This window comes from Camellia sinensis, chromosome 11 (genome assembly GCF_055761805.1).
Source record: "Camellia sinensis isolate YWXY chromosome 11, ASM5576180v1, whole genome shotgun sequence".
NCBI classification, from domain to species: domain Eukaryota; kingdom Viridiplantae; phylum Streptophyta; class Magnoliopsida; order Ericales; family Theaceae; genus Camellia; species Camellia sinensis.
In genome coordinates this window covers 101564033-101636121 of record NC_138971.1, presented here as the reverse complement: position 1 = coordinate 101636121, position 72089 = coordinate 101564033, and the positions used below count along the sequence as shown (strand labels likewise).

Below are 72089 nucleotides of genomic sequence, written 5' to 3'. Positions count from 1 at the left end.
AAATGAGTTTTATATACAAAAGTTATAGTGGTAGATCACTTGTTATTTTCACCATTTTATATCACCTGATTACATGACAAAATATTATTTATTTTCATTAATACTTTAATAATTATTTTCAAATAAAATAACTAATTATGAATATCTATATAAGTGGTGACATAAGAAGTGATAAAAAGACGATGACATAGCATCTCTCAATTTATTGTATTTTTAGTTAATGAGTGTCTCGAAAACATTATTTAACAATATATTAAATTATTGTATATTCAACATTTATGGAGGAGGCTACTTTTTAACAAAACTCTTATTATATATGAAAAATGTTAGTGACCACCTAATGAATATGTAAGAAACACATAAAAATGTATAAAAATATGTAACAATGTATAAAAAGTCTTCTTCTTTTTTTTTGAGGGGGGGAGATATTAGTGGGTTAGTTAGATTGTAACAAAAGAACCACATTGCTCCATCAACTTTAAACTTGATCCTCTACCCTTCTCATTGTCCCAAATGACAGTTACATTAGGGATGACAATTTAAACCCAGCCGGACGGGTACCCGACCTCCCGACCCCAATTTGAGCGGTTTTTTCCGAAACAATATCCCCAACGGAGAGGGGATGGTATTCAAAAATCAATCCTCAATCAATTTCGGATCGGGGACCGGGATAAGTGTTCCAGCCCTGTCCCCGTCCCCGTCCCCGTCCCTGTTTGTCCCCGAAGTGAAATTACAATTTTACGCCTCTATATATACATAAACCAAACTCGCATATCCCTTCTCTGCCTCAAACCACGTTTCTCATCTCTCTCTCTCTCTCTCTCACACACACACTTAGATTTCTCTCTCATTCTCTCACTCTCTCACTTCACTTCTTATCATCATCATCATCATCTAGAACAGATCTACCGATCCTCTACCACCAACGTTTCCTCCGCCATGGCTTCCTTTTCGACTCCCCAATACCGCGGTCTTACTCTTACATCCGTTGAAATAGTGGCCGCAGCACACTGCCCGTCCTTTACCGCAAATTTCGACATCACTCTTCGCCTTTTCCATCACAACATCGTCTCTGTCCGGCCTCTGCTGCAGCTCCGGTGCGCTAGTTGATTTGTGAGAATAACTCAGTTCTATATATGTGTGATGATGATTGTTAATGATGATGATAGATACATATATATATATATATATATATATACATATGTGTGTGTGTGTGTGTGTGTAATGAACAATTTCATATCATTTTTTTTAAGTTGTTGATAATGATGATAGATACATATAGATATATATATATATATATATGTGTGTGTGTGTGTGTGTGTGTGTGTGTGTGTAATGAACAATTTCAGATTTTATTTATTTATTTATTTATTTTTAAGTTGATGATGATGATGATGATGAAATATACTGAAAATAACAAATTAAAATTTTTTTTTGTTGTTTTTGTGCTAAACCAAAAAAAAAAAAAAAAAAACAAACAAACAAACAAACAAACAGGTCTGGGATTTTCGAGGTCGGGGAACCCGATCCCCGTTAGGGGGCGGGGGTGGGGGGCGATGGCATCCCCGCCGGGAATCGGGGGCGGGGACAAGAATTTTTTTGCTTTCAGGGATCGGGGACGGAGAGTGTGATCCCCGGCCCCGCCCCGCCCTAGCCCGTTGCCATTAATAAGTTACATAGACCAACTAGTTCAACTACCTTATGCGTATGAAAAAGCAATTTGAAATTATAACTATTTTAACATTAATAATACATTTGACAGGGAGATGTAGTTATTTTATTATATTTTTTGTCCTTTTTTTATTTTAATAACAAAAGTGAGATGATCATGTGATTACAGTTGTTCATACAAATTAATTTCATAAAATGATCGATTCAAATCACCGAGATGGATTTTATTATGGATCGACGAGTCCAACAGCGGGGTGAACCCTTATCATTATTTATAAGGGATTTTTGGCCATAACTTCTTTTTAAAGCCCGTTTTCTTGAAAATGATAAACTCTAATTTTTTGACTCATAAATTCCTGCAAAATAAATAAAACTTGTAAGAATGACAAAAATTTTCAGATTTATATTTTGTGTGACAAATTTACCCCTTCACATACATACACACACTCTTTATATTTCTCTTCACCAGTTTGTCTCAATTCTCTCTCTCTCTCTCTCTCCCTACCACCATCACTGTCTACCCCACTACCATTGCCATCTCCATTACCACCATTATCACAACTACCACTATTTCCACCACCTCTACCATCTCCACTACCACCGTCTCAACCACTAGCACCATTCATCACCGCTACCGCTACCACCACTACCGTCTCAGCCACCGGCGCCATTCGTCATTGCTGCCACCACCATCGTCTCAACTACCAACGCAATTCGATGCCACTCTACCATTGACAACCACCATCGTCATTATTCGCCTCCAAGACCTCAGATCTGAGATTTATCATCTCAGATCTATATTCTCTTCCTCTCTTTCTCTTTGTCTCCTCATGATGCTCTGTTTTTCAGACAGTAAAATTTTACTTTGATTTGAACCAGATCTAAGGCAATATATGTGTTCCCTTTGTCTCTCTATTTCTCTATCTTTTTCTCTCTCTCTATATGTATATATTTTTATTTTAGTGCATTTTTTGTCATCATCAGGTTGAATATTGATTTTGAGATCTCAAACAAAAATGTTATTTTAGTACATTCAGTAGCAAAATAGTAAAATTTTACTATTAACATCATTAATTCAATATTCTGACTGATTTCTCATTTAATATCTATATGAATAATAGTAATAATTATAGTAAGTGTGATCATTAGTGATAACAATGGCAAAAATTCACAATTTATATATTTAAAGTAAATTGTAAAATTTTACTATGCAAATTAACTGAGTAAAATTTTACTGTCACTGGAGAATCTTGTCAGAAAATTTTCACTGACCGACAATGGTTGCCGAAAAATTGTCGCCGGTCAAGGTGATCAACAGTGGCCGGTGATAGCAAACAATGATCGATAGTGATTGTGGTAACGTAAGAAAATAATAGAAGTTGAGGATATTATTATCATATTTTTAAATATTTTGAACTTCATCTTTAATGAATTAAATATTTTTAACTTGTCCTTTTAATAATAAAATTTGAAATTAAGGAGTTATTACCAAAAATTCCTATTTATAATCTTAATTTAGATAAAAGTTTTACAGAAAGTGAGGAAACCCATAATGGGTTTCACAAAAAGGCCCACAAAATAAAGAAAAGTGACTCACGATTTTTGAAATGACCAAAACATCCATCCTCCACTAACTAGTTTTGGGAGGGCTATTTGTGCAAATCCATGCACTTAATTTCTACTTTGAATTGAGTTCGATAATGGCATTATATATCCAACCACATGGAAAACAGCTACGTTCCACACGTCCATGTGACGATGATCATGATTATGATCATGAGATAGATGGACGGTGGTTGAAGACCTATATATACCCGATGGAAGATGGGGTGGCTATTGTGCAGTCAATGAGGTTGAGATCGGAATTTATTTTGATAATTTAACTTATTTATTTTTTAAGATATCTTGAGTAAAATATATCTACAAAAAATAAAGTTAATTGGACATAGATAACATTTTTATCTTGCATTTGTATTCAAAAAACAAATGGTAAATGCAGTTTGAAATATAAAAATACATACAAATACAATTCAAATAAAAGGTTACTGAAAACCAATCAACTTGAATTTTTTTTTTTTTTTTTTTTCATAAGTTTGTTCTATTCTATATAACTTAAAAAATAAATAATTTAAACCATCAAAATAGACCCTCAAATGAGTTCCATTGACCGCATAATCTGCACAGTAGCCACCACACCTCCCGTCACTACTATAGCAAAGCCAAAATAACCACTGTTTTTAATCGTGATAGTATATGTTATCAATCTGAGTTTTTCACATCACAAAAAGTGTCATCTATGTGACTCTGATGGTTTATCCTTACTTTCCATCACACTTAACTGTGATAGTAAACCTAAAAAATTGAGGTTGAAATTTGAAAGTATGATTAATATTTTCATGAAGATCTCAATTATTCTATAAAACTATCATTTCTAAAACATACATCTTAGTTTTTCAATAAGTGTGATTGTAATGAAAGAATGCCTCTCATCAGCAAGAATTTAGTGCTAATAAACGGATCAACTACCTCTAAATTTTCTGTGTAGAGGCTTGCGGCAAGGCAACTCCCTCTCCCCATTTTTGTTTATAATTGCTATAGAGGGTTTGAACTGTCCACTCCAAAAGGAAAGGCTCCATTATCTGATCAAGGGAGTAGCTATAAGGGCCAATGGTCTAGTTGTCTTGCACGTTCAATTTGCCGATGATACGCTTCTCTTCACAACGGCTTATTGTAGACACCTCATTTTTAACCGACCTTAAGACTCAGACGTTACCAACTGAGCGCTTGGTGATGTTGCATATTGTGCTCGTTCTGAGGTTTCAGAGTCTTGGCTGCGAGCCTTGCCTCCGGACTTCGGGGCTTTTTTGTGCTTTGCTTCGGTTTGCGAACCAGGTTCTGTTATCTCTGTTTTCTCTTCCCGAAGGGAGGGAGAGGTCTCGTAGATCATCTCTTAGTGGCCGTAGGCTACATTTCGTGGTCGTAGGCCATTTTTCCCGTTTGGAACCCGGTTTCCGATTTTCGGAGCCGTCGGCCGTGTGCCTCAGTTCGGGACCACTTAACTACCTCCATTTCCTCCGGTTTTTGGCACACATCTTATTTTCTCCCTTTAGAGGAACACTGTTGCCCTGGAGACCACCTTCGTGGTTATACGCCACTTCTTGTGCCTAACAGCCTGTTTTCGAGGCCCCGAATCGCGTGTTTTGGCCCCCGAACCTTCGTTTTGCATCCGTTTTGGTCCATTTTTGGTAGGGACCCTATTTTCATTGTTAGGGAGGTGGTAGGATGGTGGCCGGCTACCTCTTCCCTTGAAAAGTCAGTTTTTTCATTTTCTCTCTCTAAAAGTCGATTTTCCTGACAAAAAGCTGATTTTTCTCACTTTTGAGCCACATTTTCTGGCTTTTCATAACACCATTGTATTGTGCTCATCTGGGAGGCCACCAATATGAGTAGGCCGGTCAAAAATTCTTCTTGACCCTTTTGAACCTTGCTTAAAAGCTAGCTTTTCTCTCTCTTGGGTCACTTTTTCTGGTTTTTCTATACACAGCTATATTCTACTCTTCTGGGAGGCCACCTTTCTGGGTAGGCCGACCAGCAATTTTTCTTGAACCTTTTGACTCTTGGTCGGCCGACCAGGGGGAGTGGCCGGCCGGCCACTTGAACTGGCCGGCCGGCTTATTGCTTTTGCCCTTCCTGAGTGTAATCCAGCTGTGCCAGCTGGAGAACATTTGGTGCATCCTCCATACACGTGTATGGAGGATCTTTGAAGCTTCCAAGATAAGCTTTGGCCTCTCTTCTCTATAAGAGAGGCCCTCTTCTTCATATCTAGGGGTTAGACATTTTTGGCTAAGGCACATAACCTCCCACCTCCATTGCTACTATTCCAAGCTCCAAAACCCTAACTTTCTTGGTCCATTTACACTACAACCCTTAGCACCACACCTCCATCATCCATTCCAGCACCTTGAAAGCCATTTGCAGAGGTTGAAAGCTCATCAACTTGGTCCAAAAGCTACTGGAGGTCGGCTCTTCAAGGGTAAGTCCTCATTTCCCTCATTTTTGCATTATTTTGCCCTATACCTTAGCTCCATTTTCAAGCATTTTCGAGCCTTGGTGTAAACTGAAGATAGTCGTATTTTGAGCTCTTCTTCTTGTTTGTTTAAGAACACTTTTCTGTTTGAGGCCTCCTACACCCTTGCATGCTTTACCCCTCTTTGTAGGCCTATTTTGCATCATATCTTGGTCCTACTTGTGAGCACTTTCGAGATTTGTTATAAACTGTAAAGTGACTTATTTTGAGCCCTTCTTCAACTTTGTTTAAGGGAACTTTGCTATTTGAGGTCATCTACTTCCTTGTTTGTTCAATCTCTCTTTTAGGGCTATTTTTGCATCATACTTTAGCCTTACTTGTGAACATTTTCGAGATTTGTTATAAACTGGAAAAAGTCTTATTTTGAGCTTCTCTTCAAGTTTTGTTAAGGTCCTATTTCTGTTTGGGGTCATCTTCCCCCTATGCATGCTTCATCTCTTCATGATTAAGGCTATGCATTAGAGCACTTGCATTGGCCATGGTTTGGCCTCTTAGCCACTGAAATCTAGTGGATTTTTAGTGGCTTTGATGCATTTTTGAGGGCCAAAATTAGAGGGGGGTGACCCCCTCTCTCCTTGTCTTGTTTGGGGATCTTTTGGGCCTTCCAAAGGGGCTCTATTTTGCATGCATTGAAGTCACTTTTTGGGCTCAATTTTGTGGGTTTTAAGGTCTGCCTTAGGTCTGTCTGGGGCCCTTTTGATCATATTTTATGCCTACAATGCATGTATAGAACAATTCCATTCGGGGCCTTTTGAGGGGGCCTTTCATCGTATGCTTCCTTGACTGATTTCAGGGCCAATTTTGTGAGTTTTAGAGCTGTCATAACTCATTTCCAGAGTTGGTTTGGTCATCCTAAGTGTCTATCTTATATGTGCTTAACAACCCCTTGAATGGCCTTCCAAAGAAGCCCCTCATTTTTACATGCATTGGGTGCATTTCAGTAATTATTTGGGCATATTTTGGCATGTTTTATTCACTGTTTTTGGCTGGTTTGGTGAGTTCTCATTTGCTTCATATACATGCCATATAAACCATGTTTGCTAGTCAATGTTGCATGCTATTTTAGTCTATCATTTTAGCATCTTTTGGCCATGCTCCAAACTAGAAATGTGCATGTTTTGGGACTGCCTTGGTTCTTTCTTTAGACTTCATGATCAAATAATGCTTGCTTTGTATACTTGTGGTTCAATGCATGTGCCTAGTATTGAGTTTCGGGGCTTATTCCATGCATCGGGTGCCATATTTTCATATTTCGGGACCATTTAGCATTATGTTTCAGTGCTGAAAATTACATGTTTGAATGCCATGCTTCATCCTTGCCATGTTTTGGTAGAGTGGCATTCAATGCCTTAGGTTCGGTCCTCGGTTTGCGTGCATGTGTGCACGCATTTCGGTCATCTCATTTTCATCTTATGGCTACTAATGTAAGTGTGGCTGAGGTCCACTCATGTTGGTGTAAGTCCATTATGCATTGTGTATGCCTTTTCAATTCATAGCATTGCGTATGCTAGGTTGTATATTAGTCGCATTGTGTATGCCATTTCATTTGCATTGTGTTTAGGATAGGAATTAGCCCGAGCACGGGAAACGAGGGACATTTCGTACTCTGAGTGACAGAACGCGTCTTAATTCCCTGTAACCGACACTCCGGATTACCCATGGTGGAGTTTAGGTCTTGTTGTGTTTTCATGTGCATTCATCTCATATTGAGTCGTGCAATTCGACTCCTCGGCCATTATGCATCGATATGCGTGATTAGTGGCACGAGGATCAAGGACTACACTTCTTGAAGAGTAGTCATGCATACATATGTGAAAATATTTTGCTATGCCCCTTTCTTGCTCTCTGTTGCAGCAAATCAGAAATCAGTAGCTTTCTAAAGCCTTGCACAATATTCCAGCATTAATTGCAAACAGAGGCGAATCGGGGCATCGCAATGGATTTCCGCGCTAGGCAACTCAAGCATGCATCTCCCATCATTCGGAACAGAGCTGAGGCAGTCCATAGGCTTACATGCTAGTTTATCGCTTTTCTAGTTAATTTGTTAATTAATTAGGGTTTTGTAATATTTAATTATTATTCGGACTGTATTATTTATTCGGACTCTCCGAGCCAAGACAATGTTGTAATAAGTGTGCGTGCATGTGATGTATGTCTTCCAACCCCACGTCTTTCTCCCTTTTATTTACCAGCTTATGATGGTTAGATTAGGGCATGTTTCAATTAGCATACAGTATGATAGCATGTTTGCATTCATTCATCTGTCTTGCATGCACCGGGCTCGGCGCATCATACTAACTGCATTGTATTTCAATTCTGAGTTGAATACTTGTTAGTTGTAGCATTTCATATGCTATCTTTAGAATAGCCGAGCCTATTGTAGTTGCATTTTGCATGTGTTGCATTAGGCATTTCTGTATAGTTAGGATTATGCATGGATTTCTAACATAGCTTCTGTTTTGGCTTGGAGTACTCGGTAAGTATTATGCTTTAGCATCCTTGCATGCGTGTGAGTGACTGCCATGATGGCATGCTTACCATGAGGCTATGTGCTTATATGATATACCTGCCTAAATGCCTGTAGGTGAAAGTTGGGTTATTTGGATTGGAACAATTCATCAATTGTGAGTTTTAAGCCCACTAGATAGTGGCAAATCATCTTGTTTTCTAAGCCCACCTGAGGGTGGCAAATCCACATTTTAAGCCTACTTGCGAGTGGCAAACCATTTTCAAAACAAACATGAGATGTGTTGTTCCAATTCAGGCGATCCGGTCTATATTTGTATGTTGTGCGTACCACATAGTAAATCTAGGCTAATAACCGGAATAAGAACGCATAGTATTTTCAAAACCTGATATCATAGTTAGTAGAGGCCGATCTTTGATCGGGCGAGCGGGGGTGCTCATGAAGTGACCTTCCCCAATCGTACCCAAGTTCCCGAGCCGAGGCAACTTTGGTGATGACGGACACGTGGCCTTAGGCAACGAGTCAGGGTTTCCTAAATTTCCCAAAATAAAATATTTAGGTGGTGACTCTGTATCTGGCAAAGCAGTCCATGTTTGGCACTTCTTTCTAAAAAATCTGTTTTCAAAAAGCGATTTGCCGGATTTGGACTCTTTGATGATTTCATCGGTCTTGTATTGCACTCTGTGAGATTAGATACAGGACCGTGACATTGAGTCCTGAACTGTAGTGAGGCCCAAAGGCGCGTCTACACTTATCTGGATGAGTTTCAACAACTGAAAAATATCCTCTTGAATTTTGAGCTCATGTTATGTCTGAAAGTTAACTCCCTCAAAGCTCAATTTGTGGCAAAGAGGTTGATTGTCATTTTTTAAACCAAGTAGCTTACCTTTTTGGTTGTAAAATTGCATCTCTACCACTCTTTTTTTTTTTATTATTATTATTAGCAAAAAAAAAAAAAGAAACTTTATTGATAAAAATACATACATACATATGAGAAATACATCAATAAAGGAGGAAATAGCGCAACAAGTATTAAAGTAGAGTCCCTTAATCCTAACTTGGCTGGCACTAGGAATCCTACACAATCATCTCTACCACTCACTTACTTGGGAATTGCAATTCGGACAAACCCCAAAACTCTCATAACATGGAATCTAGTGATCCAACATTTCAAATCCAGATTTTCATCATGGAAGAGGAAACACCTCTCTGTGGGACATAGGTTAACCTTTCTCAATGCTACTCTTGCAAACCTTTCCATTTCTCTATCTAAACTTCCCTAATCCATCTGTAATGAGTTAGAGAAACTCCAAAGAAAATTCCTTTGGGAATGAAGTGAGGAAAAAAAGGGGTATCTATCTTGCAAATTGGGAATTTGTCACTAAAATGAAAGCTTTTGGCGAGCTAAGTGTTCATTCTCATTATTTTAAGAACTCTGCTCTCTTAGCCAAGTGGTGGTGGCATTATAGTACAGAAAGGCAAGCTCTATGGAGGAAAGTTGTAATAAAAAAAATGAATTGAGATCCATCATCCATGATCTCCAACTCTGATTTTGTTCTAAATGCAACCCTAAAATTCGCTTGATCCGGCTTGTTTCTCTTCACCCCATTTCTACATTTTCTACATCCAAACATCAATACAAATACTAATTCTCTCATAAACAGTTTAAAGGTTTTCACTTTTGAGGAAGAAAGCAATGAAACAGCCATTGGATGGGACAAAGGGAGCAATGGATGTGCTAAAGGTGGATGGAAACCAGTATTATATGGGAAGGGAAGATCTGCACAGAGAAGGGTAAATGGTTCAAAGGTGTTTTCATTATTCGTGGATAACATACTAATGTCTATGGCTCCAAAAGATCTCTACTTTCTCTTCATGAAGTTTGGTGTGGTTAAAGATGTTTTCATTCCGAACAAGATAAGGAAAGCTACAAGGTCAAGATTTGGGTTTGTTTGATATAACTACTTTGTTGCTACTAAGGTTGCCATTCAAAAAGCTAATGGGCTTTGGTGTGACAACAAAGCTCTGAGGGTGAAAATGGTGGAGTATGGTAAAAAAGGTTCAGACAGAGGCCAGAGAACATAAAGATATTGGGGATCCAGCAAATGTAAAACCAATGGTCAGGATGGTAAGGAGGAGATCGTTTGCAGAAGTGGTTAAAAACAACGATGGTATGAATAGTGAAGGCGTATCCATCATGGCATATGAAGAAGGAAATGTGTGGCTTTATAAGAGTATGATAGTGAAGCTCAAAAGCTATTGCTCTTTCTCTGGGTTCAAGCATGTTGTTCAGAACAGAGAGGGAACGAATGTGTTGGTTAGAAAGGGAGGAGGCAGGATGACAATCATCACGTTTCAGTCTACAACTATTATGAAGAAGAAAATGGCAACTCTCCAAGAGTGGCTTAAGAACTGGTGTGATGTTGTGACAGAATGGTTAAAAAGAGCATACAAAGAGTAGGAAAGAGCTATTTGGCTCAGTTGTTATGCTGTTCCATTGAATTTATGGAACTGTAATACGTTCAAGAGAACAACTAGTCTTTGGGGGGAAGTGCTTAAAATCAAAGAAGAGACTTCTCATATTTCTTCCTTCAAGTGTGGTAGGATCAAAGTAGCAACACCATGTATGGATTTGATCAATTCAGTAGTCAAATTAAATTGTAGGGGTAGGTTTTCCCCGGTTAGAGTGTGTGAAAAGCAAATTATCATTACCAACGAGGTTGTGGAATCATGTCAATGTTCACTTCATTTAAGAATGGAAGAAATATGTAGCTCTAATAAACCTGCTATGCAAATGGCTGGGGGTGTCATACCAGGGTATGAGGAAGATAATGAGGAAGGTAAGGATGATGAGACAGTTGAGCTGGTGAGTAGAATGGAAAAGGAAGTTAAGGGCTTTCAGTACATAGTCAAGGATGACAGATAAGCTAGTGAACACAGTGTATCTACTTCTTTGGTGGCAGAAACAATGATGACTAACATTGGGAAGTCAAATAATGGGATGGCATGCAAAGACTTTGTGCTGGATTCATCATTACATTCTGAACCAAATGAAGCTAATAGAGTAAAAGTAGAGGAGAAAATATGCACACATGGTTTCATTAAGAGCCTTAGTGGATCTAGGCTAGTAAGGCCTGGTATTAGTTTAGAAGTGTTATTAGAACAGGCCCAAGAAGCTGAACAAGTTATCCAACTTCAGAGGTTATCTCATCAAGTCTTAAAGTAATTCAAGCTCGAGAAGGAAGAACAATCAACCCATCATCTCTTAGGGTAAAGGAAAGGCCGGTAAGAACGGTTAACTCAAAGAATCAAATGAGAGATACCACGGGGGGAATAGTTGGAACAAGAGTAAAGCAAACCCGAAGAAAAGGAAAGGATCATTACGGTCAGGAATAGGAAGATCATTAGTATTTGGTAGGGGTGCAGTGTTTAGAGCTGCTGCTACTGCATTTCCATTACAGACGATGAGCAATCATAATTTTAGTAGGGAAAAAGTGCTCACAAAGGAGGCACATGCAACTTTGAATATTGGCAAGGCGCTAGGAATTCTTTGTGATGGAAATGATAAGGAAATTGTGGGCAAAATCAAGGGTATGGAGATAGGTGATACAGAGAGAGCTGCCCAAAGAATGAGGAATGCTCAGATTTGAGTAGGTTCCCTTAGGTGTTTTCAGGAGTTTGTATTGGTTTCCTTATGAAGATGTTATCTTGGAATGTTCAGGGGCTCAGAAGAGTTGAGGATCACTAGCGTCTCCCAGGATCCGAAGAGTATTTCCGAACTACTTCTCCACAATTGGCACCGTCTGAAGGAATACTCAAATACATCCATGGCAGGCGTGACTGAAGATCCTCCGGTAGCCATTGACGAGACCGTACAGGGAGATGACCTCACTCCAGCAAATATGTTCGGAAAAGAAACCATCGCTGCAAGACGCACCTTGAACTATGACTCACCAACGACCTCAACGCAAGAGACAATGCAGGCGATCATCGAACAAGCAAAGCAGAATGAACAAAGGCTGGAGAACATGATCGTTGAAAATGAACGTCTCCATCAAGATTTGGCCCTAGAAGTCACAAAATCGAGAGAAGCCATGCGCCAAGATCCCGAACGACCTCCGAGGGCCGGTGGATAACGACCTCGAGCCCGACCAAAGGATACCGATAGCTACTCCAACTCATTAACCCCAGAGCTCAACAAGAAGGGACGATCCGAAACTTCCAGCTCCTCCGAAAAGAGTCTACATACAAGGAACAAGCACAGGAGAAGCAGTTCAGATGAAGAGGACCAGCAAGATCCTTTTGTCCGACGGATTGCAAGGGCGACCCTGCCCAAGAAGTTCAAAGCTCCGTCATTCACTCTCTACGATGGAAAATCAGACCCCACTGATCATATCTATCACTACAAGCAGGCCATGACATTGCATGCAGACAACGAAGCTCTCATGTGCCAAATATTCCCTAGCAGCCTGGGGCCATTAGCTGTCAGGTGGTATTACAAGTTGGAGCCGGCCTCGATCAAAAGCTTCCATCAATTACAGAAATCCTTCAGGGCTAGGTTCATCACCAACAAGGCACAGCCGAAGCAGGCCGACTCTCTCTGGGCTATGCAGATTCAGTCAGGAGAAACGCTCAGAGCGTATTCGGCGCGCTATTGGGAGTGCTTCAACCTCGTCGACGACGCTTGCAACGACTCCATGGCCATCACCGCCTTCAAAATGGGACTACATCCTGACAGTCCTCTTCGCAGTTTCCTGACCAGAAGACCCCCCAAAATAGTATGGGCGTTGATAAAGAAAGTTGAAGAGTATTGCAAAGTGAAAGATGATGCCTTGAGAATAAAAGCCGGCCAAATGTCCAACAAAACAGCCCCTCCTGAAATTGCTCAACCAATAAGTTCCGCGCCACCTCCTAGCCTAGAGCCTCAGCAACGCGCTAAACGAGACAAAAGGCGGGATACTCGTCTATCAAGCGATCAATACTCCCACCGGACGAATGAACAACTGCAAGTCGATAGCAGGCGTTCGAGGCGTGCCAACAAGAAGTACACAGAGTTGTCAGAACCAATCGCTGCAATAATGACCAAAGTCCAACACCTTCTATTTTTCAAATGGCCGTCAAAGATGGTGGGGCCGCCTGACATGCGAAGAAGGGATAGGTGGTGCGAATATCACAAAGATCATGGCCACGAAACGGAGAGTTGTTACGCATTACAAGATCACCTGAAAGAACTGGTGCAAGACGGCCAACTACAACAGTACGTGAGAAAGGAAAAGCCAACCACGGCACTGGCCTTGAGGCAGGACTCACCTTCACTTGGCGTGATCCATATGATCTACAGCCTGCCTGCACCCCCAACCGTGCACACAATTCAATCGGATCCAATCTCCCAAAAGCAACGTATTTCGACTGAATGGCCCAAAGAAGCTCCGACAATTACTTACAATGACTCCGATCTTAGCGGCACAACAGCTTTCCACATCGATCCGTTGGTCATTAAATTACGCATAAATCAGTTCACCATTTAACGCATTGTCATAGACCTAGGGAGTACTTCGGAGGTTATGTATTACCAAAATTTCATCAAACTCGACCTCAACGAGTCAGATCTGTCTCCGGCGCCTCACCCATTGTTCGGCTTTAATATGAATCCTGAATACCCGTTAGGGAAGATCATACTACCTATTCGAGTGGGCTCCAGAACGGTCGAAGTAGAATTCTTGGTCGTAAAGCTCCCTTCGCCGTATAATGTCATCATGGGGTGAACCTGGATACATATTATGAAGGCCGTACCAAGCACTTATCATCAGCTTGTGCGCTTCCCGACAGCCCATGGCATTGAAGAGATCCGTGGCTCCCCCCAATCAGCACAAGCAGAGATTTAATGAAAACCCGATCACTGACCCGACCTGTGGGCTTTGATACTTGTATATATATCACTTCTGCAATGCAAACCATATTTCTTCGTGGCTCCATTCATTTCTCAAAGCCCCCTTAGGCGCACGACACCTTAGGGCCAATTAAAGTCTCCGGATTCGGAGCCCCCTTGGGTGCATGACACCTTAGGGCCGATTAAAGTCTCCGGATTCGAAGCGCCCTTCGTGGATATCGCGATTGGCCAAAAAAAGTCTCCGGATTTGGAGCCCCCTTGGGTGCATGACACCTTAGGGCCGATTAAAGTCTCTGGATTCGGAGCGCCCTTCGTGGATATCGCGATTGGCCAAACAAAGTCTCCGGATTCGGAGCCCCCTTGGGTGCATGACACCTTAGGGCCGACTAAGTCTCCGGATTCGGAGCCCCCTTGGGTGCATGACACCTAGGGCCGATTAAAGTCTCTGGATTCGGAGCCCCCTTGGGTGCATGACACTTTAGGGCCGACTAAGCCTCCGGATTCGTAGCCCCCTAGGGTGCATAACACCTTAAGACCGATTAAAGTCTCCGGATTCGGAGCGCCCTTCGTGGATATCGCGATTAGCCAAACAAAGTCTCAGGATTCGGAGCCCCCTTGGGTGCATGACACCTTAGGGCCGACTAAGTCTCTGAATTTGGAGCCCCCTTGGGTGCATGACACCGTAGGGCCGATTAAAGTCTCCGAATTCGGAGCCCCCTTGGGTGCATGACACCTTAGGGCCAATTAAAGTCTCCAGATTAGGAGCGCCCGTCGTGGATATCGCGATTGGCCAAACAAAGCCTCTGGATTCGGAGCCCCCTTGGGTGCATGACACCTAGGGCCAATTAAAGTCTCCAGATTCGGAGCCCCATTGGGTGCATAACACCTTAGGGCCGACTAAGTCTCCGGATTCGGAGCCCCCTTGGGTGCAGGACACCTTAGGGCCGATTAAAGTCTCCGAATTTGGAGCGCCCTTCATGGATATAGCGATTGGCCAAACAAAGTCTTCGGATTCGGAGCCCCCTTGGGTGCACGATAACTTGGGGCCGATTAAAGTCTCCGGATTTGGAGTGCCCTTCGTGGATATCGCGATTGACCAAACAAAGTCTCCGGATTCGGAGCCCCCTTGGGTGCATAACACCTTAGGGCCGACTAAGTCTCCGGATTCGGAGCCCCCTTGGGTGCATGACACTTTAGGGCCGACTAAGTCTTTGAATTCGGAGCCCCCTTAGGTGCATGACACCTTAGGCCCGATTAAAGTCTCCAGATTCGGAACCCCCTTGGGTACATGACACCTTAGGGCTGATTAAAGTCTCCGGATTCGGAGCGCCCTTCGTAGATATCGCAATTGGCCAAACAAAGTCTCCAGATTCGAAACCCCCTTGGGTGCATGACACCTTAAGGCCGATTATAGTCTCCAGATTCGGAGCGCCCTTCGTGGATATCGCGATTGGACAAATAAAGTCTCCGGATTCGGAGTCCCCTTGGGTGCATGACACCTTAGGGCTGACTAAGTCTCCGGATTCGGAGCCCCCTTGGGTGCATGACACCTAGGGCCGATTAAAGTCTCCGGATTCGAAGCCCCCTTGGGTGCATGACACCTTAGGGCAAACTAAGTCTCCGGATTCGGAGCCCCCTTGGGTGCAGGACACCTTAGGGCCGATTAAAGTCTCCGGATTCGGAGCGCTCTTCGTGGATATCTCGATTGGCCAAACAAAGTCTCAGGATTCGGAGCCCCCTTGGGTGCATGACACCTTAGGGCCGACTAAGTCTCCGGATTCGAAGCCCCCTTGGGTGCATGACACCTTAGGGCCGATTAAAGTCTCCGGATTCGGAGCCCCCTTAGGTGCAGGACATCTTAGGGCCGATTAAAGTCTCCGGATTCGGAGCGCCCTTCGTGGATATCGCGATTGGCCAAGCAAAGTCTCCAGATTCGGAGCCCCCTTAGGTGCATGACACCTTAGGGCCGACTAAGTCTCCGGATTCGGAGCCCCCTTGGGTGCATGACACCTAGGGCCAATTAAAGTCTCCAGATTCGGAGCCCCCTTGGGTGCATGACACCTTAGGGCCGACTAAGTCTCCGGATTCGGAGCCCCCTTGGGTGCAGGACACCTTAGGGCCGATTAAAGTCTCCGGATTCGGAGCGCCCTTCGTAGATATCGCGATTGGCCAAACAAAGTCTCCGGATTCGGAGCCCCCTTGGGTGCACGACACCTTGGGGCCAATTAAAGTCTCTGGATTCAGAGCGCGCTTCGTGGATATCGCGATTGGCCAAACAAATTCTCCGGATTCGGAGCCCCCTTGGGTACATGACACCTTAGGGCCGACTAAGTCTCCGGATTCGGAGCCCCCTTGGGTGCATGACACCTTAGGGCCGACTAAGTCTCCGGATTCAGAACCCCCTTGGGTGCATGACACCTTAGGGCCGATTAAAGTCTCCGGATTCGGCGCCCCCTTGGGTGCATGATACCTTAGGGCCGATTAAAGTCTCCGGATTCGGAGCCCCCTTGGGTGCATGACACCTTAGGGCCGACTAAGTCTTCGGATTCGGAGCCCCCTTGGGTGCATGACACCTTAGGGCCAATTAAAGTCTCCGGATTCGGAGCCCCCTTGGGTGCATGACACCTTAGGGCCGGTTAAAGTCTCCGAATTCTAAGCACCCTTCGTGGATATCGCGATTGGCTAGTCTCCGGATTCGGAGCCCCCTTGGGTGCATGACACCTTAGGGCCGACTAAGTCTCCAAATTCGGAGCCCCCCTTTGGTGCATGACACCTAAGTGCTGTTTTAGCCTCCGGATTCGGAGTACCCTTTGGCACGAATGAAACAAAACCCGCCAACATCTCAAATAAGATGCTTAACTAAACATATAAAAAATTCAGAATAAGATGCAAATGTTCGAAATAAAGCTTTTTATTCGATCAAACAGTTGTTACATAAACGCAACCCGCATTTGAGCATTACAATTTTTATTTAATCGCACAGTTGTTACATAAACGCAACTTGCATTTGAGCATTACAATACCCATTTCCAAACTTAAAAGCTAAAAAAGGGAGAAGACGCATTGGTAAAGTGGCAGCGCCGAATCAACTCCCGTCACCCGGAAGTCCTCCGCGGTTGGCAATGCCTTGAGCCAACCGTGCCTAAGTCCTCCCCTGATACCATTGACAATGTCAAGGCAAAGATCCAGGACAAGGAAGGATAAAAAAAGCCCAACGGTCATTGCCTTTTCTTTCGGGGTGATCTGCATCGATGACTTGAAGATTCATGCCAACTTTTGGACGCCCTACTTCCCATACGGATGGGTCCTCTGCCGCGCTCCATGGCAACACCAAGATCGGCTGAACTCCAGTCTCTCTAACTAACATCCCCACTTATCCCACCACATATGAGTGATTGTTTATCTGCGCGAAGCGCCCACTCCTTTTATTTTCAATACTGGCAGCGATCTCGAGGCCCCAATCCCGAGGCGATTTCACTAACACTAAACTCTATGAGAAAAATGTCGGTTGACATTCGCCATGACGTAGTTATCCAAACGATTTTTTGAAGCACGTGCACTGGCCGAAAATCTAGGCCCCGAGCCGAGTTGAATTTGCCGCAGCCACTCTACCCACTGGTTTTCGGCTTCTTCAAGTTACAATAGTCTCATTCAGGGATAAACGGCTATCACGTATGGGTCGACCCTGCCGATCAACGTTTATACATTCATTCAAACATATACAGTAAAATGAAACGCATACATACCAAATACGAACTGCAACAAAATATTTATCATAGAACGTTTTTTATTTGATAAAATAAGCAATATATTACATAGTTTTGAACGCGATCTGCGTTTCAACCTTACAATAAGTGTACTTATATGGCACCACCCTCATCCTCACTCTTCTCGACTTCAAAAGCAGAAAACGAAAAATGCTTACTGTGGCAGAGTGGCGATGCCGAATCAATGCCCGACGCTCGAAGAGCTTCTGCGACTTGAGATGCCTTGATCCAACCGTGCCTAAATCCACGATTTTCACATCGGCAAACTTCTTCGGTAAGTTTTTCCTTGGTCTTTTCGATTCCAACTTTTCGGCCGTCATGAAAACCTTTCTCATAGGCCCTCCCCTTCGCATTCTCCATTGCGAACATACTCGCCATCTCACGATCGGCAAGCGCGGAACTAATGAGCCGACTGGTAACCTTTCTTCTACGATTGGGTTTCCGTGCCCAGCGAGTTGCGCCTGAGCCGCCTTGGTCTTCCTTAACTCGCACTCAGCTGCCTCTGCGCGAGCCTCCAAACTTCGAATGTGTTCCTCTTTCTTCTCCATCTCTCGACGGGCAGCACGCAACCGCATGCCGATTTCATAGGCAGTGTAAAGCCCCTTCACCGCCCCGTGAATGCCTTCGCGAAATACTTCGTAGTCCTGATGACCTACCATCGATTGCTGAACCTCAGGAGGAAAAATTTGCCGAGCAAACTCGACCGCTACATTTGTGTCCCGAACGATCGAGTCCGCCTCTGTCATGGGTCTATTCCCTACAAATACCGCAAAAGTTTAATGGGCACGGATTCGAGTCAGATCCCTTCTCGACTCGAGGTTGAGAAGATCTGCCCTCCAACTGCTTGTCCCACCTGGGCGACCTGCTTCGACGTCGAGGAGACTGACGCCTCTCTCGATCCGTGGAACTCCTACCCCCTGTGCGCGAAGGGTCACCACCTCGATGCATGTCTCCACCCAGCTCAGCTAGCGTCCTCGCTTCCCCTCTGCTGTTAAAGAAAAGTCTGTTCGACATTCACACGATACCTTCAAAATCTGGAGTCAATTTTTTACTGTGTTCATAAAAGTTGTACCCTTAATCATTTATCCTTTACAGAGGCAGCACCCTCGAGGTAATTTCATTAATTGTGCCGGCGCTCGAATGATCATGCCCCGCCTGGGGCAACGGCGTGATAGATTAATCAATCTATTCGGCTTAGGTGCCCCAGTCAGCTCATGAGTCAACAACAAAACTAAGTTCGCCTCCTCCGGCGCCCGAATGATCATGCACCGCCTGGGGCAAGGGCGTGATAGATTTGTCAATATATTCGGCTTAAGTGCCCCAGTCGGCTCATGAATCAACTTCAGAAGGATCATGCCCCGCCTGGGGCAAGGGCGTGATAGATTTATCAATATATTCGGCTTAAGTGCCCCAATCGGCTCATGAATCGACTTCAGAACGATCATGCCCCGCCTGGGGCAAGGGCTTGATAGATTTATCAGTATATTCGGCTTAAGTGCCCCAGTCGGCTCATGAATCGACTTCAAAATGATCATGCCCCGCCTGGGGCAAGGGCGTAATAGATTAATCAATCTATTCGGCTTAAGTGCCCCAGTCGGCTCATGAATCGACAACAAAACTAAGTTCACCTCCTCCGGCGCCCGAATGATCATGCACCGCCTGGGGCAAGGGCGTGATAGATTTATCAATATATTCAGCTTAAGTGCCCCAGTCGGCTCATGAATTGACTTCAGAACGATCATGCCCCGCCTGGGGCAAGGGCGTAATAGATTAATCAATCTATTCGGCTTAGGTGCCCCAGCCGACTCATGAATTGACTTCAGAATTATCATGCGCCGCCTGGGGCAAAGTAGTGATAGATTTATCAATATATTCGGCTTAAGTGCCCCAGCCGGCCCATGAATTGACAACAAAACCAAGTTCGCCTCCTTCGGCGCCCGAATGATCATGCACCGCCTGGGGCAAAGGCAAATTAATCAATCTATTCGGATTAAATGCCCCAACCAGTCCATAAATCATTTAAGCATAATACCAACGAACTATTCAGCATACGAATGATGAGATTGTCATGACATTCAATCATAGAAAAGTCAACAGAGTAGTCATTCTAACTAAAGTAGTGAAAGGCAAATATTCTACACCAACATAACATCACAAACTGCGCATTAGTAGTAAAATAAGAAGATAATTTTCATTAATAAATTGAGCGTAGACAGTAGCCAATTTATACATGGAAACTACTCGGAACCAATAAAAGTCCTAAAACAAAAACACACATTAAAAGGGAAAGTATTTCATAAAATTCGAATGACTCCCAGATCAATCCTCGGGGTCAGACTCAAGTGGCTCAACATCCACCTGCTCATAAGGAATTGGCAAGGCCAATGTAACCCTAGCTGCATCAAAGGCCTTGAGCCACCTGTGTTTGAACCCCTGATTCTCAAACTTGGGGACTTCATCTATGTATTCTTTGAAGGCGGCGCCTTTTCCCGCTTCGAATGTGGCAGAAGCCTCAGATTCTGCCTTTTCCTTGGCCGCCTTCAACTCTACTAACTCAGTCTCCATCCTGTTAAGCGCCTCTTCAGCTAGCCTAAGCAATTCTTTGCTCGCGTTCGCCCTATCTTCGGTATCAGAACGGTGCTGATCGGCAGCTCGAGCCCTTTCCACTTTGGCTTCGGCTCGCGCAGTGTCCATAGTGGCCCTCATCATCTCAAACTCGGCCCTGCTCTTTTGATCGACCACTTCTGACTGCAAACGGTCAATCCTCTCGAGGGCATCGTGTAGGCAGCGGCCTAAGTCGGCGATCCTGCCAACCGTCTGCAAAACGAGTTGGGATCGTTAGATGCCATAGGCAACCAAAATCAAAACAAGTCAAAGTTCACCTACCAAAAGGGCCGACTGCGCAGATAGGGCTATGGCCACCAAATCCGACACGGCATGAAAGGATGCCTTATCAGCTGGTAGGGAGACTGACGCCGCCAGGCTCAAGGCTACCGCCGGGTCGGTAATGATGGATGCGTCAGAGGGAATCGGCGTGTCTCTGATCTTTGGCTGAACAATAAAAGGAACAATCACGTCCGATTCTTCTAAGCGAGGCCTTTTGTCGGCAAGACTATCTTCTGAACCGGCCTCTCCCTTGGTGTTACGCTTCTTGCCCCGTTCTTCCGGAATCAACCGTTCATCAATGATCGGTTGTTCAACCTCTTTGGCCGTTTCGGTCGCAATGATCTTAGCCGGCTCTTCAATAACGGGTTCAGAAGACTTAACCAAGGCAGGTCCAGAACGGGCGATCTCGACCTTTTTCCGGGTGGCCATACACTCGACATTTTTCTTTCAAGCCATCTGCGTAAGGCTTTCCCCAGCCATACCTTCAAAAAAATCGCCGGGTAAGTCTCCCAAACCTCCAAAAATATCTCCAAAAGAAAACTCTGCCCGACCTGAAGTGGACCGCGAGGTAGGCTGACTACATCTGGCTGCCTCAAATGCCGAGTTTAGGGCCTCGTCAACCTCTTCGGCCTCCTCAGCGAACTCTTTGTCTGGTTCGGCGACTACCTCTACCACCGGCTCGACGTCTTGCCCCGAGTCAGAGGCTTCGAGACGAACTTGTCTGAGACTCTTGAAGCTAGGGAAGATAAGAGCTGCAACCTGTCGATCGCCGGATGGAATTGGAATATTGTCAGCGGCCGAAAAAGTAGTGTAAGTAGGCTCGTATCGAAGAAGTATGTGGGCCGCCCTCCCTTGCTTCTATAAGTTTGGACGGCCGAAGTATCCGAGTGCAGTCGCAACCTACGCAAGGACTGCGTCGTCGGTAGAAACTAGAATCTTCTTCAAATTACTGTCTGCAAAGGCAAAGGGTTAGACATAGGGGGAAAGCCGAGTAAAAGAAAAGTTCAGTAAAACACAAGGAGACACATGACAACCTGGTTCACCCCTCCGTTTGGGAATAGGGTCTAGGCGATCCTCGCCTTCGCCAAATTCCCAGTTCCCTCGGATATTGACCATTACGTCATCCACATGCTTGCCAGAACTGGCGAGCACGGTTACCAAATGATGGTCAGTATCCTTGGCCTTAAGAAAGTACCGCCCAAGCTGACCAGAAGATTTGGCTAAAGCATTGCAGTGCCGAATGGCCGGAATCCCAAGGTCGATACTGAGGCACCGGTTCAACTCTACGATCCCCATTACGATTCGAAAAAAGTTCACGTTGGGCTGAGAAGGAATCAGACCCCAATAGCGGAGGACGACCCTAAGGAATGGATGTAGAGGAAAACGGACCCCGCCCTCTGCAATGGATAGGAGAGGAAAGACGATTGAATTTTGGTCCTCTCTCTCCATATCCAGAGTGTTGTCCGTCATTAGAGATAGATGAACATCGTCGGGGATGGAAAAGTGTCGCCGGAATCCGGAGACACGACCCTCAGAAAGGAGGTCTTTCAAGTGTTTGGCCATTTTCACAGGGAACAAAGGTTTCACCAAAATGAAAATAATAAACAAAAAGTAAGATTGCAAAGAAATGAGAAGAAGGCTTACGAGGAGCAAGGGAGACGAGGGTAGACGAAGAAGAGTTGCAGAGAATGCGAGTCAGAGAAGGGATATCTACTGGCGGTCCAAGAGTCTCGAATACTCGACGAACTGTGCATTCGAAAGGACTGAAATTTCAAATCACAATAAATACAAGACGCACGATTGAGGCGGGAAAGTGTAATGATGAATGAAAAGGTGTGCGCATCCTGACATTTATATTGGGGTACGCGAAGCCACCTGACCTATTTTAACCTTTCCAATTCAAGACCAAACACACCAATTAACTTCCGTCAATGGGGAGTTCGGGGGGGCAATTATGGGGGCTGAATACATAGGAAAAATCAGATGGCGCGTACCATTGGAAGACTGATATTAATCGGCTATATCCTACGAGAGTGGGGAGCCGAATATAATATATGTGCCGAATAAGTGTAAGTCCTTAGTGCCGAATAGATGAAAGGACAATGATTAAAAAGTAGACCCTGGCCCCAAGGATAAAAAAGAATAGATATAAATACAGGAACAACAGTTATAGAAAGGTATGTAAAAATCACTTGACAAAACTTAGTAAAGAAGCTACCCTGAGTATCTGAACTAACTTATCCGTCGGAGTGCTAATTCCGGCACTCCCGACCGGAGTGTTTGTATCTTTTCAGGTGACTAGCTGAGGATCACCAACGTCTCCCAAGATCCGAAGAGTATTTTCGAACTACTTCTCCACAAATGGTATTGTGCATGAAGATCCTTAAAGGCTGAAATTTGAAGTGTTTACTCACTTTAAAAGGTTGTTCTCTGATGAGTGGAAAATTAGGCCTGAGTTGGGTGAACCCTTCAAACATATTGATAGTGAACAATCATCTAGAGTTTTGGAAGTTGAATTTTCTGCAACAGAGGTCTGGGCTGCAATTAAAGGCTGCATTAGCAATAAAGCTCCTGGTCCAGATTGGTTTAATCTAATTTTCTTTCAGAAGTGCTGTCCAGTTTTCAAGAATGACTTTATGCGCTTCTTTAAGGAATTTCATGAGCATGGGATGCTACTTAAAGGGCTGAACAGCTCATTTGTGGCCTTTATCCCAAAGAAAAACAATCCTACCAGTTTGGTTGCCTTTCGACCAATTAGTTTAATTAGTTCAGTATACAAAATCTTAGCTAAAGTGCTTGCTGCAAGGCTAAAGTTGGTGTTACCTAAGATCATAAGAGATGTGCAATCAGCTTTGTTGGGGGTAGGAATATACAAGATGGGGTGCTTATTGCAAACGGAGTGGTAGATGATTGGAAGAAGAGAAAGAAAAAAGGGCTAATTCTGAAGCTTGATTTTGAGAAAGCTTATGACTCTGTGAATTGGGATTTTTTATTCTCTATGTTGGTTAATTTTGGGTTTGGCAATAGATGAATTACCTAGATGAAAGCTTGTGTGACTATGGCAAGAATCTCAATCTTAGTAAATGGTTCCCCAACTTTTGAATTCAACCCTGAAAGAGGTCTCAGACAAGGGCACCCTGTGTCACCTTTCTTATTCATCATTGTGGTTGAGGGTTTAAACGTTTAACTAGCCAGAGCAAAAGAGTTGGGGCTTTTAAAGGGTGTATTAGTAGGGAATTGTGAAGAAACCATATGACACCTGCAATTTGCAGATGATACAATAGTCTTTTGCAAAGCTGAATAGGAGGAGGTTATGAATGTGAAAAGGATCCTTAGATGTTTTGAGATCATGCCAAGCCTCAAGATAAACTATCATAAAAGTGATATTTGTGGAATAGGAGTTCTAGATGAGATGATGACTGACTTTACATCTAAATTGAATTGTATGAAGAATCATTACCATTCACTTACTTAGGTCTTTCTTTGGGTGCAAATCCTAGAAAGAAAAGTACATAGGCACCTATAATTGAGAAGTGTCAAAGGAGGCTTACATCTTGGACAATGAGATTTCTTTTTTTTAGGGGTAGACTTACACTCATCAAATCAGTTTTGTCCAGTTTGCCAGTATATTATATGTCTCTTTCCAAACTACCTGAAGGTGTTGCAAGAGCTATTGACAGAATCCAAGCTTTCTTCCTCTAGGAAAGTTCTGATTTGAAAAAAAAGATCCATTTGGTGAAATGGGAAGAGGTAACCAAGAGTAAAAAGCAAGGGGGTCTGGGGGTTAGGAAGGTCAGAGATTTCAATGACTGTCTTTTAGCAAGATGGTGGTGGAGATTTACAACTGAAACCACAGCTTTATGGAAAAGAACCATCTGTTACAAATATGGAATCTCTGGCGGTGGATGGTTTCCCAGTCAGAAACTTGAGACTAAGTACTCTAGGACTTGGCTGGACATATTGCATGTTGCTGACTGTAATCACAGCCTCAAGGGTTTTTATGCATCTAATTCTAAGGTAATTATAGGTAATGGGAATAGCGTCAAATTTTGGAATGATGTATGGGTGGGGACCAGAGCAATTTCAGAAGTTTATCCTAGATTATACAACTTGTCAATTGATAAACTCATTTCTTTAAAGGACTGTATTGAACGGAAAGGTAATTCTGGTGGATGGAATTTGAGATTCAAAAGACCATTGTTTGCTTGGGGAAAAAAAGAGGGTCAAAGCCTGTATACTTTGTTGAATGCAGTCATCCCTGTGTTGAGTAACCATGATAACTGGTTCAAATGGAAGGCATCATCATCTGGCCAATTTTTGGTGTCTACACTTCACAAGAGAAGTGACTCAACAACTAGTATGGATACTCATCCTCTTGATTTGATTTGGAAGAACATCTCTCCTCCTAAAGTTCAATTCTTGGGCTGGTTAGTGTGGAAAGGTAGGATCAAAACTTCTACTTATCTCCAACGGATTGGTGTGCTTGGAGCCAATATGAGCAACTTATGTATCTTTTGTAACACTGATTTGGAAACATTAGATCGTGTGGTGATGGGTTATCCTTTAATTTGGAAGGTTTAGGCCTAATTGGTGGGTAATTTACTGGGCTATACCAGGGTCTTTGGTAGGATTATTGGAATGGTGGACTAGATTTAAGTATAAAAAGTTGGAAGCAAGATTGTGGAAAGCTTTGTTGCTAGCAGTGGTGTGGTCTATTTGGAAACACAGGAATGAGTGTAAGTTCACTAATACTCAGCCAAATTTTGGTGAGTTGCAGGAACTAATTAAAGTCAGAGTGGCCTTGTGGATTAAAAGCAACGTTGCTGGGATTTGCTACTCAGTACAGGATTTTGTTTCCCATATCCAACAAATTAGAACCTTATTAAAGGATATTTAATGTTGTATGCTGCTGTTTTGGCTTGTTGAATGCTGCTGCTGTATGTTGTTGCTCTGAGGCTGCGATTTGGACTGCTGATGTTTGAAGTTGTTCTGGTCTATGCTACTATATGAAGATGCTCTGTTCTACTGTTTGGCCTGCTGTTTGAAGTTGTTTTGCTGTGTTGTTGTTCTTTTTTCTTCTTTTGGTTGTTCTTGATTGGCTTCTCACTAATCTTGGGTCAAGTGCTGGTACATGAATGTGTTTCCTTGGCGGTGCCAACCTAGTTGGGATTGTGGAGGATAGCTATGATGCTTTGTGCACTTCCCTGATTTGTTGATGTAATTTTGCATGTTCTTGGCTTTTATCATCAATAAATCTTTTTCTTTGCTAATAAAAAAAAATGAAGTGAGGTCTAATAGTTGGTTCTATGATGCCCCAAAAATCAGGAACATCAGAGAATATATTAACAAATAAATATAGGGTTTATCTAAGATTACGAGTTAGAGAATGTCACCAATGAGTCATTTGGTTAATAACCAAGTAAGATCTCAGGAAGGTTGGAGGAGTCAATATAGCCTCCTTTTAAAGTTAAAGCACCTTAGATAGCAAAGATACCCTTTTCACAGATCTTAGCAGGATATTAACACAAGGTCTACATGAGCCGACGAGACAATTAGGAATAAGTAATATAAAAGATATGTACCGATATATAATAATTACAAAATCAAGTCTTAAATACAACATGGGATCTCTCACTTACAATCTCAAAACACGTTTACAAACTAGTTTCTAATCCTCCTAGGGTAGCCGTACATCCTCAAATGCTTCAGCTTTGTCTTTGATCGATATAATAGTCTTCAATACCTGGCATGAAACGCCATGAGCTTTGAATGCCCAGTAAACGCACACACACCCCATCCATTTTTTCCCAATCCAATACGCCATCATATTTATAGTAAGCAAGTAGTGAAGCATGATATTCAAGTCAATAACAGCAATTTCAATAATAAAAGAAAGGAACATGTCATTCAAATAAATAACAAGGTTGTAATGTTAATGGTTAGTATTCTATAAATCCCCCAAGGAGATTTCATCCTCCCAACCACAAGAATTGGACATCGGACGATTTGAAACTCCCCATTTTGCTGCTTTGTTGCAGAACTTGCCTCGGATACCTACCAACGGTTATATACCGCGTAGCGCCAACCGCAAAGCCTCAAAAGGGATTGCGAAAAAAAAAAGGTTTTATCACCCTAAATCCAACCTTATCCTTCCAAAAAAGTTTTATCCTCCTTAATGTCCCATCTGGATCCAACCTTATCTCACCAATCAAACCATCGCAAAGAGTCCAAATACGTACGTTCCATTCTAGGATTTACATGACAACCGCTTGCACAAGACTTAACCTTCAACTAGGGAGCACATCCCATCAATCCATACATAACACACTCTTCATTATCCAAGTGATCAAAAACCCAACACCACCCCAATTAAGGTTTCCGTTGAGTTAGATGTCTTAAATTAAAGTTAGAATAACTTAACAAGATAGTAATATCCATATAACCATGACTATCATCAATTGACAAAGAAAAGGAACATAACCATAACACATTCAATATCATACCAAGACATGATCGTGTACTAATAAGTATATTCATGAACACAAGTGCATAAAACACCCATGCAAAACTAAATTTTCAGATTAGTACCAATTAAAGATAAAATCAAAAGGGCTATTTCAGATTTTTCCCAAACTTGGCTTAGCTCTTAGAGAATTTAATCTAATTTTCAGAACATGTTTCAGAAATGTGGCATCTTTTCTAGATTTTTAGTTATTTAAGAAATGCTCCAGCGCTGTCCAGATTCGTCGACCGTTACAAAAATCGGATTTTCTTTCAAACCACTCACTCTTTTTCAATGAAACCAATTTTACTTGAAAGATAACTCTCTAAAAAATATTTTTACGTAAAAATGAGATCCAAAAGATTTTTCTACATTTTTCTAGAGTTTCAAAAGTTGGCTGTAAAACAGATTTTACTAGCACAGTTCTTGCAATAATAAGTTAGTAAGAAAAGAGGTCAACTATGGGAAATTTTTCACTTTTCTTGTGATGAAAACATGCTAAATAATATGTATTAAAATCATAAATTTAAGGTGAAGGTGTGCCTTTGAGAGATTGGTATGGAAAAAGATAGTTTTGTACCGATTAAGGGAAAATACAAGAAAGGTAGAACAAGGCTCAACTCTTTTCATTTTTAACACAAAAACACCATTAGAACACTTCTAAAATACCATTTTAAACTTTTAATAACATGTTTTTGAAAAAGAAAAATGAAAGAGAGAGTTGTATTGTGGTTTACTTGATTGCCTAGTGAAATGTTTACACAATTTTCTCCTCTTTTGCTCTCTTCCACTACCAAAGTTCACTCTCTTCCTCTTCTTTCTTTCAACTAAATGTGTAGGTGTGTGAGTGTATGAGATGTGTAACATGTGGAGGGTGGTGGTGTTTTTATAATAAAATTAGTGTAAAAGGTCCAAAATACCCATTGGTTGGAATGGAATGGAATTGAGATATATTTAGTTGGAATGTAATGGAATGAGGGATGTAAAGCCCCAAATTTCTAGGCCAAATGATAATACAACAATCATGGCTCTTTCAAGAGAAACCAAATATAAATCTCCAAACTTACATTACATGATACAATAATTCTTTATGCAACAATTTATTAATCCAATAACAAGTAAATAAACAAATAAATACCCCCAAGGGTTTACAAGTTTCCAAGGCTTGAACCTGATTACACAAAATGGTTATTCAAACCCACACAAACACAGCCCTTGGCTTACACACAGAGTCACAGCAAAATGAGAGCATTGTACTCCCAATACACATACTTCTACGCCCCTAGTTAGGTGGAATCACCACATCTTTTCTTGCACAAAAATCCCGTAGGGTAAACATAAAGCCCAGTAGGAAATTCTTAACAAAGTATATACATTTTATACAAGCCTCAAGAGATGAAATGCACATGCCATTCTATGCCCTTTTTGAAGATAAATTACATTTTCATCTTTTGAAAACCATCATGCTCAATGATATCATGCAATTTCAATTGTTCAAAACTTAATAATTTATTTCAAGGGCAGTAAATACGACTTTGGTAATCCCTAGGTCGATGTCTGCAAGTAGACTATACAAGTACTACAAAATTGTCATTTTTTACCGGTATTAACCAGAAAGCTCGACATCTATCTGCACGAGTTTTCGGTCTTTCACCCTAGACTCTTAGGCCAACTTATTCAATATCATCTACACCATCTATCAAGACTTACCAACGTATTTATCCCAAAATCATTCCATGAAAACTTATTTCTCAACATTCTTTTCTCAATGCAAATTTTCAAATCAACTTTCAAAGTTTAACGTAATCAAATGAATTGATATGCCAATTTCACAAGATAAATATAAATATTTTTGTTCCAATTCATCATCCAATGAATAATACAATTCCCTCTTCTCAAGTATCCTCAACAATTAGTTATTTCAAGACTATTTCAACATTTTGAACAATAATTTCCAAAATGAACAACAATTCTCATATTCTCTGAAATTCATCATTTATATAAATATAAATAAAATTTTCCAAACATCCATTTATTTTGACACACAAAATAAATATAACAATATCATTCATAGATTTTCACTCTCCTTTAAAAAAAATCTCCAAATTCTAGGTTTTCTCACCAAAACTATACAACTCAAATCTTTTGAAAGAAAACTTTTCAAAATTATCTTTTCTTCAATCAACGAAGATCAAAACCCATAAGATCATTTTAGAAGAATAAGAGACAAACCCACTTTCAAAATCGCTCAACTTCTAGAATCAACAATCAATTTTCAAAGCTATCGAAAGATGATTTCGAAAATCATATAGATCTTGCAAAAATATATATATAACTCTAAGAAAATCCCTACCTCAAGTTTTGAAGAAGAAATGAGATGAAACCCCCAAAGTCAACAGTGTCGAAACTCGATCTTCACCGCACACAACGAAGCCCTCGAGAAGTTAACCAACTTTGATGACGAACCTGTTGCAGAACTCTAATGGATCTTGAGAAATCAAGGTTTTGATCCAATTTGGCATAGGGAAATCTAGAGAGAATAGAGAGGAAAGGGTTTTTAGAGAGAGAGATATATACAAAAGTGATCTGAAATATCAGATTCACAAACTGATATAACATGGTCCGCTCGAGCGTGGAGCCCTGATCGAGCATCAAATACACTTTCCCAGTACTTTGCAGACAGGTCAAACTTCTGGAACCAAACATTCTCCGCTTGAGTGCATAAACGGCTGCTCGAGAAGACAAGCAACTTCTAATGCATTTTGCATTTTTGCTTCGGGAGCACTGCCCCTCAACTCCGCTAAGGCACTGCCCTAGGACCTGCCAATGGGCGCTGCCCCTAAACCCCCGTGAGCTAACCGAGCAACTCGATCCCCGTCATAGTCAGCGAAGTGGCAAAAGATGAAAGATATGCTACAACCCAATACAAACATGAGATATTACCTGTTCCAAACACACCGCTATAACCCGATAACCAAAATAAGGGGAATACAGAGAACTAAGATAAGTAACACCGTTTAAAACCATACCAACCCGAGCCCAGAACACCACAAAGAGACGGGTCAAAACCAGGATTGCTACAAGGGATCATTAGGGAGCCTAATCATGTATTAAGGCATGATCTAGTTAAGGTTAGGCTTATGTAGAACCAAGATAGTTACAAATACAAGACAATTTTCCTTGAATTATGGTACCAAGGTCAAATTTTTCTTTTGGAATTGATTAGAATATCTATTTTCAAGTGTAGTATTAATTAAAATAACGGTAAACAAAAAATAAGGGTAAACTACCAATAGGTCCTAATAGTTTGACTTAATTCTCATCAAGTCCTATTGAAAATAAGTATTGGTAAAATTGTCGCTAAAAATAATTTTTTTGTGACATTTTTTTATATATGCCACTAAAAATTGACAACTAGTGACTTTTTTTTGTTATGATTTTTATAAATTGTCGCTAAAACTTACAATTAGTAACTTTTTTATGAAATTTTTTTCCCATAGGACCTATTAGACAATAAGTCCACTTATTAGGACCTATACGTAAGTACCCCTTAAAATAATGTTAAAAATAATAATTTGGTTCGAATGATCTTGCTTTGAATTAAAGGACACACAACCGAATGAAAATGATAAAAATCGAAAATTAGGATTTTAATCTAAAATTGGAGAGTTAAATAATTAATATTAGAGTGTTAGAAATGATTTCTAAGTTGACGAGATCGATTAGAGTTTGTACGGGTTCATCCGTGACATGTTTTCAGTTCTAGGGTTAATTTTGTAAATAAACAAGGAACTAAGGACTTTATTATAATAACTCAAAAGGAAGGGTCTTACTAGAATTTACAAAATTTAAGGTTCTCATAGTTCCCTTCGGATCTTTGTGAATTTTGGCCTTCCAAAGTTTGGGAAAGTATCTTAGATGTGGGTAGAAGTGACGACATCTTTAGCGAGTTATTGATCAACAATCTTGTTTTGAAATTAGGCTCAAGTAGGCACATTCTTTTCTGGTCTGATATGTGGGTTAGTGTAAACTCTATGTTGACAATCTTTCCAAGACTCTTCTTCATATCCACTTAGAAAGATAAATCAATTTGTGATTTATCCTTACTCTCTAGTGATTGTCTGGCTTGGAACCTACAATATTCAAGCATCAACTCCGTCCGTGAGAAACTAAAAAGCTACAAGAACTTCTCAATCTTATCTATGGATTTTCATTATGACCTAACCACAATGATACTCTTCAGTGGTTCATCAACAAACAAGGACTTTTCTCAATCAACTCCGTCATTTCTCATTACCACTTACTCTCAAGTGAATATAGTCCCCCTAGTATTCACCTATGGAAGAGCATTGCTCTCCCTAAAGTCAAGGCCTTTTGTTGGTCTTCTCTTAAGGGACGTATTGCATCTAAAGACTTTCTAGTGAACAGATTGATTCTCCATATGGATGCATACTGGTTTTGTGCTTTCTGTGGATTTGAGGCTGAAATGTCAGATCACATCCTATTTCACTGCTAAAGATCTTGGTTATTCTAGTCACATATCCTTAATAGGTGGGGTCTTGAGTGGATCTGTCCTATTTTTATCTCCCTCTTGTCACTAATGATGGTTTAATTCAGGTTACAAAAGCTTCAAAAAGATCATTTGGGAGCTCCCTTTGCATTACATATTGGAATCTGTGGTTATCTTGAAATAATGCCAAATTTTTTTTTTTTTTTTTGATCAGCAAAGAAAAAGGAACTTTATTGATGAATTAGAAGACAATTACATCAATAAAAGAAAAGAGAATGATGGGTGCAAAAAGCATCATAGCAAACCAAATCAATCCCAACTAGGTTGGCACTGATTAGACCACCTAATCATATGCTAGCACACCATCAAGAGCTGGTTAGTAACCAGCCACAAACACCGAAACCAGCCTCACCCAAGCAGAAGATAACCAAAACTAAACCAAAAAATGCAACCCTTAACTGACAAAAAGATAGAAAAACAAGACAATCAATAAAGAAAAATAGTTGCAGCAGGCCAGGGCAAAACAAACAACAATCCATAGCATCAGTAGCCATCACAAAACACAGTAGTAGGTAGATCACAATCCAACAGACCAAGAGCAATGTAACCAACAGCCAACATTAGTAGGCCACACAGCAGTCACCTACTTCCTCTACATCATAGCAGCACACCAACATATCAGCCACAAGACTATATTTGAACATAGTAACAAAGCACCAAGACTATGCAGCCACAAAACTATACAGTCAAGACTATCTATACAAGTCTTGAATTGATTTGAACATAGCAACAAAGCAGTATAGCAGCCAGTTGGGCATAGTAGACCCACAAATATGTTCAACTATCACACCCTTCTACAATCACCAAGACTATGCAACCACAAACTCAACCATCATTCCAGAAGCAGAAACAATCAAAGAGGCAGAGCAGCAAGCACAGAACAGAACAGTAAATTCTGGCTAGAAGTAGCAAACTTTACACTCCATATTTGCAGCAGCTGCTAGGATAACTCCAAACTATACACAATAGCATACCTGCTTGAAACACCCACACAAGTAATCCACACACACCTTTTTTGTGCGATATAAAGCCTTTTTTCCCAATCCATTATGGATTCACACCAATCAAAAATCCATTCTTCAATAGATGGTCTTGCTTCCTTCATATGTTCGACTGATTTAAATGTTAGTAATGCTAACCTTCCCCCACTATCTCTCACTCTTATCTCCTTCTTTTCTCTTTTTCAAACTCCTTCTTAAAATCATTGAATGACAGAAAATTCTTTAGCTTCACAATCAGACTTTCATATAACCACCCATTACTTGACTCATAAGCCTTAACAACAACTTTCATCCTCTCCTGAATGCCTCCATTTTGAACTGCTTCAACATTAGATCTTCCTACTGCCTCCATATTTTGTTGTGCCCAGTTCCTTTGTTGGTACTGCCTCATCATCACTCCTCCTCTGCTTCTTAATATGGTTTGTTTTTGCACTCATTTGTCGTACTCTGCCTTCTGCAGCGAGAAATTCCTCTGTTGGTACTGCCTCATCTTCTGATCTCCTAAGCTCCTCACTATGGCTTGTTTCTGATCCCCTTTTTTGTATTTTGCATTCTTCACCTTCAGAGCTTTATTGTCGCACCATAAATCATCTGCCTTTTGCACCGCCAAGTCTGCTACAACCTTAAAGCTATACCTTACAAATTCGAATCGGGAGCCCGTAACTTATCTTATTTTTGCTGGAATAAAGACGTCCTTAACGATTCCGAACTTACTGAATAGAGTGAACAAACTTTTTGGATCCATAGAGTTAGGTATCTCATCTAAAAAGATGGTTAACAACCCATCTACATCCTTAGATCGGCTATTTTGAATGCCCACTCTTCCTCCTCTTCTTCTTCTAAGCACCAAATTCCACCCTTATTTCTCTATACTATGTGAAATAATGCTATTTTCAACAAACACTTCCACAGCTGGTCTCAAATGACTGAAGTTATAAAAATCCAATTGGCTTTATGGGCAAAGGCTACCACTAGTTTTGCAAGCTTCTCTATTGATAATATCATTCTTTACATTCGAGAAGTGCAGAAGATCAAGCTAAAAAAAAGGAAAACTTGCCTTAACCTCAAATGAATTCGATCTCCCCCAAAATCTCAAATGAATTCAATCTCAGTGTTTGCTTCTCGTATTTTTGTTCTTTGTTCGATCTCAGTTTTGCTTCCCCCTTTTTCTTTATTATTATTATTATTATTATTATTATTATTATTATTATTATTATTATTATTATTATTATTATTATTTATTTTATTTTATTTTTTTTATGGTTGGTGTCTTGCCATCCCTTCACCTAGTGTTCACTTTGGGCTGTTTGTTTTTGAGCTTCATAAGGGTTCCAACTTAATTGGAATTCTCGATAAACTCTGTACAATTTCTTCCCATTGATCTTTTATTGATGTATCTATTTGACCTTTTCGTTCCTATCAACAAAATTTATTTTTCCAATAAAAACAAAAAAACATATATCTCAATTTTTCAAAGAGTGTGATTGTAAATAAAACATACCATATCAGCTTTTTTTAAAATTGAGATAAAAATATGTATATTATCTTTTTTATTTTATTTTTTTACAACTAAGGCAATATATATATTGTTGGTGGGAGTGGGGTGCAAACCACTATTGGTGATTCACAATAAGAGGATTAACACTGAACCAAACTGAAATTCAATTCACTAAAAATAATTCTGAAAACCAAACAAACAGAGCACTCTTCCTTTTCTTTCTCCCACACACTTATCACTCTGATACATTAGCTATTTATAGATAAACTAGCAATGTGAACACATTTAATGTCAATACAACTAGTAGTGTGAAAGCATTGAATTCAACTACAACTGTTGGTGTGAAAGCATTAAATGCTAAGCCTACAAACGTTGAAGTTTCATGTAGCAATCTTTGAACATAGATTGCTAGGGTGGCTGTCAAGAAGGTGGCTATCAAGCTTACTTTCCAACATCCCCCCTTAAGCTTGATTCTTCATGTTGCTTCATCTCGAGCATTATCTTCATTTTGTTAAACAGATCATTTTTCAATGGCTTCTTGAAAATACCTACAAGCTAATCTTGAGATCTGCAAGGAAATAATTTCACCTTTTTATTTTTCACATGCTCTCGGATGAAATGATAGCGGTTATCAATATGCTTACTTCTTTCATGATAAACTGTATTCTTCGCCAATGCAATTGCTGAGCGATTATCAACATAGATCTCAGTGAGTTTTTCTTGTGGAAATCCCAAATGCTTCAGCATGTTCCGTAACTATATTGCATGGCACACAGCTGAGTTGGCTGCAACATACTCAGCTTCGCAAGTCGATAATGTCATAATGGCTTGCTTCTTGGATGACCATGTGAAGGCTGTATCTCCTATAAAGAAAGTAAATCCTATAGTACTTTTTCGTTCATTCAAGTCACGTCCCCAGTCGTTATTTGAGTAGCCAACAAGACTGAAATTATGAATTGGTTTATAGAATAAACCATCATTGACTATACCTTTGATGTAGCGAAGAATCCTCTTTGCTGCATAAAGGTGTGATTGATCTGGTGTTTCCATATATCTGCTGATCAGTCCTACTCCATGGAGTATGCCTGGCCTGGTGCAAGTAAGATAGCAAAGACTTCCAACTAGGCTCTTGAAATAAGTTGGATCCACATTACCTGCCTTTGTACCTTTTTTAAGCTCCACTCCACTATCTACAGAAGTATTCACTGGGTTGCAATTTTCCATTCCATATCTCTTGAGAATTTCCTTGGCATAGCCACTTTGGGAAATGAAAATTCCATCTTTTTTTTTGTGCTACTTCAATGCCGAAGAAATGAGCCATCAATCCAATATTTGTCATTTCAAATTCTTGGACCATGCTTCTTTTAAAGTTTTTGAACATAGCTGGATTGTTTTCGGTGAAAATTAGATCATCAACATAAAGACAAGCAAGCAACATGCTTCCATCAGCTTCCTTCTTCAAATATAGTGCGTCCTCATATGGACATTTTTCAAAACCATTGTCATGAAAATAGTGATCAATTCTAGTATTCCATGCACGCGGAGCTTGCTTCAATCCATAAAGTGTTTTCTTCAATTTGTATACTTTGTCTTCATGCCCATTCTGAACATACCCTGAAGGTTGTTCAATATAGATTTCTTCTTCAAGGAAACCATTAAGAAATGCAGATTTCACATCAAGTTGATAAATCTGCCACTTGTGCTAGGCAGCCAAGGAAATCATTAGCCTGATAGTCTCCAATCGGGCAACTGGAGCAAACACCTCTCCACAATCAATTCCAGCTCTCTGCTTGCAACCTTTTGCTACTAACCTTGTCTTATAGCGTTGTACTTCGCCTTGTGCATTCCTCTTTGTCTTGTATACCCATTTCACTCCAATGGGTTTGTGCCCCTCCGGTAGACTGGCAAGCTTTCATGTGTCATTTTTCTCAATGGCATGAATTTCTTCATCCATTGTTTTCTTCCATTTATCTTTTTGGATGGCTTCTGAGAAAGTAAGTGGATCACTATCTACGGGCAGGTAGAACAAATTCAGATCTGTTTCTTCTGTAGCTTCATATATCTCCTACAAATTTCTCATTGGTCTTGGTTGTTTGAAAAAACTATCATCGGATGATGCTGATGCTGATGATGATGATGATGATGATGCAGCACTTCTATGAGAAACTGGCGATCTAGGTGCCGGTATTCTATGTGGAGGAGCTTGTGGCTCATCTTGAACTTCTTTTGTAATTTCAACCAGAGCTTTTGATGTTTCATCTTCAAGAATGCATCTTTAACAACTTCATCTTGATTCCAGTTCCAAGCTTCTTCTTCTTCAAATATCACATCTCTGCTCATGATCACCTTTCTGGTAATGGGATTATACAACTTGTATCCCATTGTTCTGTCTCCATATCCGACAAGGATATATTTTTCTCCCTTATCATCGAGCTTGGTTCTTCTTGCTTTTGGAATCTTTGTGTACGCAACACACCCAAATTTTCTGAGATGGTTGACACTTGGCTTATGTGAACTCCAAGCTTCTTCTGGAGTCATAAAGTGAAGGCTCCTGGTTGGGTATCTATTTAGTACATACACAGCACATGAAACGGCTTCAGTCCAAAATTACTTGGGCAGTCACTTTCCTTTCAACATGTTCCTTGCCATATCTAAGATTGTGCGATTCATCCTTTCAGCAACACCATTCAGCTATGGCGTATAGGATAGTATTGTTTGATGCTTGATTCCATGTTCTTTGCAATAGTTCTCGAAAGCATCTGATGTATACTCTCCACCTTGATCTGACCGTAATGTCTTGATGTAGTAGCCGCTTTACTTCTCTACAAAAGATTTGAATTCTTTGAAAATACTGAACACCTCCTACTTTCTTTTAAGAAAATACACCCACGTCTTCTGGCTATAATCATCAATGAAGGTGAGAAAATATTTATTCTGTCCATTTGACATTGGCTTCAATGGACCACACACATCAGTGTGCAGTAGCTCCAATGGCTTTGTTGCTCTCCACTTCACTTCTTTGGCAAAGCTAGTTTTGTGATGCTTGCCAAGAATGCAGCTTTCACAGACCTCATTAGTCTGAGCAATATGAGGGAGCCCTTTTACCATATTCTTGCTTGACAACAGCTTCAAGCTTCCAAAGTTGAGATGTCCAAACCTCAAATGTCATAGCCAGTCTTTGTCTTTGATGATGGCACTTGAACACTTTGCAGTATCATGTTGGATGTTCAATGCAAGCATCCAATTCTTGGACATTCTCACCCAAGCGATCAAATTACCATGATTGTCTTTGATGGTAAGATGACAATCTTTCATGCTGATGTCGTATCCTTTCTCTAGGAGTTGTCCCATATTTAAAATGTTGTTCTTCATGGCAGGAACATAATAAACATTGGAGATGTAAACATGATCTTCATTCTTGAGCTTGATCAGAATATTGCCTCTTCCTTTCACTGGAGTCTTTAAAGAATCACCAAATGAGACTTGTGCTTGTATAGTCTCGTCAAGCTCAACGAACAACTCTCTTTTACCACACATGTGATTACTGGCTCCCGAATCTAGATACCAAACATTGTTTTGGTTTTCACTGTCTACATGGTGGACAAATAGGACTGTAGGTCCAACTTTGTTTGTTTCCTGCTCAGCAAAAGTTGCTTGCTCTCCTGCTTCTGTTGTTGCTCTACTTCGGCATTCATTACTGTAATGCCCGAACTTGTGACACTGGTAGCACTGATCATTGCTTTTGTTAACTCCTATTCGGTTGTTATAACCACCTTCTCTACCTCTTGCTCTTCCTCTTGAAGCAAAGTGTGGTTGACTTCTTCCTCCTCTGGCTGGACCTCTTCCGTCTCTTCCTCGAAAAATAGAACTTCGGTTATTGTAACCACAGCCTCTTCCTTGGCTTCTTTGTGATGTCTCCCCTTACTCGTTTCTGTCATCTCTAAAAGACAGCTTCGATTGAAGAGCTTGCTTTAGGGAACTTAAGGGAGGCTTCTTGTTGATCCTTTGTTCATGAACCTCAAGTGTGCCCATCAGTTCATCGGTGGTCATGGCACTGAGATCCTTGGACTCTTCTATTGCTACAACCACGTACTCGAACTTGGGACTGAGTGATCGAAGAATCTTCTCTATCACTTGAAGAGATTCCATTTTCTCTTCATATCTTCTCATCTGATTAACAATGGTCAATGTCTTGTTGAAGTACTCAGAAATTGACTCATTCTCATTCATGTACAACATCTCGAATTCGCCACATAACACCTGGAGTCAAACTTTGATTGTATTCTCAATTCCACGGTGTGAATTGTGAAGAATACTCCATGCCTCTTTAGAGGTTGCTGCTACTGAAATCTTCTCAAAACTTGACTCATCAATGCTTTGATAGAGTAGATACAAGGCATTTTTATCTCTCTTCCTTGAATATTTTAATGTCGTCTTCTGTGCTTCATTTAAAGTTCCTTCATCTTCGAGATTAGCTGGCTCGTCATATTCTCGATCCACTAACTCCCACAAATCTTGTGAGGCTAGTAGGACTTGCATTTGAATACTCCAATTTTCATAGTTCTCTTTGTTGAGTTTTGAAAACTGGGGATGAAAGAAGTTGTTTGTGTTGGCCATTGGTTGTCTTTAAAAAACTACAAATTTTCATCATGGAATTTGTAAATTCTGACCATACAGATGTCTCCGGAATACTTTAAATAGTTGGAAAGCACTATTAGATCATCAGAAACGGACTCCGAATGGCTCAGATCGAGCTAAAATAGTTTTGGCGCTTTAGATCTGCGGCTGCACCTTAGCCACGTCACACTGGATTAATACTCAGTGTGCTGATGTCAGCGGCTCATTCAATGGCGCAGTCAACACGGCTTGGTTAGCGGCACAAATTAGGCTCAACTCAGTCAGCGGCTCCGATCAACGGTGGCTCGGCTTGGCTTAACCGCTCAGATGACGTCAGCGGATGACGTCAGGTTGTCTGGTGCGCGCGTGTGTGGCATATGCTTGTGCATGGGATCATGCGTCTTCTTCCTCTGGAAGCACATGCGGCACGTGAGCGCATGGGCACACGTAAGAACAACGTCACTGGCGCATGCGGAGTCGTCTGAGATCCGTTTTCGACGCGATTTTCACGGTTGTGCTCATCTCGTCGAGAGCTTCAAGCTGATGTGATCAAAAATGGATTTCGACCACTTTGATTTCTGGATAATTTTTAAAAAACACACTCTTTTTTTCCGAAAACACACAAAATCGGCTCTGATACCATTGTTGGTGGGAGTGGGGTGCAAACCATTGTTAGTGATTCATAATGAGAGGATTAACACTGAATCAAACTGAAATTCAATTCACTCAAAATAATTCTGAAAAACAAACAAACAGAGCACTCTTCCTTTTCTTTCTCCCACACACTTATCACTCTGATACATTAGTTATTTATAGATAAACTAGCAATGTGAACACATTTAATGCCAATACAGCTAGTAGTGTGAAAGCATTGAATGCAACCACGGTTGTTGGTGTGAAAGCATTAAATGCTAAGCCTACAAACGTTGAAGTTTCATGCAGCAATCTTTGAACACAGATTTGCTTGGGTGGCTGTCAAGAAGGTGGCTATCAAGCTTACGTTCCAACATATATATCACCTCGTTTATTTTTAAAAAAAATTATTTTTTAAAATTTTTTAATGTGATGTTTAACTATTATTGTAGTAGTGATGATTTCCAAATATCATTCATGTAGGAGACAAACCAATTATCAAATGTTGCTTAATTACTTAATTGTATTTATATTTTGCGTGAGAGATAAGGTTCATGCAGTGAGATAGTAACTTTCAATCAAATAGATGAAGCAAGTGTCTACCATTTGGTTGGCCAGATATGACCTAAGGTTGCCGTTTAATTTTTTTAATTTTTTAAGCTAGGGTCCTTGTAGACGTCCCCGAACGGCCCGGGAGGATGAGTCCCGTTCTGTTCATTTGGGCTCACTACAAGTTCGGACTCTCAAATTGTCACGGTTCTAAATCTGAACCAAAGAGTCCAAATCCGGTAAATCGTTTTGAGAAAATAGATTTTCAAAGGAGTGCCAAACATGGACTGCTTTGCCAGATACAGAGTCGCCACCTAAATGTTTTATTTTGGAAAAATTTAGGAAATCCTGACTCGTTTGCCTAAGGCCACGTGTCCGTCATCACCAAAGTTGCCTTGGCTCAGGAACTTGGGTACGATTGGAGAAGGTCACTTCGTGAGCACCCTCGCTCGCCCGATCAAAGATCGGCCTCTACTAACCATGATATCTATTTTTGAAAACATTATGCGTTCTTATTCCGGTTATTAGCCTAGATTTACTATGTGATGCGCACAGCATACAAGTATAGACTAGGTCGCCTGAATTGGAACAAAACATTTCATGTTTGTTTATTTGAAAATGGTTGGATGGTGCTACCCGCAAGTAGGCTAAGACGTGGATTTGCCACCCTCGGATGGGTTTAGAAAACATGATTTTGCCACTATCTAGTGGGCTTAAAACTCACAGTCAATGCATTTATTCCAATTCAAATAATCCAACCTTCATCCACAGGCATTCAGGCAGTTTATATCACATAAGCACATAGCCTCATGATAAGCATGCTATCATGGCAATCACTCACACACATGCAAGGATGCTAAAGCATAAAACTTGCCGAGTACTCCAAGCCAAAACAGAAGCTGATTAGAAACCCATGCATGATCCTAACTATACAGAAATGCCTAATGCAACACATGTAAGATGTAACTAAGATAGGCTCGGCTATTCTAAAGATGGCATGCGAAATGCTACAACTAACAAGTTTTCAACTCGGAATTGACATGCAATATAGTTAGTATGATGCGCCGAGCCCGGTGCATGCAAAATAGATGAATGAATGCAAACATGCTATCATACTGTATGCTAATTGAAACATGCCCTAATCTAACGATCATAAGCTGATAAATAAAAGGAGAAAGACGTGGGATTGGAAGACATACATCACACACACGCACACTTATTACAACATTGCCCTCGCGCAGAGGGTCCGAAAGAATAATACAGTCCCAAATGAATAAATAATACAGTCCCGAATAAATACAAAATCCTAATTAATTAACACATTAATCTAGGAAAGCAATAAATTACACGCAAATCCGTGGACCGCCTCAGCTCTGTTCCGGATGATGAATGATGCATGCTTGAATTTGCCTCGCGCGGAAATCCCTTGCGATGCCCCGGCTTGCCTCTGTTTGTAATTTTTCTTGGAATGCGTGCCAAGCTCCGGAAGGCTGCTGATTTCTGATTTGCTACAACAGAGAGCAACAAAGGGGCATGGCAAAGTATTTTCACATATGTATGCATGACTACTCTTCGGGGAGTGTAGCCCTCGATCCTCGTGCCACCAATCACACATCTCGATGCATGATAGCCGAGAAGTCGAATTGCATGACTCAATATGAAATGAATGCTCATATGGACACAACAAGGCCTAGACTCCATCATGGATGATCCGGAGTGTCGGCGATCAGGAATTGAGACACGTTCCGTCACTCGGAGTACGAAACGTCCCTCGTTTCCCGTGCTTGGGCTAACTCCTATCCCAAGCACTATGCAATATGCATGACATGCATGAATGCGATCCTAACATGCATCCTAGTATACACAATGCTATGAAATGGCATACACAATGCACGATGTAACGAGGCATACGCAATGCTCTAACATACAACCTAGCATACACAATGCTGCGAAATGAAATGGCATACACAATGCACGATGGAATTACACCAACATGAGTGGACCTCAGCCACACTCACATCAGTGGCCATTAGGTGAAAATGAGACTCTCGAAATGCGTGCACACATGCACGCAAACCGATGACCAAGCCTAAGGCATCAAATGCCACTCTACCAAAGCATGGCAAGGCATGGAACATGGTATGCAAACATGCAAATTTCAGTACTGAAATATGATACAAAATGGTCCCGAATCACGGAAAAATGGCACCCGATGCATGAGATGGACCCCGAAACTCGAAACTAGGCACATGGAATGACTTATAGTTATACAAAGCATGCATTATTTGATCATGAAGCATAAAGATAGAGCTAAGGCAGTCCCAAAACATGAACATTTCCAGTTCAAAGCATGGCCAAAAGATGCTAGCAAGATGGACTAAAGTAGCATGCAACTTTGACTAGCAAACATGGTTTACATGGAAAGTGTGTGAAGCATATGGAATCTCACCAAAACAGAAAAAACCAGTGAACAAAACATGTGAAAATCGGCCCAAATAATCACTGAAATGAAGCCAACACATGCAAAAATGATGAGTTACTTTAGAGGGCCATGCTAGGAGTTATTAAGCACATGCAAGATAGACATTTAGCATGGCATAAACAACTATGAAAATCAAATATGGTAGTCCTAAAACTCACCAAATTGACCCTAGAAAGTGACTTCGAAGCATGCAAGGTAGGGTCTCTTTGGAAGACCAAAAAGGCCACCAAACAAGAGAAGGAGAGAGGGGGTCACCCCCCTCTAATCTTGGCTCTCAAAATAGTGTTCCATCCACTAAAAATCCACTGGATTTCAGTGGCTAGAAGTCCAAACAAAGCATGCAATTGGGGCTTAGGTGTAAGGCTCAAAATAAGGGACAATCAAGCATACAAGGAAGCATATGACCTCAAACAAGAAAATTCCCTTGATCAAACATGAAGATGATGTCAAAAGGAGACTTTTTCCAGTTTATAAAAAATCTCAAAAGTGAACACAAATAGGGTTAATCTATTATGCAAAAATGGCCCTAAAAGAGATATTAGAGACAAGGGATAGCAGCTGGCCCCAAATAGCAAAGAGCCCTTCAACAAAGTTGAAGAGGGACTCAAAAAAAGGCACTTTACAGTTTATATCAAGTCTCAAAAATAAACACAAGTGAGGCTAAAACAACATGCAAGAAAAAGGCCTAAGAGAGGGATAAAGAGACAAGTGGTAGCAGCTGGCCTCAAACAGAGGAGAGCCCTTCAACAAAGTTGAAGAGGGGCTCAAAAAAAGACCTTTTCCAGTTTATGACCAAGTCCAAAACAGCTCACAAATAAGACTAAAATACCATGCAAAAATAGGCCTAAAAGAGAGATAAAGAGGCAAGTGGCAGTAGGAGACCTCAAACGGTAAGAGGTCCTTGATCAAACATGAAAAGGAGCTCAAAATATGACTATTTCCAGTTTGGGTCGGAGCCCAAAAATTCAAGAAACAAAGGCTAAGAAAGCATGCAAAATAGAGCTAAAAAAGAGGGAAAAGAGACTTACCCTTGTAGCCTAAGTCTTCAACAACTTTTGGTCCAAGAAATGGTGCTCCTAGCCTCTGGAAATAAGCTTCAAAGGGCTGGAATGGAGGGTGGAGGTGTGGTGCTATGAGTGGTAGTGTAAAGGGGGCAAGAACCTTAGGGTTTGAAGGGTTTGGAAGAGAGAGAGAGGGAGAGTTGTATGCAATGCCCCAGCTGGTTTTGTCAACCCTTCAAAATGGAGCTGGGGTGATGGTTTTATAGAGGGAGAGAGGCAAGGAAATGGGGGGAAAAACAAATTCAAATTTCCCCCCCAATGGCAGCCCCCGGATACAAAATCTAGGGAAAAACAGAGGGTACAGCTGGAATGTACTTGGAGAGAGGATCATGGCCAGCTAGGTTCAAATGGTTCAGGTGGCCGGCGGCCACCCCCATAGCTGGCTGGCCAAGGGTCAAAAGGGTCAATGAAGATTGCTGGCCGGCCACCCCAAAAAGGTGGCCTCCCATGTGCACAACACAAATATGTGGTCAAAACCCAGAAAATGTGAACCAGGAAAGAGAAAAGCCAACTTTTTAGAGGGGTTCAAAAGGGTCAAGGACAATTACTGGCCGGCCTATACATATTGGTGGCCTCCCAGGTGTGTACAACACAAATATGGGGTTTAGGGCTAAAGAAAGTGGCCTGGGAGTGGTCAACATTAGCTTTTTAGTAAGGAGAGCGGGCGACGGAGAGCGATAAAGAAATAAAACTGGCTTTTCAGAACAATTGCTGGCCTCCCACCCTCCTACAAGCTTTCTAACAATGAAAATAAGGTCTCCATCAAAAATGAACCAAAACGGATGCAAAACGGAGGTTCAGGGACCGAAACGCGCGGCCTGGGGCCCCAAAAATGGGTTGTTAAACACCGGAGGTGGCATTTGACCACGAAGTTGGTCTCTTGAGCCACAGTGTCACTCAAAAGGGAGGAAATAAGGTGTATACCAAAAACCAGAGCAAACAGAGGTGGTTAGGCAATCCCGAACCGACGCACACGGCCGACGGCTCCGAAAAATTGGAAACCGGGCTCCAAACAGGAAAAATGGCCTACAACCACAAAACGTAGCCTACGGCCACTGAGAGATGGTTTACGAGACCTCTCCCTCCCTTCGGGAAGAGAAAACGGAGAAAACGGGACCCGGTTCGCAAACCGAAGCAAAGCACAAAAGAGCCCCGAAGTCTAGAGGCAAGGCTCGCAGCCGAGACTCTAAAACTTCAGAACTAGCACAATATACAACATCACCAACTGCTCAATCAGTGACATCTGAGTCTTAAGTTCGGTCAAAAATGGGGTGTCTACAGTTGCCCCTCTTTGACAAAACTCGAAAGTCATGCGTGACGGGAGTGAATGTCAAAGCCCAGAGACGACCCATTTTTGACAAGGCCGAAAACTTAGACAAAACAGGCGAGATAAACAGAGATGCCCCCGCAGGCGTGCCTGCAAGCAGGGGCAAAATGCAACCGACAATGCAAGAAGCCGAAGGTATCTCAATGATCATGCAAATGCAGCAAGCTGTAACGAAGCAAATACACGCTATAAATGCAACAGTTTTAAGCAAGAATACAAAGCAAACTACATTACATGTAGAAAGGATATAAGAAGATTATGCAATCTTAGCGAGCATCTGTGATAGATACACAAAAGTGAAGAGAGTGTGATGGATACACTATATGAATAAAGTGTGATTGATACACTAAGTGAAGCGAAGTGTGATAGATACACAAAACGAAACGAGTGTGATGGATACACTATGTGAAGTAAAGCATGATGGATATACAAAAAGTGAACGCAAAGTATGATAGATGCACTAAGTGAACAGAGTGTGATTGATACACTGAAGGTGAACACAAAGTGTGATTGATACACTAAAAGTGAACACAAAGTGTGATAGATGCACTATGTGAACAGGTGTGATGGATACACTAAAAAGCGAACACAAAGTGTGATAGATGCACTAAGTGAACAGAGTGTGGTTGATACACTAAAAAGCGAACACAAAGTGTGATAGATGCACTTAGTGAACAAGTGTGATGGATATACAAAAGGTGAACACAAAGTGTGATAGATGCACTATGTGAACAGAGTATGATTGATATACTAAATGAATGAAGTGTGATTGATACACTAAATGTGAACACGAAGTGTGATAGATGCACTTAGTGAATAGAGTATGATAGATATACTGAAAATGAACACAAAGTGTGATAGATGCACTATGTGAACAGAGTATGATTGATATACTAAATGAATGAAGTGTGATTGATACACTAAATGAATGAAGTGTGATTGATACACTGAACGAGAATGTATGTGATAGATACACCAAAGTGAATATGTGCATGGTAGATACACAAAATGAGAATGTGTGTGATAGATACACAAAAGTGAAGGAAGTGTGATTGATACACTAAGTGAATGAAGTGAAGTGTGATTGATACACAAAACGAGAATGTATGTGATAGATACACAAAATGAAAGAAGTGTGATTGATACACTAAGTGAAGAGAGTGTGATTGATACACTAAATAAATGAAGTGTGATTGATACACTTAAATGAGTGAAGTGTGATTGATACACTAAATGAATGATCTTAAACGGAACTTCTTTGAATGAACCGTACATACAATATCGTGCATGAATGAGAAAGAAACTTGATAGGTACAATGCCATACAATGCATGATGTTTAAGGAAAGCAATAAATGGACAAAACAGCGCTTTAGAAAGCACCTCATGAGGTGAGTGGCGGTGAACCGCTCTGCTCCGATGGGGATCTTTCCCTGTGCTCTTCGAACACTTACCTTCAACTCACAGTACAAAGGCTCTGAAATACTGACAAGGATTCTTCACGTAGAACACTTTGGATGTTGCCTTTCTTCCTGATCATATTCACAACTTTCCCTATTCTCCAATGGGGTGATAGACTAGGTTGGTTCAGTATCCAGAATTAAGGTGCATACACGCTATCTCAACCCATGGGGCTTCCATACAGATTTCAAGTCGGAGATACACCCCTGGGTATTTAAACCAGACTTTAGTCTTGGAAATCCCAAACCTTTGCGTTCTAGGCAACAGCCATTTGAACTCTAGTTTCCACCGTCGCAGTTGGTCTTCTAGGAACTCATTGCGAATACAGCCAAGATGCCTCTGGTAGGGAATGGTACTCAGGGAGAGCACTTTTGATCGCCATTCTAACTTGAAGCAGACTTGATCTTGAGCTTGAGGTAGAGGCACACTCATACTTCGGAGCATTGGCAAGACCTGAAGAGGTACATACGGAATGTAGTCTCGGAACTTACTGAAGTTAAAACAAACTCAGATGCTCGACATTTCCTCTTTTCTTTTGCTTTGCAGTCTGGAACCCATATAGCTTCAAATAGGTCCTGGTTTTGCTGCTCTGACATGACCTGGGTTGAACCTTACGGTTTTATGAAAGAACGAATCTTATTTTGCACAGATGTGGAGAACGGCACGGCAATCGGAGCGCAAAACGATTTTATTTTGAAATTGATAAATGAGTTCTCGACCGGGTATTGAGCCTACGACTGAACACAGCGCACTACGACTCAACAACGGAAAACAAAAGGTAAACAACCTAAACACAAATACAGACACTCAAAAAAAAAACGACTCAAGACAAGAATCGAGGTAAAACAAAAAGATACGACACTCAGACGCGCACAGGGAGCCTGTTTTTCTGGGTATTGTTTCCCACCCTTTCTCATTTGTGATTCTCACATCACTCGGCCTTCAAGCTCGATTTTTCTCACAAAACCCTTTTCTCACTTTTCTCTCATCGTACATCTCTCTATTCTTTATTCTCTCATTTTTATCCCTCCCCAGGGTGGTTGATGGACAAACAAAAGTTGTGGGCTCTTGTCCCTAGCACTCAGCTAGATTCTTCTTTTTCTGCACACAACTAGTGAGTTCCTCCCACAGAGGGGTTGCGCTGCAACTAAGCGTGTAGCGAATCTGCAGTTGACATCGGCTGTCGATGCTCTGCCAGGGAGTTTGGACGTGGTTAGATCTGTCCAGATGAGGGAGTGGGATATCTCGATCCATTCCAGTTCGTGCTTCGCACTTGGCTTGATACCTCGTTGCTTGGAGGATGATAGAGTTTTTAGCTCTTTTGTTGACAGTTTCAGTTGTGCCCTTTCTGGCAGGGAGAGTGCCCTTCTTGGCAAGTATGGTGCCCTTTCTGGCAAAGGCATAGGCAACGGGGAAAAGACAGGAAGCCTGACTCAACTGTACCCCTAGTTCATCATTTTGACCAATTTTTTTTGTTTTGGTTTTCGACTAAAACAATTTTGACCGTCATGAGAGTTAGATTAACATGCTTGTTCGATTTTCTGATTTGAAATCATGCGAGTTAGGTTATGAGCACTGAAAATTTTCCTTTTTTGGGTCCAAGAAAAATGTCCAGTTTTGGAAAAATGGAATAGTTTTCGAGAGAAACTCAGTCAACCTTAGTAAAAATTCTGAAAAACTGTTTTTGCAAACGGCCACTGCTCAACGAGCATAGAACCCACTCTCGAGATGCACAACCTCAGATTCGAAGGAAAATTGCCCCTTACTTGAAGAGAGCTGCATGGCAACGGAAAGTTGCCCCTTGTTTGAACGGCACCCCAGCGCATTGAATGGCAACGAAAAGTTGCCCCTTGTTTGAATGGCACCACAGCGCATTGTAGTCAGTCCTCAGGTGACGAACACAACCAAATTCTCGGATGCAAAAAAGTCAATGATGGTCAAAACCATTACATGGACATAGTCGAATTCGAAGTGTTTTATGGCTGGACTTCAGAATGAAGTTGCCTACGTATCCCAAAGATGGGAATCAAGCCTCGCGTAGTTCGGGGTTAAGGTACACTCAGGTATTAACCTCTCCTTTTGCGCTCTAACTTTTACCAAGGCCGCCCTTCCGGGTTTTCAACCTTGCGAGCTCTATTTTTCTTTTCTTTTTCATTTCTTTTGTATTTTTTTTTTTTCATCTTTTCTTTTTATTTTCTTCATTTTTTTTGTCTTCTTTTTTTTGCATTCTTTTTTTTGTATTTTTCTCTTGCTCTAACTTTTGCCTGGGTCGCCCTTCCGGGTTTTCGGCCCAGCGAGCCTCTCAAAGGGTAAAAGTGTAACAAGTCCATGTCAAATGGTTTTGAGATCCTAAAGTCATCTCAGTCCAGGAAAATGGCTGTTGTTCGCTGACGATGCAGGAGTCCATACAATAGGGGGTTGAATTTGTCCTTAGTGTTGCGGATAGGAACTCAGTTGTTCTTCAGCAGAAACTGTCTTCTTTGCTCCCTTCTGGGATTTGGCATTCTTGCCGACCTTCTTTGATTTGTGGAATGATCCATCTTCGCCTCCTCGAGCACATTTGAAATCCTTTGCCCCTAGTTCGAAAGGTGCTTCTGATCTAGCTTTGCAAGCTTCTTTTGATGACATCTGATCTTCTTGATCTGACTTTCTTGCCTCTTGTTCGAGGGCTGCTTTGAATCTGGCCACACAAGCCTCACGTTGTAGTTGACCATTGAACATTTCTGAACTTAAGTCCGAGTTTTGATAATGAGAGGTCGAGTCTTGAGGCTGAGAGCGATCCTAGGCTGCACAATCTCAAGAGCGATTCCACACAGGTTTTCGCAGGATCGCGCAAAACGTTTTTTTGAAATCTTTTAAGAAAACGACTAGTCGCTCGCGCTGAAGACAATGTGGGACCAATCTGGATCAAGCCAGGATCCTTCTCAGTACTCACATTAACAAGCATGATCTCGATCATTAAAGGCTTAGCATGCCTCTCTTTCTCTCAAATGATCAAATTTTTGCAAAACCCAAGGAATTCCTTCCTCTTCGTTTTCATCACCACGGTGTTAAAAAAGTTTTGAAAAACTTAGGTCAATACAATGATTTCAAGGCACAGAAGAGCAGGCAAAAAGTACTGCCGTTTCATTCAAATTTTTTGGCACAACTGGCGTAAGGCAGAAGCAAACACAAGGGTATGAAAATCACTGCTGTTTCATTCAGATCTGTTGGCACAACTGGCTCCCCGGCAGAAACAGACTCAAAAGAAAACAAAAGGACAAACACAAAACAAAATAGTGATATCCGAAGTAACACCCCCGGAATCACCTGGCTTCTGTACAACAGGACTGACTCAAAACAAAGAGACAGATTCAAAACAAAAGACTGACTCAAAACAAAGAGACAGACTTAAAACCACACAACAAAACTGACCTAAATACCCAAGTCAGAAACTGGCATTTGCAAATGCTCAAAACAGTGCGTGCCATACGCCATATCTAGACTAAATCGAGCGCCACCCGCAGCTGGTTCATCTCCCGATCACATAATCACATTATCCCCCACAAGTTCACTGATCAAGTGCCGATAGACTTTGCAGGACCTGGTGCGGTAACGACCCCGTTGTCAAACAGATCTTGTACATCATGGCGCAGACGAAAGCAACTGTCGGTGTCATGACCGGTTTGTTGATAGTAGGCACAGTATTTAGTCTGGTCATGCTTTAGAGGGAGAGGATTGGGTAAGGGCCGTTGTTCCAATGGTTTCAGATGTCCTTTCTGTATTAAGACCTCTAGAGCCTTTGACAAAGGCATACGAAGTGGGGTGAAAACCCTCTTGACTCGAGGTGGATATTTGGTTTCTTGTGAGCTACTTCTGGACGCACCGGTGAATGGGGTAGCTGTTTTTGATGCGGAGGTGGTGACCATGCCCACTTCAGAAGATCTTGCGGCCGCATCACCACTGGTGGTCGCATTCGAATTGCGGGAAAATGCCCGCCTAGGCTGCTCTTTCTCCTAGTCAAGAAGGCCCTGTTTTATTGCGTCCTCGATCTGTACTCCCATCTCATGTAAATCTGAAAAGGTAGGGAAGGGGAGAACGACCATCTTCTGCATAAGCTTGGGCTGGAGATTACGCACAATCATCCGAATTTGATATTTGTCAGTGGGCCTAAGGGTCATCATTGAGGCCTTGGCCCTCCAGCAGGCTACGAAATCAGAAAAACTCTCCTTAGGCTCTTGCCTTGTTGTCTCAAGATCACGGGTTGTGACCTCGATTTACGTGTTATAGAAGTACTGCACAACGAAGGCCTCGGCCATCTCATCCCAGTTCCGTTTGACATCGTCTTCTAATTTTGCATACCAGATAGCGGCCACACTCGACAGGGTCCGACCGAATAAAGAAAGCTTCTGTAGTCTGGTGAGGTCCATCGGCCTTAATATGTTTGAAAACAGCCGTAAGTGCACCATGGGATCCCCGGACCCGTCAAATCGATCAATGTGTGGCATTTTGAATCTGTCAGGCAGCGTCACAGCTGCGTTGGTATATCCATCTTTGATGTCAGGGATGGTCTTGACTCCTTGGGATCTCTTGAACAACTTTTCGAGCTTGCTCAACTTCAATGATGTGGGGTCTGTCTCGAACTCAAAGGGAGAGTCCGGTAGGTTGATAGGTGTTTTGGATAATTGGGGTAGGATTGGGGGCGGAGCCGGCCCCATCGGAATGTCCGTACCATCCTGGACATTTGGTGTCTCCCCAGGTGTTGGAGCTCCTGGTGGGGGAGGAGCCTGATGCGAAGCAGATGCTCCGTTTTGCTGTTGCAGCCTGGTGATCAGCTCAGCCTGCTGGGCCATGACTGCAGCCTGCTGTTTGGCAAATTCCGTCTAGCGGGCAGCATCTTGCTGCATGAGTTTCATACTTTCTTGGAGTTGACGCATCATTTCCTCCATCCCTGCCATGTTCTGCTGTTCCAGCTGACTGACTGGTAGGGTGACTAAAAACTGATAAAAACTGAGGCCTCAGCCTGCCTATTCATTGGTGAGGTGCATAAGGGCCACTGATCTGGTAACTGCTGAACCGGTGATTTGTGCCTAACTGGCCCCTTTTACCCTGCCTCTGGCGGAGGAACACTGATTTGCCCTTAAACTGAATCTCTGACCTGACAAAGTCTATCAGCACAAGTCCGATGAACCTCGGGGGATATCGGAGCCTTCTGAAGCTATGGTTCCAAGACTACCCTAGCAAAAGAGAAAACATGCAGCATCTCAGCCTGATTTCACCTGAACAGATATGAGCATAGTTGAATGAGTGTGCTCTCTACTGAATTCTGTCCAAAATTCTGCTGGTGAACTGATACCCTCAGGTAAAACTGATTCCCAGATACTGATGCCCGCAGGCCTGATACCCAGACTTACAAACTGTTACATGCATTCCTGTAGGGACACACCCTAAAAGCACATAGCAAGCAAGTGAGAGCCAAAACACCCCTATGTTGGGGTAAGGTTTCCCTGTCTTATTCTATCAGGAGCTAGGGTTTCACTACGCACGCAGCGGCTTCAAACAACCTATCGGGTAAGCAACCTGTCCTAGTTTGGAATGGTCACTATGGATCCGAATATGCACTAGGTCGAATGGTCGAAAAGGGTGCCCGGTAAAATCGGGGTTTGTGTTCCCATACTGGCAGAGCCCATAACCGGTCAGCTTTATGGTCATGCCTTGACAAGACAAGCCTCCGGCAAACCGTTCAGGAATAGCAGATGGCAAACACAGTGTCCTAGGCGCACCAATGCAAATGCAATGTAAAGAAACACATAAGTGTAGTCAAAATAAGATATCATGAGTTCGAGTCAAGTTCTCTAAGTTCCCCAGCAGAGTCGTCAAAAACTGTAGACATCCCCGAACGCCCCGGGAGGATGAGTCCCGTTCTGTTCATTTGGGCTCACTACAAGTTCGGACTCTCAAATTGTCACGGTTCTAAATCTGAACCAAATAGTCCAAATCCGGCAAATCGTTTTGAGAAAACAGATTTTAAAAGAAGTGCCAAACATGGGCTGCTTTGCCAAATACAAAGTCGCCACCTAAATGTTTTATTTTGGGGAAATTTAGGAAACCCTGACTCGTTTGCCTAAGGCCACGTGTCCGTCATCACCAAAGTTGCCTCAGCTCGGGAACTTGCGTACGATTGGGGAAGGTCACTTCGTGAGCACCCCCGCTCGCCCGATCAAAGATCAGCCTCTACTAACCATGATATCTATTTTTGAAAACATTATGCATTCTTATTCCGGTTATTAGCCTAGATTTACTATGTGATGCGCACAGCATACAAGTATAGACTGGGTCGCCTGAATTGGAACAAAACATTTCATGTTTGTTTATTTGAAAATGGTTAGATGGTGCTACCCGCAAGTAGGCTAAGACGTGGATTTGCCACCCTCGGATGGGCTTAGAAAACATGATTTTGCCACTATCTAGTGGGCTTAAAACTCACAGTCAATGCATTTATTCCAATTCAAATAATCCAACCTTCACCCACAGGTATTCAGGCAGTTTATATCACATAAGCACATAGCCTCATGGTAAGAATGCTATCATGGCAGTCACTCACACGCATGCAAGGATGCTAAAGCATAAAACTTACCGAGTACTCCAAGCCAAAACAGAAGCTGATTAGAAACCCATGCATGATCCTAACTATACAGAAATGCCTAATGCAACACATGCAAGATGCAAATAAGATAGGCTCGGCTATTCTAAAGATGGCATGTGAAATGCTACAACTAACAAGTATTCAACTCGGAATTGACATGCAATGTAGTTAGTATGATGCACCGAGCCCGGTGCATGCAAAACAGATGAATGAATGCAAACATACTATCATACTGTATGCTAATTGAAACATGCCCTAATCTAACCATCATAAGTTGATAAATAAAAGGTAGAAAGACGTGGGGTTGGAAGACATACATCACACACACGCACATTTATTAAAACATTGCCCTCGCGCAGAGGGTCCGAAAGAATAATATAGTCCCAAATTAATAAATAATACAGTCCCGAATAAATACAAAATCCTAATTAATTAACACATTAATCTAGGAAAGCAATAAATTGCACGCAAATCCGTGTACTGCCTCAGCTCTGTTCCGGATGATGAATGATGCATGCTTGAATTTGCCTCGCGCGAAAATCCCTTGCGATGCCCCGGTTTGCCTCCGTTTACAATTTTTCTTGAAATGCGTGCCAAGCTCCGGAAGGCTGCTGATTTCTGATTTGCTGCAACAGAGAGCAACAAAAGAGCATGGCAAAGTATTTTCACATATGTATGCACGACTACTCTTTGGGGAGTGTAGCCCTCGATCCTCGTGCCACCAATCACGCATCTCGATGCATGATGGCCGAGAAGTCGAATTGCATGACTCAATATGAAATGAATGCACATATGGAAACAACAAGGCCTAGACTCCATCATGGATGATCCGGAGTGTCGGCGACCGGGAATTGAGACACGTTCCGTCACTCGGAGTACGAAACGTCCCTCGTTTCCCGTGTTTGGGCTAACTCTTATCCCAAGCACTATGCAATATGCATGACATGCATGAATGCGATCCTAACATGTATCCTAGCATACACAATGCTATGAAATGGCATACACAATGCACGATGTAACGAGACATACGCAATGCTCTAACATACAACCTAGCATACACAATGCTGCGAAATGAAATGGCATACACAATGCACGATGGAATTACACCAACATGAGTGGACCTCAGCCACACTCACATCAATGGCCATTAGGTGAAAATGAGACTCTCGAAATGCGTGCACACATGCACGCAAACCGATGACCAAGCCTAAGGCATCAAATGCCACTCTACCAAAGCATGGCAAGGCATGGAACATGGTATGCAAACATGCAAATTTCAGTACTGAAATATGATACAAAATGGTCCCGAATCACGGAAAAATGGCACCCGATTCGAAATTAGGCACATGGAATGACTTATAGCTATACAAAGCATGCATTATTTGATCATGAAGCATGAAGACAGAGCTAAGGCAGTCCCAAAACATGAACATTTCCAGTTCAAAGCATGGCCAAAAGATGCTAACAAGATGGACTAAAGTAGCATGCAACTTTGACTAGCAAACATGGTTTACATGGAAAGTGTGTGAAGCATATGGAATCTTACCAAACCAACAAAAATTAGTGAACAAAACATGTCAAAATAGGCCCAAATAATCACTGAAATGAAGCCAACACATGCAAAAATGATGAGTTACTTTAGAGGGCCATGCGAGGAGTTATTAAGCACATGCAAGATAGACATTTAGCATGGCATAAAAAACTATGAAAATCAAATATGGTAGTCCTAAAACTCACCAAATTGACCCTGGAAAGTGACTTCGAAGCATGCAATGTAGGGTCTCTTTAGAAGGCCAAAAAGGCCACCAAACAAGAGAAGGAGAGAGGGGGTCACCCCCCTCTAATCTTGGCTCTCAAAACAGTGTTCCAGCCACTGAAAATCCACTAGATTTCAGTGGCTAGAAGTCCAAACAAAGAATGCAATTGAGGCTTAGGTGTAAGGCTCAAAATAAGGGACAATCAAGCATACAAGGAAGCATATGACCTCAAAAAAGAAAATTCCCTTAATCAAACATGAAGATGATGTCAAAAGGAGACTTTTTTCAGTTTATAACAAATCTCAAAAGTGAACACAAATAGAGCTAATCTATTATGCAAAAATGGCCCTAAAAGAGAGATTAGAGACAAGGGACAGCATCTGGTCCCAAATAGCAAAGATCCTTTCAACAAAGTTGAAGAGAGACTCAAAATAAGGCACTTTACAGTTTATATCAAGTCTCGAAAATAAACACAAATGAGGCTAAAACAACATGCAAGAAAAAGGCCTAAGAGAGGGATAAAGAGACAAGTGGTAGCAGATGGCCTCAAAAAGAGGAGAGCCCTTCAACAAAGTTGAAGAGGGGCTCAAAAAAAGACATTTTACAGTTTATTACCAAGTCCAAAACAGCTCACAAATAAGACTAAAATACCATGCAAAAATAGGCCTAAAAGAGAGATAAAGTGGCAAGTGGCAGTAGGAGACCTCAAACAGCAAGAGGTCCTTGATCAAACATGAAAAGGAGCTCAAAATATGACTATTTTCAGTTTGGGCCGGAGCCCAAAAATTCAAGAAACAAAGGCTAAGAAAGCATGCAAAATAGAGCTAAAAAAGAGGGAAAAGAAACTTACCCTTGTAGCCTAAGTTTTCAACAACTTTTGGTCCAAGAAATGGTGCTCCTAGCCTCTAGAAATCAGCTTCAAAGGGCTGGAATGGAGGGTGGAGGTGTGGTGCTATGAGTGGTAGTGTAAAGGGGGCAAGAACCTTAGGGTTTGAAGGGTTTGGAAGAGAGGGAGAGGGAGAGTTGTATGCAATACCCCAGCTGGTTTTGTCAACCCTTCAAAATGGAGCTAGGGTGCTGGTTTTATAGAGGGAGAGAGGCAAGGAAAGGGGGGGGGAAAACAAATTCAAATTTCCCCCCCAAAGGCAGCCCCCCCGGATACAAAATCTGAGAGAAAACAGAGGGTACAGCTGGAATGTACTTGGAGAGAGGATCATGGCCGGCTAGGTTCAAAAGGTTCAAGTTTCCGGCTGGCCACCCCCCCATGGCTGGCCGGCTAGGGGTCAAAAGGGTCATTGAAGATTGCTGGCCAGCCACCCCAAAAAGGTGGCCTCCCATGTGCACAACACAAATATGTAGTCGAAACCTAGAAAATGTGAACCAGGAGAGAGAAAAGCCAACTTTTTAGAGGGGTTCAAAAGGGTCAAGGATAATTACTGGCTGGCTTATACATATTGGTGGCCTCCCAGGTGTGTACAACACAAATATGGGGTTTAGGGCTAAAGAAAGTGGCCCGGGAGTGGTCAACATTAGCTTTTTAGTGAGGAAAACGGGCGGCGGAGAGCGATGAAGAAATAAAGCTGGCTTTTCAGAACAATTGCTGGCCTCCCACCCTCCTACAAGCTTTCTAACAATGAAAATAAGGTCTCCACCAAAAATGAACCAAAACGGATGCAAAACGGAGGTTCGGGGACCGAAACGCACGGCCTGGGGCCCCGAAAATGGGATGTTAAACACCGGAGGTGGCATTCGACCACGAAGTTGGTCTCTCGAGCCACAGTATCCCTCAAAAGGGAGGAAATAAGGTGTATACCAAAAATCAGAGCAAACAGAGGTGGTTAGGCAGTCCCGAACCGAGGCACATGGCCGACGACTCCGAAAAACTGGAAACCGGGCTCCAAACGGGAAAAATGGCCTACGACCACAAAACGTAACCTACGGCTACTGAGAGATGGTCTACGAGACCTCTCCCTCCCTTCGGGAAGAGAAAATGGAGAAAACGGAACTCGGTTCGCAAACCGAGGCAAAGCACAAAAGAGCCCAGAAGTCCAGAGGCAAGGCTCGCAGCCGAGACTCTAAAACTTCAGAACTAGCACAATATGCAACATCACCGAGCGCTCAATCAGTGACGTCTGAGTCTTAAGGTCGGTCAAAAATGGGGTGTCTACAGTCCTTTGGAGTTAGGAGTGTAAATTGGGAATACATGTAATCACTCGTTAATCTTACATAGTATGACTTAAACTTAAGACTTCAAAGATAGAATTTGAGCTACCATTCGATTAATTAAAGTTTAGAGCATGTTGAACCCTTATAACCAAATTATAAGAAAATATTGACAAATATAAAACGATATGGCAATGAATTTTGAAATTTAAAACTGGAGTAGTCTTTTTTTTATTTTATATAATTATAAACTGATAGAATGAAAATGAGCTAGGCCATTAGGTAAGAAAATGCAATAAAAGGACAGTTTATATAAGGTATCATTTCATCAAATGTTAAAGAAACGAAAATGCTATATGTATTAAAAAATTTATTAATAGCATACATGTCTAAATATTATTGGATACTCTTTATTATATTATCCAATAGTGAGAATGTAATGATATTTTTCAATTTAAATTAATTATAAATTTGCTTTCATATGGTAGGGTATGATAGTTGGCAACGGAAGAGGCTAGAAACATTGAGTTGCTATAGTGAATGAATAGGGTACTATAAGAGGACAGAGCTGGACTACCTTTTTGGTTAGGGTGGTTGGTTGTGGGGGTGTGACCCAGGGTTATGTGATTTAAACTATGTTCAAATGAAAGTTTATGTGGCATAACATGATTGGAAGACACAATTAATTATTTATAATAAATTTTAATTTCTTAAGATAAAATAATTTAAATAGATAAAGGAAATTCTGAATTTTTAAACTTTTAACCTAACGACATCAACAAATTCCGTTAGGTTAACTTTCGGTTGTCTCACAAAAAAGTCGAATCTGTTACACAAAATTTTGAAGTAAAGATGTCAATGAGAATAAATGAAGTGGACAATATTATTGTAGAGGTATCCAGGGGTGTTAATGCAATTTATCAAAAAAAAAATTGTATTCAGAAGCTCCTTCTTGTCCCTAGTCCAACTCCCAACCATTGCTGAAAGATCAAGAAAGTCAACTTTTGCTCATGTGGATGGAGACTGGAGTTTTAACTGTGAAATATAGGTTGTGGGGCCAAAAGGTTAAACTTGGCGTACATTGATCTAATTAGACTAGGTGTGGTCCCTTATGTGGCTATCGACGGGTGAGGATCCTCTCCTTGCAGCTTCTGTGCTTGCGCCCGTTCTTGTAGGTCTTCGGGTCTACTTTTAGGCCCAATTTTGATAATCCGAACCGTTCATATTTTATGATTTATTCAGTATATCATACCTGTAAAAAATCAAGTTGATCGGATATCAGAAAGCATATGTTCGGAAAATTGTTTATTAAATTCTTTAAAAAATAGTGTTTAGTTCAATTTTTCAAACACATACTTTCTGATATCCGATTAACTTGATTTTTTACAGGTATGATATACTGAATAAATCATAAAATATAAACGGTTTGAATTATCAAAATTGAGTCTAAAAGTAGACCCGAAAGCCTGCAAGGACGGACGCAAGCACAAGCTTGCAAGGAGCTCGCTATGGACTTCCACGTCCCTTTCTAGGGCATGTCCAATAGTTGGCACAAAAGTATATTCATTCAATCAGACAAGTCAGTGGAATAGAAGCTTTAGGAGAATGGAATAGAAATGGGATTTTTGGATCTTGAGAAAACTGTATCTCTAAAAATTAATAAATAACACTTCATTGCAGTCAGTCACATTGGAATTTGACAGTTGAATATAATTCTGAACTTTTGCATTGAAAGTGGTTTAGGTTCACATTTCCAAATACCATTTCAAACAAAAGCTTATTAAAAATATAAATCAATAAACTATCAAGTTGGAACTTCTCTTTGTCTTGACATGAAAGTATTATTATAAGAAACATGAAATTAACAACCAACCATGATCCCAATACACTGCTGATTTGCAAGTTTCTTGAGATTCCTCAATTTGGACTAAACAAAACCACCAAATGGGTTGATGCAGGGCACATAAGTAAGAAATAAGAGTCTTTGTTAAAAAATCCATATCCCTTGACTTGCGGTTTCTTGGTACTAGTTCTTAAAGAGCTTGCCCTAAGCTTCTCTCTTTGTGTGACTTGACTGTGAGTTAAACACACACACACAGCTAAGCTCCTTTAAAGTCACCAGAAAAGGTGGCTGATCCTTCGGAGGCAGAACCCTTCTCAGGAAGCATATAATGGCTTCAAATTAAGTGAACTTCTTGTGGGTTTCTTGAATCTCCCTCTGGTCATCTCTTTTGATCATCAGGAGTTCAGGTTCTTTCTAGGGTTTCTTCACAGTTGGAGCTTTGTTCCTCTTTTAGACAGTTAAAGCTGTGTTCTTTCTAGGGTTCTTTCTAAGTTGAGAGAGAGAGAGAGAGAGAGAGAGAGAGAAAGAGAATGGATGAGAGAGGTGAAACTGATAAAATGGATGAAATCATGCTGCCAGGGTTTAGGTTTCATCCGACCGATGAGGAACTGGTTGGTTTTTATCTGAAGAGGAAGGTTCAGCAACGACCACTCTCCATTGAAATCATCAAGCAACTAGACATCTATAAGTTTGATCCATGGGATCTCCCAAGTAGGATTAAAATTCATGTTCCATTTTATGCTTGGCATCTTGCTTCTCTGCTTTGATCTCATCTTTTGTGTGCCAACTATTATCATTATTATGCACATATTGAAGTTGTTCTCCACACATCACACAGTATAACTTTAATTATCAACTAATACGTATGTAATTTATCAGTTTTTTTTTTTTTTTTTTTGTTCTTGGCTTGCCGATGCAAATATATCTTAATATACCACTAAAATAAACATTATATGTGTTTTTGCTCATTCACAATACATAGACCATCTTCAAGCTAATATGTTTGTTTCGACCAAAGATATTTTTTTATAAATGTTTTCTACTGTTTTTGACATTTGATACGACAAAAAAACAGGAGTTAATAAAAATATTTTTTACTTTTAATATCTCTAAATTAAAATCTTACTAATGGCACCATACTACTAGTTCCTCTATTACCTCTACCACCTTAATTACCACCGCCTTGGTCACCCCACCACCACCATCACCAACCCACTACCACCACCAGTAACACCATCACTAGCACTTGCAACCAAATATAAGAAAATATTATCTAAAAATATAGAAAATATTTTTTATTAGAAATATTCTCTCAAAGATAACTACGCTTTTAGAAAATATTTTCCATTATAACATGTTCTCTCAAACATAACTACGCTTCTTAACCTCTGTTTTTATTTTCTTGTTTTAAAAAAATCGTGAGACTGAGGGGTTGGTTGTTTGGGTGAGAGTAGCAGTAGTAGGGGTAGTTTGTACTTTTCAAATCTCTCTTGATGCACATCATCTTCCTGTACTCTTAATTTCATACTGTTAATGAAATTTTTCTTTGCTGATAAAAAAATAAAGCATAACTACTACCCTAGTGACTAGTCCTAAAAGACAACTTGACATGTTATATCTCTATCCCCTTCTTTGGTGACAGAAATGGCAACAACTGGTGAGAAAGAATGGTACTTCTATTGTCCGAGGGACCGGAAGTACAGAAACAGTGCAAGGCCTAACCGAGTAACTGGAGCTGGGTTTTGGAAAGCCACCGGAACTGATCGACCCATCTACTCCTCAGAAGGTTCGAAGTGCATAGGATTGAAGAAGTCCCTTGTTTTCTACAAAGGTAGAGCTGCTAAAGGGATCAAAACTGACTGGATGATGCATGAGTTTCGTTTACCTTCTTCACTCACTGTCTCTGACTCTATCTCATCCCCACACAAGAGGTTCTTGGACAAAAACATACCTCCCAATGTAAAGCATTTCAAGAGTACTATTCAATACCATTTTTTTTTTTTTTAATAAAAAAATAATAAAATAATTATAAAAAAAAAAGGTGAGAAGTCTAGAAATATAGAAACCAAACACAAAAAATGGATGGAGGTTGATTTTATAAAATTTGTTCGTAAGTCAAGCGGCTTTTGGTTTGTGTTTAAGAGATGTGTTTTAGAGATAAAAAGTACGAAAACATGTTTGGTTTGGTTTTTTTTAAAAGATGTTTTGGAAAATTATTTTGAGATAGAGTTTTGGAAAAAGTTATTGATTTGATATGTGTGAGAGAGAGATTTGTTTGGAAAACTTGTTTGGTTTACAAGTTTTGAGAAATTTTTTTGAGAAAATTTGTTTGGTTTGATTATTTTTGAAAACTTATTTGTAGAGAAAATTTCTCAAAATTTTTTCAGAAAATCAAACCAAACGAGCCCCTTGTGTTTGATTTTTGTGTCTCTATACTATTACTTTTTTTTTTATTAAGTTTAAAAAATATCTAAATCAAATACAGAATCAAACAAAAAAAAAAACACATGAATTGACAAGATTTTACAAGATTCGTTATTGGGGCCAGCCACTTTTGGAAGATTTTGTTCACTAATATATTGTGTTTGATTCTGTATTTAGGTCAAGTTTGGGTACTTTTAAAAAAGTCAAAAAGTCAAAAAGTTACTCAAAAAGTTAAAAAGTTAACACTATTCACCAAAAGTCAACAATTACGGCTGCACAACTCCCAATTCAAATTTTTCCCTACAAATCAATTTTTATAATTTTTTATTACACATTTTTCAATAAAAAGTCAAAAAGTTAACCCAAACATCAATATTTTCAACCTCAATTTTTTAGTCCAAAAAGACAAAAAATACACTTTTTTAGTCTTTCCAAACTTGACCTTAGTGTATGTGCTTAGTGTATGTGCTTATGAACTTATTATTATTATTATTATTATTATTATTAGGTTGTTGTTGTTGTTGTTGTTGTTATATGAGGTATATCATTAAGACAATATCTGCTTTGGACTTGCAGGAGTCATGGGCAATTTGCAGGATCTTTAAGAAAACTATCTCTACTGCACAAAGAGGTATCTCACAATCATGGGTCTCCCCAATATTACCTGAAACAACCACGCCTGAGATACTTTCTCAAGGACCTCACAGTACTCAGTTCACTTCAGAGAACATGTCACTGACACCAAACAAACCAAGCTCAGCATTCCAATTTAGCTCTAACAATGATCTTCAACAGTCATGTATCACTACCAGTTTCTCACCTCTATATGTTCCCTCCTACTACAAGCCCATCAACCACATGGCTACTAAACCTCTTTCACTTGGAGACCTTCCCACAGCCTACCCATTTTCGTCACTCGTGAACTTGCCGGGACCCTCTAAGTGCACAGTTGATGCACCTTCCATGTTCCTAAACATGTCCTCTACTACCATGTTTGGAGATTTTGGCAAAGCCTCTGAGAGCACAGAGTTCAGTGGATTGCAAGAGCAGTGTAATGGTTTCTCAATAGCATTACCACAAGAAGTGCAAGGCAGCGGAAGTCATGGAGAAGAGATAAATTTGATGAGGGACCCAAATGGGGCACATTTTGATGAGCAGTGGGGGACTATGAGATCTGTTGGAATTCCCTTCAGTTTGCCTTCAAATTTGGTGTGGGATTCTTCTCCCTGTCCTAGTGAAATGTCCACTAGCTTTTCCACTAACAAGTGCTACTCTTGAAAAAATAAAGTTGGTACACACTTACACAAGCTAGAACCACTGTTTTAATTGCCAGTTTTGTTGATTTAAGTTTAGCCTCATTGTTAGAACAACAATCTGTATCTGTCTAGCTAGGAGTAGTAGTGTAGGTACAATCTTTGTGTAGGGACTAGAATTTCTTGTGTACTTGATCTAATCACAAATCGAAGGATTAAAATTTTCTTACAAATTCCCAATGAAAGAGCAACATTAGACACAAAACGGAAGGTAGACAATTTTTTTTGTGTTAATAGTAATGTTATGATAATCATTTTTTTTTTTTAAAGTGTTATGAATATAGATGTGTTTCAAGAATAAAATACAAATGTGAGACGAATGACCCACATGTGATCCCCACACTATTTGTCTCACATTTGTGTTCCTAGAATTATTTTATTTTTTTATTGAGTAATGCTACATACATGAAGAATTTATTTAGAATTTTATCCAGAAAATCAATAATTGAAGACCTATCCTACAATAATTCAATCTACACCACACATATCTTTTTATAGTACAATTCATGGTAAAATTTTGGAAAAATTATTATCCAGTGATGTCAACAAAAATATAATACAAATTCATTGTAAATTTTATAAATTTAATTATTAAATTTTATAAACTTTACCATCAAGTTATAATATATTTTTACTGATACCATTATAGTGTTATTTGCCCTTAAAATTTTGGGCATCTAGATTTAGGGAGTGTTTGGCAAAGATTTTTTTTGACTTTTGGGTTAAAATTCACAAAATGACAAAAGGCTAAAATAGTCAATAAGACAAAATATCATATCAAACTCATAATCATTTCATTTTTTGTCTCACAAACATCACATACAACTAAAAAAAATCCAATTATCTTCCTAAACATAAAAATTTTAACCTATTAAAATAGTCAAAAATTAAAATAGCCTATTAAAATAGCAACTTTCCAAACACCTACTTATTATTGTCACTATCTATTATTTACTATTTCATGTGTTGACATTGATAACAAATATATAAATAATGAGATTCATTAAATTAACACAATAATAAATAAAAATATAATTATTATAAAATTTTTGATGTGTTAGTGTTTGCATTCCATTTGTATTATAGAATTATTGTAAATGTAAGGACTGAGGATTATGCTTAGTAGGAGTGTGCGCGGTACGGTGGCTCCGACGTTTTGAGAGTAAAATTATAAATCAAATAGTAGATTGACGGATTGATAAATTGCAATTTGAGCTGTTTTGGATAGATTGGCGGATTGAAGAATATTTTAACAAATTATCAAGTCTTTGCATAATATATAATACTAATTTGTATAATATTTTTCATATGTATAATTACTAATTTGTAATAAATTTCACATATTAATTATTTCCCACACTCATTTTTACTTTGATATTTCATTATAGGTTAAAATATATATATTAATTATAGCGAATGGAGTGATTTTGAAGATAAATTATAAATTTTAAAATTAAAATCGTGATTAATAAATAGAACGGTACGAATTAATATAGTACAATTTTAACAAATTCAATCATATTTTGCACAATCCTAATGCTTAGTATTGGACAGTTAATGGATATTATTGATATATTATATACATGGTACATTAATATATTTTAGTTTTATAAGTGCATGCAGTCAACGACGGCAACATAGTAATTGATGGATGGCTCGCCACAGTTCAAGCTGTCATATTAGTTTTATCCTTTTGTATGTGTTTGTTTTTGGTGTATGTATCACTGATTAATAATAAACAATTATAGATAAATTATAAATACATTTCGTAAGATTTATTTAAAGTATGTTTTTTTTGTGATTTAAAAAATTATAAATACTCCCTTGATAGAATTTTGTATTTGACAAAATTAATTCAAAATATGAAATTTTTAACTATTCTCGTATAAAATAATAAAATTACTTAAATTATTAATTAAAATATATTTCTAATATCATTAAAAAATGTTAATGGACTTGATAATTTATTAATAAAATGAGTCATTTGTTATAAAATTGGAAACTTCAAAGGATGAAATGTAATTTTCAAAATCATAAGGGACGATTTGTGTTTTAAGCAAACTTCGAAGGGTGTATTTATAATTTATCCTAAAATTATATAATGGAAGATGAATTTCACAATTTAGATGTAATATTTTGGGATTTACTATATATGTAATTTATTATTGGATAATGATACCATATAAAAGTGATAATGAGATTTTTTTTTTTTATCGGCAAAGAAATTTTTATTAAAAATATGAAATTAAAAATACAAGTCGGTGAAGCGCACTAAGAGAGGATCAAAGAGTGAAAAAATCCATCTACTACTACAACTCACACCCACACAATCAAACCCTCAACTTCACGATTTTTTTAGAATTAAAAGCTTTAAAATAAAAATTAAAAATTAAAAAAAAAAGAGAAAAACAAGCAAAATAAAATGTCAAAAAGATTTTAGCTATTCAATGACATTACACCACATTATTGGAAATTTTAGTTTTATAGGCTTATTTTGGGCTATATTTGAGCCCAAATTTATGTGAATCATTGGAGAAAAAATAGAAAGCAGAAGATATTGGCTCGGAGAAATTCATGGTGGGAAAATTTTTAGATTTTGTAATGGTTGATTCAAAAACTGTGATCAGCCAAGTTCAAGATCTCCAACTCATTCTGCATGACATCCATGCTGAAGACATGTCACTAAACGAGTCCTTCCAAGTTGCTACCCTAGTTGAAAAATTACCATAAAGTTGGAAGGAATTCAAGAACTATCTCAAACACAAGCGCAAAGAAATGACTTTAAAGGAATTGACTGTGCGTTTGAGGATTGAGGAAGACAACTGAACTTGTGAGAAGAGGGTTGGAAAGCATCCTATGTAGTCAACGGCTAATGTAGTGGAACATGCACAAAAAGCAAAGAAACGAAAATATACCGGAGAAAGTTCCTCACAAGGCTCTAAAGGAGGAGAAATCAAGAAATTCAGGTTTAATGACAAATGCTACATCTGTGACAAAGAAGGACATCGGGCCAAAGATTGTCGTAGCAAGGGGAAAGGAAAAGGAAATTAAGTAAGAAACCTACTTAAGCCAATGTCACTGAAGTGGACCAAATCTCCAATGGCATTGATGACATAAACCTTTCAACAGCTATCTCCAAGGTCAACCTTGTCAGAAATCTCAAAGAATGCTGGGTGGATGTTGGTGCTACTCGTCACATTTGTGCCGACAAAAAGATGTTCACCTCATAATCTGTAGTGGACAATGGAGAATAATTGTTCATGGGCAACTCCTCGACTTCTAAAGTCAAAGGACAATGGCAGGTTATACTGAAGATGACATTTGAAAATGAACTCACCCTCAACATTGTGTTGCATGTACTGAACATTCGCAAGAATCTTGTTTCCAAATCTTTGTTGAGCAAGAATGTGTTTATACTAGTTTTTTAGAGTAACAAATTTGTACTTACCAAAAACGGGGTCTATATAGGAAAATGTTGCATGAATGATGGCCTTTTCAAAATGAATGTAATGACTATCTATGATTAATAAAATTACATCTTCTTCTTACTTGCTCGAGTCTTCAAATTTATGGCATGGTAGATTAGGACATGTTAATTATGGATTATTGCATAAATTAATTAATATGGATTGTTTACTGAAATTTGAGATTGATCCAAATCATAAATGTGAAATTTGTGTTGAGGCAAAATTAACTAAAACTCCTTTTCATTCAATTGAAATAAGTACTGAACCAATTAAATTAATTTATAGTGACATCTGTGATTTTAAATTAATTCAAACTAGAGGTGAAAAAAAAATATATATTTTATCACTTTCATAGATGACTATACTAGATATAATTATGTTTGTTTAATTTGAACCAAGGATGAAGCTGTAACAACCCCAATCTGTGATTAGCCCATGATCCTTGATTAAGACTGCTTAATATATAATTAAGATGAATTTCTATATTAATTGCATGTGTTAGATGTTATTTACATTTATATCTGTCTGTTGTAGAAAGATGTATCTATGTTTCTGTTTCATTATGCGAATTGAAGGCCTTATCGGCATTCGATTACAAAATTAACTCAGTATATGTGTTATTTAGAATTTTTAGAAAATTATGGTAGGTTTAATTTAAATTCGATTCTGAAGCAAATACTTAGAATTAAATAATTACAAGTGATTAGTTTTAATTCAAATTAATTAAGCTAAGTTAATTAAGTCTTAATGAAGCCTATATAAGGCTTAAGATGAGTGTAGAAGCCTCATATACACACTTCATCATCTTTTTGACATCAAAAACGTGAGAGAGAGAGAGAGAGAGAGAGAGAGAGAGAGAGAGAGAGAGAGAGCTTAGAGAGTAAAGTAGAAGGAGTTTTGAGAGCAATTGACTTAGGTTTATTTAGACCTTGAGAATTTGGGAGGATCAACTTGGAATTCTTACAAATTCAAGACTTAAGGTAAGAATTATACTTCTATACTTTAAACTCAAGGCAATAAATACATAAATACAAGAGAATTAAGTTGAATAATGCATGAATTAAGCTTAAGAGGGTAGGAAATAAGAACATTTATGCATTCATATGCATATCATAAAGTTTTGAAACTATTTTTACAAGAATTCTCACATGCATGTTCATATCTTGGTTTTGTTAAAAGAATTCAACATGTTCTTAAGCTTAATGACTCATTTGATCATGTTTTGGAAAGTTGGAATTCATGACATTACATGCAAGTTATGTTCTCTAAGTATCAAGTTTTGTTTTGTACAATTGCCAAAGCTTTTGCGCTTGATTTTGCGAAATGGTTTGTAATTCATTATGTACTATGAGTTTCTCAATGTTTTGCTAAGTTTTGGCCCAAAAAGATGTGTTTTGAAGGTTTAAAAATGAGTTTTGAACTTGGAAGAGCAATCTAGAAATTTCAAAATTCGTGCTCTTCGCTTGAAGGTAGAAAGTTACGCTCGAGCGAAGAATGCGAACTCCCAGTACTTTTGCAGAGTTTAGGGGTTGGTTCAAGCGGCATAACCTGCGCTCAAGCGATTGCCCTTACATTTTGGTCCTCCGCTCAAGCGTAGGAAGTGGCGCTTGAGCGAAGACCCTATTTACTCAGTCTTTGGCTCGAGTGACTGTCGAACGATAGCCGAGTGTAAAAATCATGCAACCGGTACTTTTGCAGACCGCTCGAGCAACCGAAGTTGCACTCGAGCAAACTTTCCTGTTTTTGAAAATTTGACTAAGTGTTTCAAGTTACATTTTGGCATCCTCATTGCATCCTAGGCATTTCTAAGCCTTAATTAAGACATAATATGAGGATAAGGATTAGAAACACATCAAGATAGAAAATAAATGAGTTAAGTGTTTTCCGAATGTTTATTTCAATATGTATCCGCTATGTGTTTGTGTAGGTCACGCGCCTTAGCCCATTTGGTTTGTTTGATTCGTCTGATCTGCTATCGGAGCTATCTGTGAGTAATAACTTGTAAAGCTATGTTCAATGTTAAATATCTTCTGAACATTATGATATGATATGATTTGTTTTCTGGAAAAAAATGATACGAAATGATCTGTTTCTTGAAATGCTATTATGAGATTAAACGAATGATGGTCCGATTCTTTGAAATGTATTCGTGACATCCTTAGCATCATATGATATGTATCCCTTTATGGGTCATCAGAATGACTTTATGGCCGTCCTTTTATGGGTCATCAGAATACCTTTATAGTCGTCCCTTTATAGGTCATCGAAAACATTAATGTACACATAAGTCATCGAAATGCCTTTATGTCCGCCCAAATATGGGTCATCGGATTTGTTAGCACTAATGGATGTACCACGTATGATCATATGGGATATGTGAACTTTGAACACAAGTACGAGTATGAATATGAATATGTATCTATTTTTTATCTGAATTCTGATTTCTGAATTTGTTATAGACATCATTCATTAAAACCTTTACTCTGTTATTATTCACTTGGCTCCAGCTCACTATATTACTTATATATGTAGGTGAGCAAGCGCATGACCAGGCCTAAGCTGCTGCCTAGAGAGTTGTTTTGGTCAGCCAACCATAGTGCCTCCCGAGGAGGTTCCCAAACTAAGATGTGGTCAAGTTTTGTGAACCTTGTTATGACTTTTGATTTTCTTTTTGTTTAAGTTTGAACTTAACTTTTGGTCTATCTATAATGTGGTAATATAAGACTAATGTAATTGACGTCGCGTATTTGTATTAAAGTCTAAAGTTTTTAGTCCTATGTATGTCTACACAGCACTATGGACATCATATTTTATTATTTGCTTTCGCTAGGCCCAGTATTTTTGTTTAATCTATTAGGAAGCCTTCGGTAATCCCAAGATTACCGACCGGTTACGATGCTAAACCTATAGAGGTGGGTTTGGGTCGTGGCAGAAGCTTTTGAAACTTTTATTCGATATAAGAATGAAGTTGAAAATTAACTTGGCAAGAAAATTAAAATTCTAAGAAGTGATAGAGGTAGTGAATATGAATCATCTTTTGGTGATTTTTGTAAAGAATATAGAATAATTCATTAAAACTACCGCTCCTTACTCAACTCAGCAAAATGGAATTGCTGAAAGGAAAAATAGGACTTTAAAAGAAATGATGAAGCCATGTTAATAAGTTCTGGATTATATCAGAATTTATGAGGGGAAGCAATACTTTATGATAATTATATTCTTAATAAAGTACCTCGAAAGAAAGTGAATCAAACACTTTATAAAGGTGACATGGGAGAGTACCATCCTACAAATACTTAAAAGTGTGGGGGTGTTGGCTAAAGTGGTTATTCTTAATCCTAAAAAGACTAAGATAGGTGAGAAAATCGTCGATTGCATATTCATCAGATATGCCAAGAATAGTAGTGCATATCTGTAGACACCCCATTTTTGACCGTCCTCGAGACATGGTTGTGCTTGCAGGTACACCCAGCAACTAGTTCGATTGCTCACTGAGTACTCAACTGTCGCGGTGGAACGTCACCAGTTCGAACTTCCCGAACCCTGTATCCTTTCTGCCTTTTTTTGGACCTTGACTAGGTCCTTTCAAAGTGACCTTCTTGGTGCACTGCCGGCCATGGCATGGAACTGTCGACCATTGCCTTGTTCCTGTCGGCCATTGGTGATGCCCTGCCGGCCATCAGTGAGCCACTGCCGGCCATTGATGATGGCCGGCACCCCCCTGTCTCAGCTGGTTTTCCTCCAGATCTTTTAAGCCAGCTGGTTTTTTGTTTGCTCCCCTCCATACACGTGTATGGAGGGATGAAGCCCTTGTAAAGCTTCTTGAAGAAGCTTTGGCTTTGCATTCCTCTATATAAGCAAGAGACCTCCCTCTTTGCCAGGGGTTCTGCAACTTTGGAAGAAAAAACCTCTTTTTCTCTCTATATTGTTTGTGTCTTGTGCTTTGGAGTTAGATTTCCTTGCACTTTTACACTATAACACCTAGATATACACCACCACCATTGGACAAAGCTTCTTGGGAGGTCTTCTTAAGGTTCGAAAGTGAGTTTCTACCCTCTGAAGTTGCTGGTTTCGAAGAGGGTTTCCAAGGGTAAGTATTTTCTCCATTTTTGCACTTTCTTGCACCTTGCTTTAGCCCTCTTTGCATATTGATTTAGGCTTTTCTTATAACTGAAAAAATTCTTGTGTTTAAGTCCTTTTTAAGTTATTTAAGGTCATTTTGTTGTTAGGGGTGTGTAGCCCTCTTGCATGCTTTGTTTGGCTTTGTTTTAAGCCATATCTTGGAACCTCCGAGCTAGCCTTGGTTTGGCCTTCCTACCACTGAAATCCAGCGGATTTTCAGTGGTAAAGGTGTGGTTTTGAGGTCCTTAATCAGAGGGGGCGGCCCCCTCTCTTTTGGTTCCTCTTTGCTTGCATTTTTTGCCTTCCAAAGGACCATCCTTCTATGTATTTTTTAGGCTTGGTTCAGGCCTATTTTTGTGACTTTTAGGACCTTCCTTGGCCCTGTCCATGGCTGGTTTGGTCATACTTTGCATGCATATAGTATGTGTGGTGTAACTCCATCCATAGCTCATCAAAGTAGCATGTGTGCTTAGCTTGTGTTGAGTCCATTTCAGTGGATTTTTGGTGATGTTTTACCATGCCATGAACATGTTTTGGGTTGGTTTTGTTACTCCATGCTTGCATGATGCACTTGTAGTGTAAATCTCCTAAACTAGCTTCATATGATCCATGCCATGCCATGTCATTTTAGCTTGTTTGGTTTACATTTCAGCATATATTTGGTCATCATTTGGCATGTTATGACCCTATCCATAGTTGGCTCGATCATCCTTTGCATGCTCCATAGAGGTGTAGAACAAATCTTGTTTACTAGCCATTTGTGCATGATGTTTTGACTCATCATACTAGCATATTTTGGCTTTACTCAAACTTGATTTTATACTTATTTTGAAGTGTTCTAGGACTTTTTTGGGCTGCCATGGCCATATCACTCGTGCTTTGTATAGCTATAGTGTAAATGCTTAGGCTAGTCTTGGGTTTTGAGGCCCCTACCATGCCATACATGTGATGTTTGCATGTTTTGCCCTCATTCCATATGCTATTTCAGTCCATGAAATGTTGTCATACACTTGCATTTAACATGCCTTGAATGCTTTATAGAGCTTGTGCTTTATGCCTCAAGAATGAGCTTTTGTGCATGCCATTAAGCCTAAGCCTTTGGCTCATCATTTCAGTGCTTTTTGGGTCTTATTATACCATGATATAACTCTGTTTTATGTCGCCCAAGTCATGCCATGTTTGGTTTCAATAGGTGTAGTGCATTGCCTCTTTAAAGCCTTGCATGCTCCATGTTTTTGGCTTTGTGTTCTAGCCTTTGTTGGCTAGCTTTGAGCTTAGTTTTGGTCTTGTTTGGACCTACCCTAGGACTGTTTAGGTCCCCTCAGCCCCTTGGGGCTTGCCTTGTATGGCCGTGGCTTAAGTCCCTTTGCTTACCTTGAGCTTTGAGCATCATGACATGCTATGCTTGCATGGTTGATTTGATTTGGCATCACTTTACATGAAATTTCAGAGCTTACCTCATTGTCATACATCCGTGTTTGTTGCTCCTTAAGTGTGCTTAAGAGTTGTCCTCTTTGTGCCTTAATACTTGAGCCACTTGGCATACATGTTTGCCTTGCCATTTCATGCTTTTCATGCCATCAATTCATCACTTATGGCTACTGATTTGGACATATTTGAGAGCTATCCATCTTTGGTGTAAGCCCATCTTACCATGTTGTCGCATGCTTGTTTCATCTTGTATGTTGTTGCACACTTGTCCACCTTTGCGTGCCTTGCATGTTTGCATATCCATGTTGCATTTTGCCATGTTGTTCAAGGTTGTTATCTCACATCACGCTTATGTGCTTGTTGCATGTCATTAGCCTTGTTAGGTTATTCACATTGCATGTTTTCCATCCTTACACGTTGCATTGTTTGGATTAAGTGTTAATCCGAACACGAGAAACGAGGAGCGTTTCATACTCC

At 40.2% G+C, this 72089-nt stretch overlaps 2 protein-coding genes across 2 annotated transcripts; one reads left to right on the top strand and one right to left on the bottom strand.

The window, feature by feature from the left end:
* Positions 1-37504: 37504 nt before the first annotated feature.
* On the bottom strand, positions 37505-38578 carry LOC145802519 (uncharacterized). The gene is made up of 2 exons (XM_082895239.1): positions 38265-38578; positions 37505-38189 (listed from the first exon to the last, which is right to left on the bottom strand). Exons 1-2 carry the CDS (start codon positions 38576-38578, stop codon positions 37505-37507), a joined length of 999 nt encoding a protein of 332 aa, XP_082751365.1.
* A 20304-nt stretch (positions 38579-58882) lies between these two features.
* On the top strand, positions 58883-62797 carry FEZ (NAC (No Apical Meristem) domain transcriptional regulator superfamily protein). The gene is made up of 3 exons (XM_028231673.2): positions 58883-59566; positions 60498-60814; positions 61856-62797. The coding sequence occupies exons 1-3, from the start codon at positions 59386-59388 to the stop codon at positions 62555-62557; spliced, it is 1200 nt and encodes a 399-aa protein (XP_028087474.2). The 5' UTR covers positions 58883-59385; the 3' UTR covers positions 62558-62797.
* The last annotated feature ends 9292 nt before the right edge of the window (positions 62798-72089 follow it).

Excerpts from the sequence above, each read along its gene's own strand:
- LOC145802519 (XM_082895239.1), bottom strand. The coding sequence starts at position 38,578 with ATGTTGTACATGAATGAGAATGAGTCAATTTCTGAGTACTTCAACAAG. Across the intron at positions 38,190-38,264 it reads TTTAGAGATGACAGAAACGA|AGACGGAAGAGGTCCAGCCA; the intron begins GTAAGGGGAGAC and ends TTTTCGAGGAAG.
- FEZ (XM_028231673.2), top strand. The coding sequence starts at position 59,386 with ATGGATGAGAGAGGTGAAACTGATAAAATGGATGAAATCATGCTGCCA. Across the intron at positions 59,567-60,497 it reads TGATCCATGGGATCTCCCAA|AAATGGCAACAACTGGTGAG; the intron begins GTAGGATTAAAA and ends CTTTGGTGACAG. Across the intron at positions 60,815-61,855 it reads ACAAAAACATACCTCCCAAT|GAGTCATGGGCAATTTGCAG; the intron begins GTAAAGCATTTC and ends TTGGACTTGCAG.